Source organism: Podarcis cretensis, assembly GCF_951804945.1.
Source record: "Podarcis cretensis genome assembly, chromosome: 8".
NCBI classification, from domain to species: Eukaryota; Metazoa; Chordata; class Lepidosauria; order Squamata; family Lacertidae; genus Podarcis; species Podarcis cretensis.
In genome coordinates this window covers 16,653,909-16,707,896 of record NC_137177.1, presented here as the reverse complement: position 1 = coordinate 16,707,896, position 53,988 = coordinate 16,653,909, and the positions used below count along the sequence as shown (strand labels likewise).

The following is a 53,988-nucleotide window of genomic DNA, read 5'->3' as shown; positions in this document are numbered from 1 at the left end:
GTTTCGGCTGTCAGGAGGAGGGCAACAGCAGCAGGAACAACAGCAAGCGGGAGAAGTCAGTCTAAGAAAGGGGGGCAACTGCAGGCATCATGCCCAAGGCCCCGAAACCAAAGCCAGCTTGCGCCTAATGCATCTCCAAACACCCAGCCGACTGGCTCACCAGAGAGAGGCATCACAATAGAGGGCATCACATCAGAATAGGAGTTCATGCTCATCAGCTTTTTTCAACAGAAGCTTAGGAGTGCTTAGGAGTGACAGCCACTACTGGCATGTGGATGCTAAAGCACACCTGCTGAGGACTTCCGCTGCCACTGGCCCCATGTGCTATTTGGCCAAGCTCAGCCCCCTCGGCTGCCACCACTTTTCAGGGCTGTGTGTGCCTGCTTATCTCGCTTGAGATTTGTAGAGGGGCTCGTCCTTCTGTCAGCTTCCTTAGTGCTCATTTGAATGACGCTTGCATACACAGTCCTTCCCATGCCCAGCAATGGAGAAAGGAGGAGCTAAATATCCGGGCACTTTGGACATGGTAAAAATAAACCTTCTTTATTTATTTATACCCCACCTTTTCCCCTAACAGGACTCAAGGCTGAACACAGCACCAGGACCAGATTTAGGTTTGATGAGGCCCGAAACTACTGAAGGTAATGGGGCGCTTTATATGTCCAGCTGTCATAGAATCATAGAATCATAGAGTTGGAAGAGACCACAAGGGCCATTGAGTCCAACCCCCTGCCAAGCAGGAAACACCATCAGAGCACTCCTGACATATGGTTGTCAAGCCTCTGCTTAAAGACCTCCAAAGAAGGAGACTCCACCACACACCTTGGCAGCAAATTCCACTGTCGAACAGCTCTTACTGTCAGGAAGTTCTTCCTAATGTTTAGGTGGAATCTTTTTTCTTGTAGTTTGGAACCATTGCTCCGTGTCCGCTTCTCTGGAGCAGCAGAAAACAACCTTTCTCCCTCCTCTATGTGACATCCTTTTATATATTTGAACATGGCTATCATATCACCCCTTAACCTCCTCTTCTCCAGGCTAAACATGCCCAGCTCCCTTAGCCGTTCCTCATAAGGCATCGTTTCCAGGCCTTGGACCATTTTGGTTGCCCTCCTCTGGACACGTTCCAGTTTGTCAGTGTCCTTCTTGAACTGTGGTGCCCAGAACTGGACACAGTACTCCAGGTGAGGTCTGACCAGAGCAGAATACAGTGGCACTATTACTTCCCTTGATCTAGATGCAATACTCCTATTGATGCAGCCCAGAATTTCATTGGCTTTTTAGCTGCCGCGTCACACTGTTGGCTCATGTCAAGTTTGTAGTCAACCAAGACTCCTAGATCCTTTTCACATGTACTGCTCTCAAGCCAGGTGTCACCCATCTTGTATTTGTGCCTCTCATTTTTTTTGCCCAAGTGCAATACTTTACATTTCTCCCTATTAAAATTCATCTTGTTTGTTTTGGCCCAGTTCTCTAATCTGTCAAGGTCGTTTTGAAGTGTGATCTGGGGTGTTAGCCACCCCTCCCAGTTTGGTGTCATCTGCAAATTTGATCAGGATGCCCTTGAGTCCATCATCCAAGTCGTTGATAAAGATGTTGAATAAGACGGGGCCCAAGACAGAACCCTGTGGCACCCCACTAGTCACTCTTCTCCAGGATGAAGAGGAACCATTGATGAGCACCCTTTGGGTTCGGTCAGTCAGCCAGTTACAAATCCACTGAGTGGTAGCATAGTCAAGACCGCATTTTACCAGCTTCTTTACAAGAATATCATGGGGCACCTTGTCAAATGCCTTGCTGAAATCAAGGTAGGCTACATCCACTGTGTTCCCTTCTTTTGTCAATAACAAATTGTCACTGTTTTTTGTGTGTTGAATATATGCTATATGGTAATTTATAAAGCCATTTGCACATAACAAAATATGTATTTTATCAAAGTAATTGTTGAACTGAAATACAATTAAGAAGAAATATATTAATAATGAAATACAATAGTGAATAATACATCTAGAGTTTTTTCCCCCTTTAATTTTTTGGAGGGGCTCCAAGAGAGTGGGGGTCGTAAGCTATAGCATGTTTAGCTTATATGTAAATCTGGCACTGCACAGCACACTTCTTGAAGGAAAAGATGGGGAGGCAAAGAGGTTGGAGGGGATGAAATGAGGAGGCAATGCCAGTAAATGTGTATTGTGTGTGGCATTTGCATCAGAAACAACAAAAGAATGTAGTGGATGCTTACTGCTCAGTTCCATGTTAATTGCTTTCAGAAAAAATATCCATTTGCAATCCTATCAACCCAGAAATGGTGGGAGTAAATTTATGAAATTTGAGGCGGTATACAGCTATATGATTCTTCCCAACTGTTTTAATGGGTAAACAGAAGCATGGAGAAGTAGTGTTGTTCTCAAATGAGGGCTATCATTGTGCCACACCACAATGACTGGCATGAATGGAATTTAGCATGACATGGCTGTTCATTGGTTAAAAAGACTAACCAATTCATTATGGCATAATTTAAAGCACCAGTGGAGGGGTGGTCCACTGTGGTGGGCTGTAGTCATCAGGTGCTGGTAATTTCAAGTACATGTACCTCCTTTAATCATTGACAGAAGTGGAATATTTGTTGAAAGGGTGGCAACAACCACACAATCTGAGAACCTGGCTGCAATATCAGCCCAGCTCTAGGTCAAAGTAAGTCAGACTGAATTTTGAGTCCATGGCTTCCGTTTCTCCATATGTACTCCCTCCCCACTAAATCGCAGAGGCAGCCAAAGTGATTTATCACTGGCATGCATCTCTGTGTACCTTGCCTTTACTCCTTGAAAGGTGAGCCATGCCTGACCTCTCTTGCAGCGCTGTGATCCCACAAGCTCCCAGAGACTCACCTAGGGAACTGGGCTTCTCTGATGCATGTTTTTGTCCTCTGCTGGTTTCATGCAGGAATGGTACTATTCCTGACAAGGAAAGGTAAGAGCAGGTGGGAGCTGGTGTTATTAGAATCATAGAATTGTAGCATTGGAAGGGACCAGTCTAGCTCTCTGAAATGCAGTGATCTTTTGCCCAAGGTGGGGCTCAAAACCATGACCCTGAGATCATGAGTCTCATGCTGTAACAACAGAGCTATCTCTAAATCATGCATCATTCAGGGATTCAGATTAATGCATATTAACATTCTGAAAGCTTCCTTGTGCTAAACAAAATGTGTTCCAAATCTGAAGGCAAGGCTACTGACGGCTACTTAGCCATGATGGCTATATTTGACTTTTTCTTTGATTTTTTTTAAAAGCAATTTTCTGCTTCAAATGAGAATATCCTAAAACCTCAAGAACAAGGTCCTTCCTCATTTTTATAAATAAAAAAAATAAAAAAATGATCCTACCCCCCACCCAACGTCAATAATTATTGTTACTTATCGCAGGAATTGTGAACGAAATTACCTCAACTAGCCTTTTTAAAATTATCTGTGTGTCTGATTTTCATTCATTTGCATTAGCTGCATCGTTTTCTTTTTTATTTCTTTAGATTACTATGTAATTGAATTATATGTTCTTGATTAAATAAGTCAAAAGAAATATATACAACTCCTAAACCAATGGTGGGTAACCAGCAGCACATGGACTTTCTAATTAGGTTTAGCAGGACTCTCCATTGGCCTATGAGGTCATCTTCACCTGCCCCATATAGCTCATCAGCTGTAGGGTAGGTAAAGATGCAGCAAAGAGGGCTGCTGAAGAGCGATTTCCTTTGACGGTGTTGCACGACAACATAATGATGGCAGATGACTGACAGGTAGGCAGCCTCACCGCCTGTCAAAATTGTTTCATGGGCAGTGGGGAAGGTAAGGATCTGGCCCACTGGCAAGATCCAGTTCTCCATCCCTGTCCAACATGATACAAAAGGTGCTGGCTAGGGCAGATGGGAATTGTAGCCTAAAACTACAATTGGTAGGTTGGTGACTTGTGCTTGTATCAGGTAGACAATTGTGAGAATGGAATGCCTTTCTTCCAGCTCTTACTTGGGTTTTCACTTACAGCAGCCTTTCTCAAACTTGGTTCCCCAGATCTTGTTGGATTACAACTCCCATCATTCCTGACCACTGGTCCTGGGAGCTAGGGATGATGGGAATTGTTGTCCAACAACATATGGGGACCCAAGTTTGAGAAAGGCTTACTTACAGCAAGGATGGGGAGCCCAGGACTCTCCTGGTGTTTTTTAGACTCCAGCTCCCATCAGTCTCAGTAAGCACAAGGAATAGTCAGGAATGTTGGGAGTTGGAGTCCTCTACCACCCACCCATCCAATGAGTATTGTGTTGGCTCTTAGGGTTAAAAGATGCCCTCCAGGGGTCCTGGCCACAGTGAATATGCCGTTTGTCTGCTTTTACTTGCTCCTGCTTTAGGGGGATGTCTGCCATGTGAGTCATGTTCAGCTTCTGGGGAGAGTTGTAGTGGCAGTAAGATCATTTGCCCTGGTGGGCTCAACAAATGTGGCACAGCACAAACCGTGAACACAACAGGTGAGTTTCATAAGATGTCACACACCCACCGGTCACAGCAAATAGGGTGGATGGCAGGAATGAGGCAAGGCTATAGTTTTCTTTTCCATGGACTGGGTGGTCTTACTGACCAGGCCCAAGCAGATTTACTCAGAAGTCAACTATATTGAGTTTACCGAGGCCACATGAACACCATACATGCTATGATAACCACTTTAAACTGTCAGTTTTCCTCCAAGAATTCTGGGAGCTTTGAGTTTGTCAAAGGGGCTGAGAGTGTTGTTAGGAGTCTCCTATTCCCTTCACAAAGCTACAATTTCCAGAGTGGTTTAACAGTCAAACCTTCTTCATAGGTAACTTTGGGAATTGTAGCTCTGTGAAGGGGAAGGGTGTGTTTGTCTCCCGACAGCTCTCAGCCTTAACATACTACAGCTCCCAGAATTCTTTGACTCTTCAGAGTTTTTTCATAGTTCTTTACATGTATGGGGTGAATGGGACTTGGGTCAACGTCCACACCATACATTAAAAGCACCATGATACCACTTTCAATTGTCCTGGTTTCTCTCAAAGAATCCTGGGAACTCTTGCTGATTGAGGGTGCTGAGGGGGTGCTTATGTTGGAGTTTGGTAAATATATTACAGCAGTATGCAGAAAGAAATAGGCTGGTAAGACTGCTGGTTGAACAGATAAAGAAAACATAAGGCTTATTACTCGTAGCAACCAAAGACATTGAGTTAAGATTTTACCTGTTGCCAAGATGGAGCCAAGAAGTTAACACCAGCACATGGAAACTCACAATGAATGAACTTGGAGAAGGGTAGGAAGGAAGTAAAGACCTGAAGGAAGGGATCTCTTTTACCAGAAAGCAGTTACTAAAAGAGAATGAATCAGGGAGGAGGAAGACCAGACTGCCTTTCTGTCTGCCACCCCCAACTGGATCAAGTTACTTGTTGCAGCCATTGTTGCCTTAATCTCAACAGTTTGTGGACTTACATTCCTCTCACAGAGCTGCAATTCTCAGAGTGGTTTAACAATCAATCTCTCTTCCCAGGACATGCTGGGACATGTAGTTCTGTGGTAGGGATAGGGGTCTCTTAACAATTCCCAGCACCCTTAAACAAACTACAGTTCCCAGAATTCTATGGTGGAAGCCATGGCTTTGAAGGTATATTCCAAAATGTCGCATACATCTTCTCTCCAGGTCAGTATAATTTGGATTACAGGGCTAATCATTTACGCCAGGGACCTCTCTTCTGATTAAAACTTTATCTTCCTTGATCCCAACAGGACCAAGGACTATTCACAAGTTTTGCTTCCTCCCCAGCGACTGCATCTACAAAGGCCCTTCCACATTTAATGTTGGCAAGTCAGGAATTGTATCAAGCAGGCTTTTCTGCTGCAACGAGGATGAGTGCAATCATTACTTTCCTGATGGTAAGTCGCTGATGTATCCCTTTGTCTTTGCCCATTCTATCATTCCACATTCTATGGTGTCATTTTTTTAAAAAAAAACACCAGCTTCCTACTTGGGCTGGGGAAGAGTGATTTGCAAAATGGATGTCGGTTCTATCACCGAGCCACTTCCTTACTTGTGTGTGTTTGTTTTAACAAGGCCCAGAGAGCACTGTTGAAGAGCTGGTCACTGAATCATAGGACCATAGGAAGGTGTCTTCTGCTGAGTCTGACCATACTCAACTGTCTAAAATATTGCCCACCCAACTCAATATTGTCTAAAATGACTGGCATTGCAGGGGGTTGGACTAGATGATCCTCGGGGCACCTTCCAGCTCTATAGTTCTATGATTCTATGAATCAGGTGTCTGGATAGACTTTCCAAATGCAGGAAAGTTTTGAGCAGGCATCAAGAGCAAAATATCGAGGGCCTCTTCCTGAATGCCCAAAGGCAGGGATTTCCAAAGTGCAGGTGTTGCCGCACGGAAGATACCATTCTTCCCAAATGCAAATAGATATTATATGGCAATTGTAAAAGTACAAGTTTTGCATATCAAAGTGCTCCGATAGGTACATTAGCATTTTCCCGACTGAATTCTCCAGTACTACGAGAATATCAAGGCAAAGCAACCAAAGGCTGTTGTATTGTAACAACTTAGTGGACTTAGAGAAAACCTGGCTTGCACTTACTAGCCACTGAGCTCTATGGGAGAAGGTGGATTTGTGATTTCCACCCTTGTGTTTAGAGCTCTCTTCTTCCTTCCTCCCAAATCTGGACTGTCTTTTCTTTCTCCCAGTCCCACCCATAAGCACTACATTCAATGGAATAACGTGCCCAGCCTGCTTTGGTCTGGAGAATTATACATGCAACGAAGAAGTGATTGCCAAATGTACTGGAGACCAGGACTATTGCCTTGACATGTCTGGGACTGCAAGGACAGGTAAGTAACCACATAAATGGCTCTGCTGGATTGGACCGGAGACCCAGCCATTCCAGAATTCACAGAGGTGAACCAGATGCCTACAGGAAGCCTACAAGGGGTGCATGAGTACAATAGCTCTGTCCCACTTGTGCTCCGCAGTAGCTGATATTCAGTTACAGAAGTTATTAGAGATATCATGACTAGCAGCCATTGACAGCCACATCCTCCTGTCCAAACCCCCTTTTAAAGCTCTCCAAGTTAGCAACCATCAGCATATCTTGTTCAGCTTTATAGTTCAGTTTAGGGACTGTATGACAAAGTACTCCCTTATGCTGCCCTGAACTTCTCATCATCCAACTTCATTGGAACACATACACAAACATGCATACTGGTTTTCAGTGGATTTACTCTGAGTATGGCTTACTCTAATCTAACTATGTAAAGTACACACACACACACACACACACACACACACACACACACACACACTTTCTTGAATATATATATTTGTATAAGACTGTTGTCAAGGTGTAATTCACATGACCGCAGACAGATGGCACTAACCCTGTGAATGACACCATGATGACAGTTAGGAGGAGGCAATGGCAAGGATTGGAGGAGGAAAGGAGGCTCAAAGCTGAGGCAGAGGAGGAAGGATGGATAGCAAGATGATGATGAGGTTGAGGAGGAGAGACAACAACAAAAGGATTTTTTTTCATTCTGGGAAAACCTGACTTCCTATGACAGCATGGGAAAAATCTGTTAACATATGTCTCCCACTGGGATTCATTTTTCTAGAATATGAATTAGGGTAGACTTACTGTATAGAATTTTGCTTTTCATGAGATAATTGACCCAAGAGAATCTTGTTCCATTTCCCCCAGTCTTTTTAATTTTTAAAAAAGTCTAATTTGCAAAATGGTGCGATGTTGAAATACAGTCATCACACCATGTCATCCTTTTATGCGTGCACTATGATTTCATAACTTCCAAAGAATGAAGGGGGAAAATTAGAAGCTTCCATATAAAAATTAGCAGTTAAGTTTCCCTCTCAGAAAAATTCTGAAACTCCCGAATCCACCCTGATTCCTCCCTTTTTCTCCAAGTTGCCTTGGAAACAACAACAACAACAACTATTTATACCTTGCCCACCTGGCTGGGTTTCCCTAGCCACCATTTCAGAAATATGGAACTGCAAAATCTGGAAACCAGTTAAGATGGATTCAATTTCTAGCCTAAATGCTGACTGTCCTTTCCTTCTGTTCCCTCTGCAGGTCCACCAATGGCTATCAAGGGCTGTGTAAACAAGGTTGTCTGTGATGATTTTAAAAAAGGGATGGTATTTTTTGCTGGGGTTCATGTACATGGAGAAGGTACTTGCCTTCCCATGAAGACCATCTCTGGAAAGGCTGACTACACTCCAGAGTTGTTTGCACTTTCTCTCCCAGTTCTTGCTTGCCTTCTTCATGTGAAGATCCTTCCTTGATTTTCTTCTGGCACAAAGACCAAGAGATCCTGCCTGAGCCCTTCCTCCTTGCTTACTTGCTTTGTGGCCCTTAGTGGCCCTTTATAGGCCTTGGGCTTTGCAGTGAATGAAGAGCTCAAATTGCCCAAGATACACTAGTGTCTATTTTTTTATGTTCCGCCATGACCTCCAGCAGTAGCAGAGCATGGTGGCACTCAAGTGATGTCATCAAGCAGCGACCAGCTGATAATACTGGTAGGTGACAAATAAAATACATCAGCTGTAGCTGAAGAGTATTGGCACTGAAATCCTGCTTTTGGATGATGATGATGAGTGCTGTCTATTATGGGCTAACAGACTGGGTGGGTACGCTGGGTGCAGCCAGGATTGCTTATCCTGTTTTAGATCAGGTTTTAGGCCAAGCACTGCTTCACGCAGCAGATCGTTAAGCTATGGAACTCACTTCCACAGGGAAAAAAACAATGACTTTAAAAGAGGATTAAACAAATTAATGGAGGAGAAGGCTATTGATGGCTACTAGCCATGGTGGCTTTGCTCTTCCTTCATGGTAAGAGGCAGCAATACTTCTGAATACCAGTTGCTGGAAAAACCACAGGAGGGGAGAGTTGTCTTGTGTTCGAATCCTGCTTGTGGGTTTCACACAGGCATCGGTTGGCCACTGTGAGAACAGGATGCTGGATTAGGTGAGGCATTGGCATGATCCAGCAGGCTCTTTTTATGTCCTTAGGTTCCAGAGGAAAGCTCTGACAAATGGTGTAGGAGCTAAGACAAAAAGCAGGACCATAGACAGCTCCAAGTGGAGCTAGGGAAATTACAAGCTGGATTCCATAGGCGTGCATTGGCTCTGTGTGAAATAATAATAATAATGATAATAATGATAATGATAATAATAATAATTTATACCCCGCCCTCCCCAGCCAAGACCGGGCTGAGGTCAGCTAACACCCAATATAAAAACAAATTGATTGAAATACAACTTAAAAACAAGATTAACATACAACATTAAAACATTAAAATATAGCCTCATTTCAATGGAAACTCAAATCAAAAACTTTTTTGGGGATGAAAACATCAAGTCTTCACCAAGGCTAACTTTCCAGACTGGTCCTACATGGGCCAGAAAAAAGTCAGGGAAGTCCCCAAATAAGAGTTCCAACACAGGAGGGGAAAGGAAAAAAGAAAGGGAATCAAATTGATTCCAAGCCGAAGGCCAGGCAGAACAACTGAATGGTGGTGTGTGTGTGTATTACTTGATCAAATAAAATCACAATGTCAGCAAAGTCCTTTGAGTTGCAGTGATTAACCACCCCCCGCAAAGCTTCATGCTACACTACTCAAAAGAAGTCCCAGAATTTTTTGTTGCAGTGGTTATTAAAATCGAATGGAAGCTGACTATAAGAGAAATGCCCCGATGCAACTTGAGTGAAGAGAGAGAGGTGGAGATAAAGCATTTTGATAGACAGGTCTAGCTTTCAATGAGAAAGAATTATTTTATCAAGGTTCTCCAGTCACTGTGCTTTGGGGAAACAGCGCAGTCGGTAGATCCTGAGACTCTTAATCTCAGTGTCGTAGGTTTGTGCCCCATGTTGGGCAAAAGATTCCTGCATTGCAGGGGTTGGACTAGATGACCCTCGTGGTCCCTTCCAGGTCTTCAACTCTATGATTCTGTGTTCATGGAAATAGTTGGTTTGGTGGGTTCATTCATTGCTCCTTTTCAAAATCTGTCTCTTGGGAGCAGCATATTTAGAAGAATGCTGGACTAGTTCGAAACCCTCCACCCCACCCTTTCCGATCCATTTCTGATGATCAAAAAGCAATACAGTGGGACCTCAGGTTAAGAACTTAATTCATTCTGGAGGTCCATTCTTAACCTGAAACTGTTCTTAACCTAAGGTACCACTTTAGCTAATGGAACCTCCCGCTGCTGCTGCACGATTTCTGTTCCCATCCTGAAGCAAAGTTCTTAACCCAAGGTATTATTTCTGGGTTAGCAGAGTCTGTAACCTGAAGCATCCGTAACCTGAAGCATCTGTAACCCGAGGTACCACTGTAGCCTGCATTCATTATTGTATTTTCATCATGCCACCCACATCTTTCTTGTTTTCCCCCCAGTTAGCATTTGTTTGTGCCAGGTTTTAGAGTTAGCATGTTAAGCAGATTGTTATAAGAATGTAAGATGAGCCTGCTTGGATCAGGCAAAAGGCTCATTTTGTCTAGACTCCTGCTCTCACCGTGGCCAACCAGATTCCTGTGGAAAGCTTGCAAGGACAGCCTGAGTGCAACAGCACTCTTCGCTCCTTTTCAGCAACTGGTATTCAGAGGCATACCGTTCTGGCAGTGTGCACAGCCATTGTGACTTGAAGCCACTGAGAGCCTTATTGCCAATTGTCAGGGAACTGCCATCGGAGCCAGAGGGAGAGGGAGGGCTCCAGAGGGATTACGGAGAGTGTCCCAGGCGGGAGAGAAGCAGCCCATCTATTGGGGAGGGAAATCAGTGTAGCACCAGTGGAGAAGGGGGGCAGATGGGGGAATCGGCGAGGTGGCTTCATGACTCCTCGCCGGAGACCAGTGGGGAGAGCACGGGTCCTCCGCTGCCCACACCCTCCCTGCGCAGAAGGCTTCCACGCAGGGAAAGTAGGCGGAGACTAGGCGTCAAAGAGCTTCTTTGCTGGAAGAAGTTCAAGAAACGCCCACTGACAGATTCTGCCAGCGACTGAGACAGCCACGGGTGAGTGGCTGTCCGGACAGAATAGGGTTCACCCAGGTAACTCAGCCAGGTGTGGCGACGACTTACGCACGAGCAACCCCTAGAACCATTACACCCATGAATTCATCTGATCCTTCCAAAGTCCTCTAAGTTGGTGCTACATCTTGTGGGAGCAAATTCTATAGTTTAAATACGTGCCATGAGAAGAAGGACTTTATTTTGTCTGCCTTGCATCTGCCAACATTCAGCTTTATTTGATGGCCTATTCTGAGTAAGTGGGGTCTGTTGGGTTTCAGAACTTACTGGGTTAATTTTTGTTCTGAGTGTGCCTCCCATTCTCTGACGTTTCGGAAGAAGGAGGGAGGAGCTCTACTTGTTGTTCTCTCTGTGTCTCTGAGAGAGACGGACGGAAGCCATGAATGCTAGCAGTCCAGGAGAATTTGGGAAATGCTGAGCTGTAAATATTTGCTGCAATAAAGAACTGATGAAATTTGGACACACACAGGTGCGTCGTGTGTTTGTCTGGATCTGAAGCAGACTGCGACAGTTTTGATCCGCTGTGTTTTTTACTCTGCTAGACGAAACCGGAGAAGAAAAAGGTCTGCGCAGCTTGGCTGGGAGCGTGCCGGACCACTGGGGCTAATTGGGGCCATAAAGCAATTAGATGGCCAGTGCAATTAAGATCTTATCAGATCTTCACAGGTTATGGGGGACCTAATTACCGCTAATAAAACTGTTGCTAAGAGTCTGCCGGTGAGCTTTGAAGTCTTGAAGTCAGCTTGGCAATAGCTGGAAGACGCTGCTGAAGCAGAGTGGAGGTCTGCGTTCTGTGTTTTGCCTGATGCAGAGAGGCAAGAGTTGCTGAGGCAGAGAGCTGGAAAAGCAGCTGAGGAATCGGGTGCCGGAGGGCTGACTGGTGAAACGTGAGTACAGCTGGGCCCCGGGAAAGAGGAGAGAATGGCAGACAGCCAGGTCTTTGAGGACGTTCCGCTTGAGAAGCTCACTTTAAGAAGTTGGGCAACCTGGTCCAGAAGAGTAAGGGGTTGGTTTCTGGTTACTGGGCTTTGGCATGTAAGCCAGAGAGAACCATGTCCCCTGAATCCAGGTCCTGAAGGGACAGACATTACAGGCTTTGAGGCTGCGTTGCCTGAAGAAGGCCAGCAGAGAATGCAAAGAGAGCTTGCTATGCTAAAGGCATGTGTACATGCATCGCTTTTGCCCAGTTTGGAGGGCGTAAAGTCAGCAAGGGCTGCCTGGGAGGTGCTGAGAAGTTTGTGTGAAACTGCAGCAGGAGGCAAGAGCCCTGGAGGAGTCATGCAGAGCCTGGAGATGGCTGTAGCCCCAGTCCCTGAGGTGCAAGTCGGGGGGGCTGAGAAATCCAAAGGCAAGTTTCAAAAGTTTTCCACTGTGAGTGCTGAAGTGGAACGCAGTTTCAGCGAGGGCAGGGCTGGCACAGAGGGCTCTTCCGGAAGAAGGGGGGCCAGGCCAGCTGAAAGGAGCCCTGGGCAGTGTTTTTCCACTGGGGATTGTCGTCGTCAGCCAAAGTCTGGGAAGCGGCGTAGAGCTAGGCGCTTCAAGGTCGGCCACCTGGACAAAGTGAAGATAAGGCCTAAAGAGTCGCGTGGGAACGCAGAGGCCAGGCCGGTCTCCATGGCAACGGAGGAGGCTACTTCTACGGAAGCTGCCAAGGTCCTGAGCAAGGGGGAGTTGGTTGCCAAGACAACCAGACAGAACTGCTGCAAAAGCCCAAAGACAGGGGGCAGCGGGACGTTTGTTGCCAGTATGGCTTTGTTTGAAGACAGCTCTGAGAGACACACTGATTTTCGTTTTTTAATCGACTCAGGAGCTAACTGCCACCTGATCCCAGAGACCCCTGCAGTCGAGATGTGGAATTGCAAGGCAATTCCGGCTGGAAAAACTGTTCAGTTTGCAAATGGGACAAAGAAAAATGTGAATAAAATTGTAAGTGTGTTGTTTTCTGTTTTGCAGGAGCAGATGGAAGTTTGCATTGTGCCGGGAGTGCAACACTGTATTTTATCTGTGCCTTATTTGTTGAATAAGGGGTTTAAGGTTTGCTTTGAACACGATGTTTGTACAATCTCCAAAGGAGGGAAGCAACTGGTCAGAGTTGCAAAGGGGCAGAATGATCTCTTCATTCTTAAAACGTCCCTGGAGGGTGAGGGGAAGGTTGAGAAAGCACAAGCCCTGCGTGCTACAGTTCCCACTCATGTTTCATGTTCTTGTGTGTGGCATAGGAAGACAGCGCATGCTTGTCTTGAAGAACTACAGGTGCTACCTGAGGTTTCCAAAGGCTGTAGAATTGAAGAATGTGCAAGAGTCCTAGATTGTCAGGCTTGCAGACAGGCAAAGGTAAGAGGGTGCAGTTACCCCAGGGTGGAGAGGGTAACCACAAAACCTTTTGATCTTGTGCACATAGATCTGTTGGGTCCCATGAAGGAACCAAGTTTGGGAGGGGCCAGGTTTCTGCTGACACTGCAGGATGATTTTTCGCAGAACACCTGGACACATGGTCTCAAATCCAAGGAAGATGCAGCACAGCTGATTAGTCGTTGGATTGAAGAGGTGGAACTAATGTTCTCCACGAAGGTCAGGGAAATTGCTAGTGACAGAGGTTCACAGTTTACTGGGTCTGCTTTGCAGAAGTTCTTTCACAAGAAAGGGATAAGTCACACAGTGACTTCTCCTCAACAGAGGGGGGTGGCAGAGCTCAGAAGTGAGGCTCTGGTTAAGGCTGCACAGGTGATGCTGTCAGATTCTGGGTTACCTCCAAAGTTTTGGATGGAGGCAGTTAAATATGTGAGCTTCACCTGGAATAGGTCCTACAATTCAGTGGTAGGAGACACACCGTTTTTCATGCTTCACGGGAGGAAGCCACAGGTTCACTTCCTCCGTGAGTTCGGATCAACGGCCTCGCTGCCAGTGCCTGAAGCTTTGCGAGGGCCAGGTGAACCCAAGTTCCAGAAAATGATCTTCTGTGGGTATGAGCCAACGGCTCGTGCATGGAGGTTTGCGTATCCGTCAGGTGATCAGAGTAAGCTGCTGATCAGTAAACACGCTGAGTTCTGTAAGCAGGAGGAAAGGTCAAAGACCCCTGCCAGATGCGATATTCTTTCAGAATGTCTTTCTGATTCAGAGCAGGAAGGTTCTGATGAGGAGGAAGGAGAGCCAGGGGCTGAGTCTGCTGATGACGATCAGCTCACTGACCAAAGTCAGGAGCAGGATGGGGCATCTCCGCAAGTTGTAAAAAGGGAGCCCAAGAGTGAGCCTAGTTCTCCTGTGAGGGTAATTCCAAGGGTTCGAAGACGCGTTAAGTCAGAGGGGGAATCCCAGGATGCAAGGGACACACCTGCTGACCACAGTGAGTCAGAGGCAGTGCCTGAGTTTGTGCCCAGGAGGTCCAGTCGCACAACGAAGGGAATTCCACCTGAGAGGTATCAGGCCACAGGTGCGTGGGTAAGTTTCGCACAGTGCGAATCTGAGAGTTGTGAAGATGTTCCACAGATGCCTGACAGGAACGCCAGGAGAGGGCGCAAGGCATTGGGGAAGGGATTGATCTCACAGAGGTCTGCAAAGGTACATCCACAGGTCTTGTCAGGAATGGAGGCAAGAGGGGGTGTTGGGTTTCAGAACTTACTGGGTTAATTTTTGTTCTGAGTGTGCCTCCCATTCTCTGACGTTTCGGAAGAAGGAGGGAGGAGCTCTACTTGTTGTTCTCTCTGTGTCTCTGAGAGAGACGGACGGAAGCCATGAATGCTAGCAGTCCAGGAGAATTTGGGAAATGCTGAGCTGTAAATATTTGCTGCAATAAAGAACTGATGAAATTTGGACACACACAGGTGCGTCGTGTGTTTGTCTGGATCTGAAGCAGACTGCGACAGTTTTGATCCGCTGTGTTTTTTACTCTGCTAGACGAAACCGGAGAAGAAAAAGGTCTGCGCAGCTTGGCTGGGAGCGTGCCGGACCACTGGGGCTAATTGGGGCCATAAAGCAATTAGATGGCCAGTGCAATTAAGATCTTATCAGATCTTCACAGGGTCTACTCTGAGTAAATCATGGTTTAAAGCCATCTTCTCTATCCACATTCTCCACATCCCTGAATAATTGTACACACCTCTGTCGCTCTAAGTAATCCCCACAGGGGTGTAGGGCTGGTGGTGTAAATTCCTTTGCTCTCACTTTTTTATATACGTTTTGCTTCCTCTTCATAATCAGGTTTGAAGAGTCCCAGCACAAAAGGCTTTTGATGCCTGTCTGCAGTTTGGCAGTTTTCTTTCATGTCAGCAACGTTCACCTTCCGGGAACTTTGTTCTCCAGCAGAGCAAACTTCTTCAAAATATCTTCCTGCCATTAGCACCAGGCAGTTGGTTCTGGGAGCTGCCATTTAAATTTCCCACAATGCCTCTGTGGCGTCATATCTTAGCCCAGGGACTTGTGGGAAATTTAAACGGCCTCCCCGAGCCTTTTGACACTGATTGGAGTGCTGCTGTTGTCACACATGCCCACCACTGCCAGTTAGCCCACCTTGGTTAGCCCACCTTGGAGACCATTTGATATACGATGGAAACCTGTATTTCAGAGGTGGTTAACCACCAGCTCTCCGAATGTTGCTTATCATTGGCCGGATCATATCTGATCAAAGACACTCTGCACACGGTTAAGGACGCTTGGCACACACATACATTTTGTTACTCTTGAGAAAGTACATCCTGCGTATGCTCAGATGCACATTTTGTAATAAAAAAGTGGCTCTCCCCATTCCATCAGAATTTTGTTGCAGAGAATTTCCACTGAAAATACTTCCCTCTTAAGTTGGGACATTTCCTTCCATAAATTATTATTAAGTCTCATGGCTACCTTTGATTTGTTGGATCAATCCATCAACCTCTGATGGATGATTTAGAAGGATTGGGTCCGGCATCACTTTCACTGTGTGTGTGCCAGTATCCATACTCAGCAGAGTTACATCTCAACGCAGCTCCTTCCTTGGAAGCGTCTTCAGGGTTGAAGGTACACGTAGTAGACAATAAACACTTAAATATTCAGTCAAGTGTAGAGGTTTACTTGACAGGCATAAAAGCATATTGGCAGCTAAGATATACAGACATTCACCACTGTCAAGGCAGGCTTAGAGTCCAACAAGAGGCCAAGACACTCCCTTGCTTCTCTCATCACAAGGTGTAAGTAAAAGGCTCACAACAAGTTATACCAAGTTACACATAACCGTTGTTATCAGTGCTTCCGGTCACAGTGCACATGTCCAAAGAAAAAGCTCCCACAGAAAATGTTCTGGCATAGACAAAACAATCTCAGCATTCTGCTACTTCTTGAAACTTCTGTATTCTTCTCTGTTTCTAGAACAAATGAATCTCGCACACACAGAGAGAATATCCAATGTGATTCCCTGTTGATCTGGTCTTTTACCCACTTGATTTTTAAACTCAAGGAAGAGTTTAAACTGCCATACACAAAATATCTCCCTCTTTATTATATTGGCGGATTCATTCTAAAGGAGCATATGCTGCCTCAAGTACACAGGTATTGCACTGCAAGGATTTATTTATAATCAAGTTCTTCAGTTATTTATTTTTTGATTTGATTTTGTGAGAAGCTAATAAACTAATCAATAAGAAAGTCAGCATGTGAAGAAGGGCAAGCCATTTAGATAAGAAAGATGGTGCGGCAATGACATTCTGCGATGTAAGAGTCAGCTGGTTACCGAGCTTTGGTGGAAACAGCTGCACTGCACTCAGCCGTAGCCAGATCCGTACTGATTCCTGCAAACGTTCTTGGCCCCAATTTGAGCATGGTACAGGAAGCTTCAGTAGCGCATCCCTTTAAGGAAACATCCATGGTCTGAACCACTGCAAGAAATGGCCAACATGTTGGTCAGTATCAAACCTGCAATGAACAGCTCTCTCTGCCCACTATAGTTGCCACCACCCTTTTAAAATGAAATTTTGGAGAAAATGTGGATTAGCAATGGATGGGTCACAGTCAATTTCTGGTTCATGTTATCATCTCATGTATTCATAAGCTTTTCCCCCCGTTTCTGTGTCATTCTGCAGATCTTTTTCAATGCATTAAAATTCAAAAAAATCTGTATGAATTTTACAGATACTTTACAGGTACTTTTTTTTTAAAAAGCTGAGGATTCTATGCAAAATTTGGAGAAGAATGAAAACTGGAGAATAGCTGCTTTAGTCTAAAAAGGTAAAGGTAAAGGACCATTGACAGTTAAGTCTAGTCTCAAGCGACTCTGGGGTTGCGGCGCTCATCTTGCTTTGCTGGCCGAGGGAACCGACGTTTGTCCACAGACAGTTTTTCTGGGTCATGTGGCCAGCATGACTAAGCCACTTGTGGCAAACCAGAGCAGTGTACGGAAATGCCGTTTACCTTCCTGCTGGAGCGGTACCTATTTATCTACTTGCACTTTGACGTGCTTTCGAACTGCTGGGTTAGCAGCCTACCTAAACCAGGTGGTTATGGAGTTGCCATGGGGATCACTCTGGTTACCCCACTCTTCAGCACATTTGAAGATCAGGATGATGGAAAGACAATTTTGAAAACACTGAATCTCTCTACCTCTACCAGAAATGTTGATGCACTTGGTCTCTTCTCCATTGCAGGCAACAGGCTTTTCATTGCACTTGGTGGAAAACATCCCAACACAGCCAGGACACTGGAGACCATTGGGTTTGGTGTCTGGTGGTGACAGCACTATGGAGAGAAATGGAAGGTCATCATCGGGTGTCTTTTACCAATGCCTGGCCTCAACTCTGAAACAATAGGGGGCTGAGGAAGAAGCAAGTTTTTTCACTATCCTCAGCTCTTTTGATGAAAAATAAAGCCAGAAGGAATTAAATACTAAATATTAATGTTCTGAATTTGTATGCTGAAAGATTCAGGACATATAAAATGAAGCATTAAAAAGGTAAAGGAGGTAAAGGACCCCTGGATGATTAAGTCCAGTCAAAGGTGACTATGGGGTTGCAGCGCTCATCTCTCTTTCAGGCCTAGGGGAGCTGGCATTTGTCCACAGATAGCTTTCTGGGTCATGTGGCCAGCATGACTAAACTGCTTGTGGCACAACAGAACACTATGATGGAAACCAAAGTGCATGGAAACACTATTTACCTTCCCACCACAGTGATACCTATTTATCTACTTGCACTGGCATGTTCTCGAACTGCTAGGTTGGCAGAGCTGGGACAGAGCAATGGGAGCTCACCCTGTTGCGGGGAATCAAACTGCTGACCTTCTGAGCGGCAAGCCCAAGAGGCTCAGTGGTTTAGACCACAGTGCCACCCGCTGCCACAGGAGACAGTTATGGCCATCAACCTGGATGGTTTTAAAAGAGGATTGGACAAATTCATAGACCACAAAGTTCTCGTGGCCACTAGCTATGATGACTATGTTCTATCTCCATCCTCAGAGCTTCTGAATACCATTTGCTGGAAACCACAGGAGGGGAGAGTGCTCTCATGTTCAGGTCCTTGGGGGTTCTCACAAGCACCTAGCTGGTGATTGTAAGGATGCTGGACTAGATGGGCCATTGTCTTGATCCAGCGGACTCTTTTTATGTTCTTAAGATTTTATGGACTAAAGCTCCCTCCCCACTGAGAAGTGATAACAAACAAGCACAGAGTTACAGCCAGGGTGGAGAACCTGGGGTCCTTCTGGTGTTGCTCGACTACAACTCCTAACATCTCTGACCATTGACCATGCCCACTGAGGCTGATGAGAGTTGAAGTCCAACTTCAACTGCAGAGGCATAGTTTCTCCATCCCTGGGGTTAGGGGGCAAAGCATTCAGATCGGAGGGTATTGGCAAATTAGAAATCTGTCTCAGTGTGATGCCCCAGTCTATTAAATTTAACTCCACTGGGCAATTTTATTTTAATTCCACTAGGAAGTTGAGTTCCTGTTTTGCCAGTCAGTTCTCGGTTCAGTGAAAGGAGGCTTACCGTGGCTGCTGAGTTCTTAAAGATGGCTCCAAGGGTGTAAGGCTTATAAGCAGAAGTGGCTGCAGTGGGAGGGTGTTGATGTGGAGCCATCAACCCCATACTGTTGTTGCTGATGCTTACTAGTACTGTGCAGGGCTGGTGGGTCAGGGCTGTGGTGAGGTTGGGTATGTGCAGGTATACCAGGAGAAGAAGCCCATGCTCCCCCATCAGGGCACCTGCACCATCCCAACCTTGTTGCCACCATCTTGGTAAGTGGCAGCAATGCTGGTGTCAGTAGGGTTCTACATTGGCTGCTCCTACATAATAGGCTGAGCCCATTATTTTTCCTGGGAATCTAGGGTCCCATCTGCACTATACATTTAAAGCAGTATCATAACACTTGAAACAGTCATGGCTTCCCCCAAAGAGTCCTGGGAACTATAGTTTCTAAGTGTGCTGAGAGTTGCTAGGTAACTTCTGTACTCCCCTCACAGAGCTACAGTTCTCAGATTTCCCTAAGAAGAGGAACAGACTGTTAAACCACTCTGGGAATTGTAGCTATGTTGGAGAACTAGGGGTCACAATTAGAGAGCAGCCATGCAAGTTTCTAGATCTCATAGACAAGACAGTACATACCAGGAAGTGAGACTGTTCCACTTTTATTCTCCTCGTAGCAGACGATATTTGATCTCACTTGCATTCCACTCCCAAGATTTATCTCTTCAGCACCAATTTTGCAGAAGCTGGATGAGCCACAGTCCTTAGCGACAGATGTGATTGTCACGGGAGCTGCACAGGTGATTGAGAAGGGAAAGGTTGAGTCAAGAATAGGGCAGCCCCCTCCTGATAATGTTGAAGAAATTTCTACACAGACATAGTTTTCGTGAGGGGTTTGCTTCATTCACATCCACCCAATGAATAGTCAACATATGAAATTTTCAGCATAGCACCTATGTGATATCTCAGCCCAAGACTCTCAAGAATACCTACGTTGTGAATACTCCATCAGACTGATAATGCAGGTATCTTGACCAGCACCACAAGTCTTCATTTCACCAGTACAGTTGCTGCCTCTGCCATAGCACACCTCACACTGAAGACAAGTACCTGGAAAAGCAAACACTTAGCTGTTTTTACCATTCATAGAATTGTGCCCACCACAATTTAGATGATTATTTTTGCCATTATTATGCAATCCACACTTTACAGAGTGTCACAGATAAATGACAAAGGAGGAAGAATCTGGCAAAAGCAAGGGGTATATGAGAGGAACACAAGCAAAGCCATGTGTTTTTTGGCTTTGCTTTAGCCAAATATTTCATGACATAGGTGGCTCTGGAATAGGGCACCTCCAGATGATTTGGACTACAACTGCCTTCATTCTTGATCAATTACTAAGCTGACTAGGGTTTATGAAAGCTGGGGGTCCAGGAATATCTGGAGAGCACTTCATTTCTGCTGTTGGTTGAGAACTTGTTGGTTTGCTATCCATCTCTCTGGTCCCATTCCATGCTCCATCCCACCTGGGAATAACATTCAAAATATTCAGAATGGTGGCTAGTTTCTTGCACAGATTTCTCAGAATGGGTTGAGATGTTAGTTTTATGCCATCAGCAAATCTATTGACTCTGGAAAAAGAAGCATTGGCTTTTGTTGTTATCTCAGCAGCTACCAACTCTTGCAGAACCCAGAACAGTCCCATAAACTGGTAAGACATCTCCTCACCTGTAGCTAGGAAAGCACCCAGGAGGAAGCAGCCAAGGAGAGACCACATGGTGATTTTTCTGTTACAAAGAGGTGCAAAACACTCAGTTCACCAGAGTTGTCTAGAAGGGAGATCAGAAATAAACAGACCATGCAACCAATTAATTATATATAAACTCTATGTACCATCTTTTTTTTTCTTTTTTAAGAAAAGTTTAATTAAAGCATAATGAATTGAAGCTAAAAACTACAGCAGGGGAGCATTACATTGTGCCATAGAAGGAGAAGGGGAAGTGGTAGCATACCATTATAAATCAAGACACTAACATTTCCTGAGCTGGCATGGATGGTGAATGCTGTCCAAAGCTTAAGAAACAAAATTCCACCAGGTTTTTTGTGCAATCTTTCCATCGTGTGCAAAGTGCTGCACAGCAGTAACACCTCAGTAGTGACACCCAGGTCCTTTTTTTAAAAAAAAAAACAACAACCAACTTATTAAATCCATGGGAGCATGGGGCAATGGTGGCCCCCTCCTGGTGGTTGGAGCTGCATTTACCATGATGTGACAGAGCAGCCACAATTCAGGAGAAGCTCCAAATTTGCAGCCCATGGAGCTGCTGCCATCAACCCAGACAGCCCCCTGCACTCTCAGCACTGCCTTGCCTCCTCTCATTGAATTTATTTGTTTCTTTAACTGTTTATAGACTGCACTTTCATAGAGCAAGGCGGAATGCAGCCTAAAAATGTAAGGCTGCAATGAAAACAAGAAAGAAAGAATACCAAACACATCTGTAAAAGGTGCTTGCAAAGAATCTCACGTTCAGAAGGAGTGTCTAAACAGTATGGTTTTCAGCAGACATTTGAAAGTAGACAGAGCTGCTGGCAGGGAACTCTACAGTGAAGGGACTTTCCACACACAGAGCCTAGGACTTGTCGATCATAAGGTCGGTGGTTCGAATCCCTGCAACGGGGTGAGCTCCCGTTGCTCAGTCCCTGCTCCTGCCAACCTAGTAGTTTGAAAGCATGTCAAAGTGCAAGAAGATAAATAGGTACCGATCCAGTGGGAAGGTAAACGGCGTTTCCGTGCACTGCTCTGGTTCGCCAGAAGCGGCTTAGTCATGCTGGCCACATGACCCGGAAGCTGTATGCCAGCTCCCTCAGCCAATAAAGCGAGATGAGCACTGCAACCCCAGAATCGGCTACGACTGGACCTAATGGTCAGGGTCCCTTTACCTTTACCTTAAAGGCCAGCTGGCATGTGGGACCACCCAAAGTGGGCCAACATTAGACCTTAAAGATCAAGGTTCGAACTTAAGGAATCACATAGTCCTTAAGGTACTTTGGGACCAAAGTGGGCCAAAGTTTTCTAGGGCTTTGTGATTTAACACAGTAATCTTGAACCTGGCCTGCTAGCAAACTGGTAACCCATGCAACCTAACCTACCTCCGAAGGGTTGTTGTGAGGATAAAATTTTTTTGGGGGGGGCGGGGGTGAACTACGAGTTCCTTGGAGAAAAGGAAGGATATGAAAGAAAGAGAGAGACAAAGCTCAGTGGTAGACCGCATGAAAAACACAAAGAAGGCCACAAGATCAGTCCTCAACATTTCCAGGGAGGTCTGGGAAGACCTCTGCTTGAAAGCCTGGAGAGCTGAAACCAATCAGTGTAGGCAACACTGAGAGAGATGGGCTAATGGTCTGGCTCAGTATAAGGCAGGTCCCGTTGTTCTTTGGAAGGATGAGCTTACCTGGGGCTCCAAGCAGCTGCAGGAGAGGCGATCCTTGCCAAAGGTCAACTGCGTAGGCTGAGTGAATGTGCACCATTCCTCGGGCTATTTATAGTAGAGATGCAATGTCATTTTTTCCTCCTCAGTTTCTCCTCCCAGCTATCCATCACCCAGCTGGGACACTCTCTTCCATTTCAACGAAGAAGGAAATAAGAAATAAATTTCTGGGCGGGAACCTGCTGTTCTTTTCAGGGAGAGCACGAGGTGATGCGTCAAAACTCCTTGGTGTGCTCTTGTTTTGCTTCACCTGGACAGCTGTGACTTGACTGCAAGGCTTACCTTTGTGCAAAACCCACCTGAAAAATTGTCTGTGTGGTTTGGGCTGCCCTGAAATACCACCTGCGAAGCAGCATCCCAACTCATCTTCCCTTCTAGGCCAATTCTGGGTGACACATATGGACTTTGTGGGGGTCTTTAGAGCAGCTGTCACCAGCCTGCTGGCCTCCAGATGTTTTGGACTACAACCCCCATCACCTCCCTGCTAGCATGACTTTTTCTGTCACAGCACTGAGGCTGTAGAATGCCTTAATGACATCAGAAGAGCCCTGACGGATCAGACCAAAGGCCCATGCAGTCCAACATTCTGTATCCCACCATGGCCAATCAGATGCTTGGGGGACACGGACAAGCAAAGCATGAGCACAGTAGCCCTCTCCTGCTGTTGTTCCCCAACAAAGGGCATTCAGAGAGGCACACTCTCACTGATTCTGAAAGCATATAGCCAGGACTAGCCGCCACTCATTGCCTTGTCCTCCACGTTTTTGTATAATTGCTTTCTAAATCCATCCAACTTGGCAGCCACCTCATTTTGTGGAATCCCATAGTTTTAATGCTGCATTGTGAGAAAAAACAACTACATCTCTTTCTATGTTTTGAATATTGCAGCATTCAGCTTCACTGGACTATCCCCTGTCCTAGTACTATGGGGGGGGGGGGGGAGAGAGAGAGAGAGAGAGAGAGAGAGAGAGACTGAGACTCTTATCTTTCTCTGCATAATGCACAATACATTGTATCAAGAATCAGTGTCCATACCCTCCAACATTACTCTGATGAAAACCAAGACATGCTGCACCAAAATATGTGGGTCTTTTGGCTTGCGTGAGTGCACCACACCAAAATGCATGCGTCTTTTGGTGCAGCCAGCTGATTCATGGCACCAAAATATGCGCTCGTCCCCCCCCCCGAGCTTAGTGGTGGTGCTGGAGGGGGGAAATGGGACATCAAATCAGGATCAAATTTTGGGAAGTCCTAGGAAAATTGAGACACTTGAGGGGTATGCTATCATACACTCATCTTATTTACCTTTTTTCGCCTCTCTCACTCAATGAAAAAGTCATCAAATGTCCATCCTAGTGGAGTTGCTCCAGCCTTTGAATAATTTTGGTTGGCCTTTTCTTCATTTTCCCCAGCTCTAGCATACGTTTTCTGAGACGTGGCCACAATATTCCAAATGTAGCAATGGCATAGATTTGAATGAAAGCATTGCACTGTTGGCAGTTTCGGTCCTTTTCCTGATGATCCGTAGAGTGGCATTCTTGCTTTTCACAGCTGCCAATTACTGGATCGAAGTCTTCATCAACCTGTCCACCATGACCCAAAAGATCTCTTTCCTGGTCAATTGCCACCAGCTGAAACCTGCTCACCATACATTTGAAGCACATCCAATGAACATTTAAAGCACATGACTTCCCCCAAGGAATCCTGGGAACTGTAGTTGCCCCTTACAGAGCTACAGCTCCCAGTATTCTTTGGGAAGTTAGGTGCTTTAAATGTGTGTTGGATGCACAAAAGCAGGGGCTCCAGCGTGAATAAAATATTGGGGGGGGGGCAGGTGAGCCCCATTGCCATTCAAATGGTGGTATGCACACCATTTGAATGGCAATGCCGATCAACTTTGCCCCCCCCTCGTCCCCTCAAATATTTTATGGTGGGTGAAGGGACCTTGGCCCCTAGGAGTTGGCTCATATGCGCATAGGGATGTGCCCATAGTCTGCAAAAATAGGATCACCCTGAGAAGGGCCCATGACAATGGCTTTAATCGTCCTTTCTGCCCTTCAGTCACATTGTGCCATTAATCTCCCTAAAATGGCTAAAAATATTTACATTGGTATCACAGACCCATAATTAAATTGTACAGCAACAGAGCACTGCAAAGTCAAATACTGAGTTGTGCAACCCGAAACTTGCATAATGCATATTTGCATATGACAAAATCATCAACCAGGGGAATTTACCAGCAATGAATCATTAAGCAGACATTTACCTATTTATTTGTTGTTAAGGCTCTGTTCTTTAATTTATGGTTGACATCCATTGCAGTGCCGTGCAATGCAGTGACCCCCAGCTGTATACAGTATCCCAAGTATGATTTATATAAAGGCATTACGGTATTGGCAGTTCATATTGACAATATTCACATCTGAAGTTTTTTTTAAAAAACTCTCAAGTGGATACTGTTATAAGAATTTTAAGGTCTCAAGTGTAGAATAAATATTCATAAATGCACACATCTAAATATGTGAACCATGTGTCTGAAATAGTATGGGAGAGCTATCCTGAAGCCATTTTGACTCTCCCAATGACCTCAAATATTCCTCTGCAGTAAGGGAGGCAAATGGGAAAGCTTTCCCAATGTCTTTTTGCTTGCAAATCCTGTCTTAAGGGCATATTTGTGCAGGAATAGAGTGAGCCTGTGACCTGGATTCAGGAGCTAAAGTATTAAGCATCACAAAAGAATGGCCAGGCTGCCTTGGTAATGCAGTGAGTGGCCATTATCAGGTATTCTGGCAAACAGGGTTTCTGCTGTAGACCGCCTCCTTCTGTGATGTATGTATGATGTTTTAGGGGTGGTCTTGGGCTACGGGTGGGCAATTTCAAAAGTCTATATAAGGGCTTGTGCACCATTGTTCAGGGTTCTCCTCCCTCCTGCATGTGGTGAGTGGGGACCCTGTTGCAACAGTTCCATGAACATAGATCAAGCTTACTAGCCGCTTTGCTTTTCAATATACTCTGGTTGGCCTCTGTTATTTTCATCTACTGATAGGGAACCCACTTAAGGACTCTGCATGGGCTCTGGAATACCCCACAAGGCAAAGGGAGCAGTTTTTCTTATAACAATACCATTCAGGCCCAGCAATGTGTTAGTATGCTCAGTAACTTCATCTCCTACTACGGTTATTTCCTGAAAAAGTTATCTGCAAACTGCGGGCACAGCAATTGCCCTGCAATTCCCAGAGTTCCTTGGGAGGTGGGATTGACGGACAAAGCCCTCTGGAAACTGTAGCTCCACACTACCCCCAGCACTCTTAACAAAGCAAAATTCCCAGGATTCTTTGGAGGCAGTCAAGCCTGTTTAAAGTGTTATCTGAATCAGGCAAGGGAAGGCTTGTGTTGTACTGAAGGTGAACTGTTCTGGAAGCTGTGCTTAAGCCCTCTTGGCAAGGTAACCCTTCAATTAATTGGAAGTTGCTATCGCTATGATTTCATAGATGTTCCTATATGCCTGCTTTGATACACTAATGGGCTTAGTTTTGATGGTATCCTTGTCTGTAGGAATCAGGATGTTAGGCTCAGAGCCCAGAGGAGGAACTTAGTAATGTTTTGGGTATCTTGGTGTGCACTTTGGGCTGGGTGTGGACTGAAACAGACACAGGGACAAATAAGAAAAGGATGTCTTCACCCCGGTGAGACTCCCCTTTGCTACACACAGCCCAACAAGATGACAACATAAACCCACTGACAGCATGCAAACTGATATGGCTAACTTGACCCAACAACCCCACCCTCTCACAAACAAAACCCACTGCAATCAACTGAAGGTCACCCAGCCAGGCCCTGCCCACCCCCAACCTCTCTCACTGCTGATGAAAATTATTAAATGTCTCACCCACAGAAGAAAGCTGGGGAAGGAGGAACACCAGGAGAAAGAAGAGGTTCAAAACCTGAGGCAGATTTCAAAGCCGAAATTTCAAAAATGTTTGCAGAAATTAGACAAAGTGAAAAGAATTTGGAGGATAAATTAGAACATGTAGATACTAGAATTGAGCAGGTGGATAACAAAATAGGTAAAATGGACCAGAAGATTGATGATACAGTAAAAGAGTTGAAAGGTCAAATAAAAGAAGTTAGTAAGAGAACACAGTCGGTTGAGGAAGGATTAAAAAAGACAAAAGTGGAGATAAAAGAAGTTAAAAAAGAAGAGGAGAAGATGAAAGCGGGAATTTCAGAAATGAGCAAAACACAGGAGGAGTTATGGGACGCAATCTCCATGAATGAATTGAGACAACGGGAGGTGAACCTAAGATTGAGAGCAGTTCCAGAGGTTCAAGGAGAAGACATCAAAGATAAATTAATAACGGAAATTGCTCAATGGTTGGAATTACAAAAAGAAGATGTAGAGAAGAGAGTTCAAAACGCATTCAGGATGAGAGTAAGGACAACTAAGACAAGGAAAGTTACAGGAGATTGCTTGATTACCTTCAAAGATAAAGATATGAGGAATTTAATACTCCAAAAAAACAGAGAGAAGAGATTGAATATCGATGGGAGTTATATAATTATTTTCAAAGATATACCGGTCAGATTGTTGAAACGGAGAGACCCATATAAACCATTGGTCCAAATTTTGAAGAAAAACAAGATTGAATTTAAATGGGAATTCCCTCAGGGGATTTCCTTTGTATACAAAGCCAAGAGACACAGACTTACAAGTCCCGAAGAAACAAGTAAGTTTCAGAGACGTTACAAAGAATTGATGGCAGAAGAGGAGGAGGAAGAAGGTGCAGTAGGAGGAGCTGACCCGATGGGAGGAAAACTTTTAAAGGGGAAGTCTAAAAAGAACAGCGAGACGGATGAAGAGGAGGAGGAGAAGGAAGAAGAAGAAGAAGAAGAGGAGGAAGAAGAAAAAGAGGAAGTATAAAGAGATAATTCGAAACAAATTATATATTTTAATCACTGGAAGACATGGCATTGAAATTATGGAATTGGAATATTAATGGGATGAATGATAAGAAGAAAAGAAACAGTATCGAACAATATTTAAAAAGGAAAAATTTGGACATCATCTGTCTACAAGAAACACATGTGGCAAAGAAGCATAAAAAAATCTTGATTAATAACAGATTGGGTAATGAATTTATATCCTCAGATAAAGAAAAGAAGAGAGGCATAGTCCTGTATGTAAGGAAAAACATAGAAGCTCAACAGATCTTCAAAGATGAAGAAGGAAGAATAATTGCAATACAGATCAATTGGCAGGGCGAAAAATTAATAATTGTCGGGATCTATGCACCTAATGGAAATAAGACTGATTTTTACAAGAAATTGGAAGAAAGACTGTTTGAATATATGGATCAAAAAATCATAATAATGGGAGATATGAATGGAGTTGTTTCAACGGAAATGGATAGATTAAGAGAAAAAAGTGATAGTAAAGAAGGGAAACTACCGAAGACTTTTTTCACATTGGTGCAAAATCTCAATTTAATCGACATTTGGAGACTCAGACACCCATTAGAAAAAGAGTTCACATTTTATTCGGAACCGAATCAGTCCACGTCAAGAATAGATCAAATTTGGATCTCGAATGAATTAACTACTAGAATCCAACAAATAGAAATCCAACCTAGAGTAATTTCGGATCACAATCCAATAAAAATGGAGATAAAGATGTATGAAGAAAGAACATTTAGATGGAGACTGAAAGATTACCTTTTGGAAGATGAAAGAATCATTCAAGACGCTCGGGAAAAATTGATGGAGTACTTTGCAGATAATATGAATAAAGGCACAAAGATTAGCACAGTTTGGGATGCAAGCAAGGCGGTAATGAGGGGATTCTTCATCCAACAGAATGCGATCAAAAATAAGAACAGAGAGAAAGGGAAGAAGGAAATCCTAAAACAAATAATGGACAATGAACAAAAGTTAATTAAGAAGCCAAATAACACCAAGATAAAACAAAATATTAAAATTTTGCAGACACAGTTCGCCATGATCATAAATAAAGAAGTTGAATGGAACATTAAAAGACTGAGACAAAGGAATTTTGAATTCGCAAACAGACCTGGAAAATGGCTTGCATGGCAAATCAAAAAAAGGAAAGAGCAAGGTACAATTAATAAAATTATCGTGGACGGCGAGGAAATAGAGAACCCAAAAGGTATCAGAAAAGGATTTCTGGATTTCTACAAGCACCTATATGCAAAACGAGAGAAAAACAATATAAAGAAGATAGAGAAATTTTTGAAAGGAAAAAAGGTGCAAAAGATCCCGACAGAAATGAAAGACAGACTGAATGCCCCAATAGAGAATGAGGAGATAGTAGAAACTATAAAACAGATGAAAAAAGGGAAGGCACCAGGACCAGATGGATTTACAGCAACTTATTACAAAGAAATGAGGGACTCCTTGACGGTACCACTTAAAGAAGTTATGAATAATATCTTGAAACAACAGGATATACCAGAAACATGGAAAGAAGTCTTTATAACACTCATACCAAAACAGGACTCTGATCTCACACAAGTGAAGAACTACAGACCGATATCTCTGCTAAACACAGATTATAAGATTTTTTCGGGTATTTTGGCAACAAGATTTAAGAAGATATTGCAACAACATATCCATAAAGACCAAGCAGGTTTCCTTCCTGGCAGACATATAAAGGACAATGTAAGAAATATAATAAATATTTTGGAATATTTGACTGCCAGTAATGAGAGACAAGCCGTTTTAATGTTTGTGGATGCAGAGAAAGCGTTTGATAATGTTTCATGGGAATTCATGTTGAAAAATTTGGAAATGATGGAAGTGGGAGAAGACTTTTATAATGGTATAAAGGCAATATACACAGAGCAGAGAGCTAAATTGATAGTAAATAATGTAATTACAGAGGATGTGAAAATAAAGAAAGGTACAAGACAGGGATGCCCTCTCTCACCACTGTTATTCATCATGGTTCTGGAGGTCCTGCTGAGTTCTATTAGACAAAATGAATTAATAAAGGGGGTAACAGTAGGTCAAAACCAATATAAAGTTAAAGCCTTTGCCGATGATCTGGTAATCACGATGGAAGACCCGACAAGTAGTCTAAAAGAAGTTATAAAAGAAATTGATCAATTTGGAAGAGTGGCCGGATTTGTATTAAATAAAGGGAAAACTAAACTTATGGTGAAGAATTTGGATCAAAGTGTGATAGAAGAAGTGCAAAGAGAAACAGAGATGGAAGTGGCGAAGAAGGTAAAATATTTAGGAATATGGTTAACCCCAAAAAACATTGACTTATTTCAAAACAATTATGTGACAATTTGGAACAATATTAAGAGAGACCTCGAAGTGTGGAGTAGGATGAAACTATCTTTTTGGGGCAGAATCTCTTCAATCAAGATGAGTGTGCTTCCAAGGATGTTGTTTTTATTTCAAATGATTCCAATAATCAAGGGGACAAAGATCTTCAGAGACTGGCAAAGAATGATCTCAAAATATATCTGGCAGGGCAAAAAGCCACGAATACAATTTAAATTACTAACTGATGCGAAAGAAAGAGGTGGCTTCACCCTGCCGGACCTGAAACTTTACTATGAAGCATCTTGTCTCTGTTGGATAAAGGATTGGATAACACTAAAAGACAATAAGTTATTGGATTTGGAAGGGTTTGACAATAGGTTTGGTTGGCACGCCTATTTATGGTTGGGAAAGAAGAAAGCTCACAAAAGTTTTGCCAACCACATTTTTAGAGGTGCCCTTATAGAAATATGGGATAGGTACCAAAATATTTTGGAACCAAATGTACCTCATTGGTTATCCCCACTGGAGGTCATGAGTGTTAAAAAGACAAACATGAGAGAGGATTGGATGACTTATGGAGACATTGTAATTAAAGAAGGGAGGAAATGGAAATTGAAGCCATATGAACAAGTTAAAAAATATGTATATGATTGGTTGCACTACTTCCAAACAAATGAAATGTTTAAGAAGGATTGTAAAGAGAGGAAATATATTGAAGGAGAGTCTAGATTTCAGAAAGAAATAATTAATAATGATTATAAGGTATTGTCAAAAATGTATAAAATGCTACTGGAATGGCAAACAAAGGACGAAGAAGTTAAATCAGTTATGATACACTGGGCCAGGGATTTTGGTTATAATATACAGTTAGCAGATTGGGAGAAGGTATGGAAGGAAAATATGAAATTCACTGCATGCATGACAATAAAGGAAAATATTATGAAAATGGTATATAGATGGTATATCACTCCCGTAAAATTAGCAAAAATGTATAAGACATGTAACAAATGTTGGAAATGTAAGGAAAGGGAAGGCACATTTTATCATATGTGGTGGGAGTGTAAGAAAGTAAAAGGCTTCTGGGAAATGATATATAATGAGTTGAAAAGGATGTTTAAATACACGTTTGTGAAGAAACCAGAAGCCTTCCTGTTAGGAATTACAGGAAGAGAAATTAATAGAAGTGATTATAAACTTTTTCAATATGCAGTGACTGCGGCAAGAATTTTAATGGCTCAAAAATGGAAACAAGATGAATTACCAACATTGGAAGAATGGAGACGGAAACTGATGGACTTTGCTGAATTAGATAAACTGACAGGAAAAATTAGATACCAAAAAGATCACAAGTTCACACAGGACTGGAGAAATTTTACGATTTATCTGGAAAATATTTGTGATGAACAGACAACGCTAGTTGGATTTAAAGAGGCTTTGTGATGAGAAAGGGTATTGTGAGAGGGATAAGAGCTGTAAAGATTTATTAACTGGCAATACAATTACAAAGGAAATGTGAACTAAATTTAAAATTATGAGGATTGTGGAGGGAGCGGGGGGAAGTCCAAAAGGATTTTGTATTATAGTGGATACGAATGTGTTATTTAAATTTGTAAAAGAAAAATTTTCTAAAAAATTAATAAAAAAAAAGAAAGAAAATTATTAAATGGATAGAAAAAGAACATACCCAACATGACACGGACACAAAAACATCGCACTTACATTATGTAAAAGAATAAAAACTGACTACCCCTCTCTCTCCCCACCTATCTTGTTCCCCAACCTGATACCACACACAACATCAAAGTCTCACATCAAATATAAATGAGCTGTAAAAAAGACTTTATGATCTGAAACTAGAGATGATGCATGTACTTCTGTAACCCAAGAAAATCTTTAATAAAAAGAGAAGAGAAGAGAAGAGAAGAGAAGAGAAGATTGCAAAGCACAGTTGGTGAGGGATGTGACCGGGGGGGGGGGGGAGTCCCGAGGCTGAAATAGAGAGAGGAGACATTTGGTCCTCACAAGTGTGGCTCCCCAACCCTAGTGTAGGCTGAAGGTTCTGTCTTCTCTGAAAAGCCTACAGTCCTCATAGGTTCCAAGAGCCCCAAGCAAGGGTCACAACAGCCCAGCCTCTGCCCCAGGGGGCAAAACCTGTGGAGCCCAGAAGTGGCCGAGAAGAGCTCTGAGAAGGCAGTGGGCTTTCTAGCCCCATCTTGGAAGGTGCATCACGGACAAGAGCCCAGCAAGGGTTGCAAAAAATAGTCCAAATGATTCTGGAACGATCCCGTGGCCTCCAGAGCTGTTAGCTGGCTTGCAATTGCTTAAGGCGACAACACTGATCCCAGAGAAAGAGCCGGAATGCTTGTTCAGTTCCTGACAGGTTGCGGAGTTCGTACAGCCCTTCATGATCGTTGTAACAACTAAGGCTCCTAAAAGAGAGAATTGCAGAAGATCACCAGTCAACAATCAATACCAGGGAAATATATGATGAACTGTGATAACCACATACCCATCTTCTACGGTATTGACTGAGAGAAGATGGGAGGAGGTAGGGATCTAGATCCATCTTTTCCTGATCTTGTGTGTGACAGAGAGGGATGAGGCTATCACACTCTGTTTCCACAGTGCTTTATTGTGGGCTGTGCACTGATCATACATGCAAATTTGTTGCCCAGTCTGCATGATGTCATCAAAGCACCATCCAAAATCTTTTGCCCTCCACATTAATTCAAGGATTAGAATTCAAGGATTGTTGTGGTCTTGTAAAACAAGCGTACAAATTTGGAGAAGAGGTGAAGCAGGAAATTTCTGAAATAATAGGTGTACTCGTAGTTTTAGCTTTAGACATCAAATTGTGTTGTTTATCAATTTTTGATATATTCAAATACAGACTGAATATATAAACCACTTATAATTTTTCTATTAGTAGCTGCTTGTTTGGCCATATCATGGGGCTGAAAGGAGCCCTTCAGTTTTAGTTTTAGTTTTAATGGTTTTTAAAAGTAATGTTTATCATTCTTTCTGAAAAATTGACTCATGAATGAAGAATATCTTTGGGTGTAGCTAAATTTATGGTTTTTGCTTCCATTTCATGACCATTTGTTACGTATATGACAGGATGGCAATTCCTGATTAAATATGGGTTTGTTTGGTATTCATAACAAAACAAAATTATTTTACATTTTTTGGTAACAGGTTGTTTTTGATGTAGCATCTTATGGTGTAGTCTCTTGAGAATGTACTTTATTTTATGTGGTAACAGCTCTGAAACCAGCTTTCATTTATTTATTTATTAAAAAGAAGTATCTAGCCCTCATAGAAAGGAAGTTATGGAGCAAAAGTGCAGGTGCTCCTCTAAATAATTTCTGTGAAATTAGAATGGTGTGTCTATCTTGTATAGACTCAGGTTCTGCTATCCCCTCACACTATGTGAAAATTCACTTATTGGAATGTAAATAATTATGACTGACCCTTGCTATACACTTTGCAGATTCAGATATCCAAACATCAAGAGTTTGCCCACTTCTTTACATCCTTGCTTGTTTGTGCTTTGTTGGTCAGAAGCAGCCATTTTGGGCAGCAGATATGCAGGGAGGGAGGAAGATTGAACCAGTGAGAGAGCAGGAGAGATCGGACAAATCAGTTTTTCCTTTGTCTCTCTCTTGCTGGTTGGCTGCAGCCATTTCAGGAAAAACCCATGGAGATATTGGACAAATCCCCAATTAGAAATTTCCTATGGCAAGACCTGCATGTAGTCCCTGGTACTGAGGAATGCTTGCTGTTTTTATGAGACAGCAACAACGTGTGTGTGTGTGTGTGTGTGTGTGTGTGTGTGTGTGTGATCACCATAACAAAGACCAGCAGGACGTAGCTGACTTCCCATGGTAAATATAAAGTCGTTGGGGATGGTTGTCTCTCTAATTTTGTCTTATGCCATGCCTACTCCATGGCAGCCATTTTGTGACTGGCACTCCAGCACTCTCTCAAAATGTATGCACTGGTCCAAAAGGGCTGGTGACCTCTGAGGTATGGGGTACCTTTCAGAATGTAGCGGTACTGACTGAAGTAGTGAAATAATAAAGACCAGTCTGAGTTGTTGTGTGGAGTGTAGATTTGCTTCTGCATATGCTTATGCATTCAGCTACCTGCAGTTGTAGTCCCAGACAAGGCAAGGCAATAGTTCTCATCCCCAGAACATTTGACCTCTTCCTCCTCCTCACACTCAAGACTGTGCAGAGCATAAGCAGGCTGGGCAAACTTTGCCATTCGGCTTTGGCTTTGCAGGCGTCACTGCATACATTTGGGATGAAAGAAAAACACTGTTTGAGCCCCTGTTTGAGCAGCCAGTTTCTAAGTTCCTCATGTGGGGTGGAGGCGTTCACCAATTATGAGTTCAATTCAGAATATTTGAGGGGGAAAGAGGCCATCTCCAAGACTTTCTTCAAGTATTAAATTAATGGGGCCTACTGGCACATGTTGCGGTCTTGTAAAACAAGCGTACAAATTTTGGAAAGAGTGAGGACTTTAATAAAAGCTGTACCAGTTGTTTTTGCTTTAGACCTCAAATTGTGTCATTTATCAATTCAAATACAGCAGGGGTGGTCAGCCTGGTACTCACAAGGGCTAAAGTGTTTGCCAGCATCTCCTATGGTGCCCCAAAAGGACTCTGTAAATATCTCCTCAGAAACCCACAGGCAGGAGAGACGGTTTGGATTTTCTGCTTGGTTCCTGCTTGCACTGGCTCAGCCTTCCCTACATTGAACATGCTTCCTTAAACATCTCCACATGTCATTGGATCCAAGGATCAGATAGCCTCCCTCCCTTCAATCCTTTTCCCTGTCAATGGAGCGGTGGGGGCATGTCTGTCCCATTTTGTGGTATGCTCCCTTTGTGGCTGCCATTTTGTGTCATACCATGCCTCTTCCAAGGAGGCCATTTTGTGCCAGTCCACATCCCTATGGCAGCCATTTTGTGCCAGTCCACATCCCTATGGCAGCCATTTATGGCTGTCACCCATGTCCCTTTCCCCAAGTCCTGAGTATGCTCACTGCCCCCCAAAAAGATTGACAATTCTTACAATAGATATAGAGGGAGCTCGTTCTTCTCTAATAAAAAATACAATTCCCAGGGGGCAAAGAAGAAAGATTTTTTAAAACTAATTGTATAGAATTGGGAGGGCTCCTTGTGCGTTAGGGATTCCCCTGCTGTTTTTGAATGGACTGCAAATAAATAAATGAAGCACACCAATGTGAGCTCATTAAACTGGAGTGTGGTGTGAGTCAAGGAGCAGAGGAATAGGACAGATTTAGGGTTCGGTTGTTTGCTGTTTTTAAAGAAAACTAATTAAAGGTAGTAAGATAAAGAGAGGAAAGGAAAGAGGAGAACAGCAGCAACATACAGGTGGGGGTCATCGTCCTGCACTCGTCCCCCACACAGCAGAAAACTTGGGTCACTACTCTTCCTGTCTGGCCCATATTGAGGACGGTGACGCCATTGTTGCAGGCACTGGATGGCACACAACTCTTCACAATGGCCTTCAACTTTGTTCCTGTAAGCATCAAAAGGGAAACAAGATGTCTGAAAAAGGACCACGATGGTATTGACCCTACTTCTCAGCATCCTTGGTAAGTGTCATGTCACTTCATGTGAATTGGATCATTGGTCCATAGAGCCCAGTTCTCGCTATTGTGGCCTTCTGCAACCTGGGGTTTCTGAACTGCAGCTACCATCCTCCCTGGTCATTGGCCATGCTGCCTGGGACTGATGGAGGTTGGTCCAGGAAATCTGAAGGGCACCAGGTTGGGAAAGGCTCTCTGCCCCAGCTGATGGAAGATGATATCAAGGATCTCAGAATGAAGTCATTCCCCTATGTCCCATGTGATATCATGGAGCATTCCTTCTAAGGCACTGTGGTGGCCCACCAGGTCATTAGGAGGAATGCAATTACTTAAAAAAAATTATTTGGTTTTCAAATTAAAGTTTTTCAATCACATATCCAACATACAACAAAAAAACCAAGATTCCAAAGAATCTCCTGGACTTCCCTCCTTCCCTTTGTGGGTCCTATTGTTAATCATTTCCTCCTGTATCTCTTATAATAACCCAAATCTTTTGCATCTCCATTGTGTCCAACATTCACCATTAAACTACAAGTGTTATTCCAATCCTACTAATGGTTTTAACTGTTTACAATGGTTTTAAAGATAAATTATAAATTTCCCCCATTCCTTATTAAAATTTAGTCTTTCTGATTCTTCCGGACATTTTTGCCATTTCGGCATAATCCATCCTCTTAGATTAAGAGGAATGCCATTATTGTTCCTTGCAGGGAAGGTCAAATTACATTTTTAATAAAGTGGGAGGGAGACAATGCCATAATTCCGCCTGGGATGGCAGATGTTAGTGGCATGGAACTGAGGCTCCAGATAATTTAAATCTACCACTTCTCTTATTTTCATCCAGCCTCTTCAGCTACAGCTGAGAAGTACTGTGGAGGAGATCTGTTGCCCACTAACTTCAGTGGATTTTAATCCAGTGTTACTCCTACTGAGATTAGACTTACTGAAATGAATGGACATGACTAATTTAGGTCCATTACTTGGACTAATTTAGGTCCAATGGACTTAGGTCCATTACTAATTTAGCATTACTTTTAGCAGGGTCCAGAGAAGCGGACACGGAGCAATGGTTCCAAACTACAAGAAAAAAGATTCCACCTAAACATTAGGAAGAACTTCCTGACAGTAAGAGCTGTTCGACAGTGGAATTTGCTGCCAAGGAGTGTGGTGGAGTCTCCTTCTTTGGAGGTCTTTAAGCAGAGGCTTGACAACCATATGTCAGGAGTGCTCTGATGATGTTTTCTGCTTGGCAGGGGGTTGGACTCAATGGCCCTTGTGGTCTCTTCCAACTCTATGATTCTATGATTCTATGATTCTAAATGAACATCACTGGATAAAGCCCACTTTACACTTTTGGAGCAACCTTACTTGATACAATATTGTTTCATAGCTCTTTTTTTAAAAGTCAGAAACCAAAACTAACTACAAAACTAGATTTGTCCCTCTGCTTATACCACGGTGAATGTCTCAGTCCCCATGCCGCCTAGGCTACAATTACTGATAATGTCTCTCAAGTTGGGGAAATGGCTTTTCTTCCCGTGTTTCATGCTTAGCAGAAGCTTTTGTATTTTGAAGTGCAGGGAGCTATAAGGAAATCCTGTGCTAATGGGGGCATCTAGGACACATAACCCCACTCATAATTAAACCAAAGCAATTGCCCCAATTGGCTTAGACTCCTACTCTGTGGAGTTAGTGTGAAGAATGAAGCCAGTCCAGCCAATGCAAGACGAAACTGGGAAGATTCTGGATTCATTCCTCTTTGGGGGGCAGTTAGTGCCATGGAATCATATAACTGTAGAGTTGGAAGGGACTTCCAAGGGCCATCTAGTCCAACCCCTTGCATTGCAGGAATCTCAGCTAAAGAGTCCCTGACAGATGACCATCCAACCTCTGTTTAAAAACTTCCAGTGGATCAGAGACCAGGACCTTCTGGTCCACTGTCAAACAGCTATTACCAAGAGAAAGTTGTTCCCAATGCTTAGTCAGAGTCTCCTTCCTAGCCATTATTATTATTATTATTATTATTATTATTATTATTATTATTATACTGCCCTATACCCAGAGGTCTCAGGGCGGTTCACAGAAAAGATTTTAAAAAGCAACAACCCACAATGTACCTTGGTACCTTGGTTCTCGAACATAATCCGTTGCAGAAGTCCGTTCGACTACTGAAACGTTTGGTTTCTAATTGGCTGCAGAAGGTTCCTACACTCAAGTAGAAGCTGCGTCAGACATTTGGCTTCCGAAAGACGTTTGGCTTTTGACGTTTGGCGTTCGAAAAGAGGAACATTTATTTCTGGGTTTTTGGCATTTGGGAGCCGATTTGTTCGTCAGCTCAGCCATTCAAGAACCAAGTTTCCACTGTATATATAATCAAAATAAAAACAACAACCCAGTAATACCCCCCCCCCAAAAAAGAGCCACATTTTAAAAGGGCATAGGATCAACCAAAGGCCTGGTTAAAAAGGAACGCTTTTGCCTGGAGCCTAAAGGTGTGTAATGAAGGCACCAGGCAAACTTCCCTGGGGAGAGCATTCCACAGATGGGGAGCCACTGCAGAGAAGGCCCATTCTTGCACTGACACCTGTGATGGTTTGTGTATGCTCTTTGCAATAAGCACCCTCTGCTCACTCAGAAAGATAGTTACAGTTCTTTATTTTACATATATACTAGCAGCACAGTACAATCATGCATCCAAATTGTCCGGTTCAGATTCGGGGAGTGGTCTTCTCCTGCTTCTCCTCCAACAGAAAAGGCAGGGGATGTCTCTGATCCCTGCGCTTTAACCCTCTCCTTTACTGTGCCAAAGGGACAGGCATAGGCTCTCTGTCTGTTCCTGAACTCCCTGTGCGGTGCTGGGGCTCTGCTTCAGCATCGGAGAGCCTTCCCACCTCCTGGCTCTCTTCTTCTCCCCCTTCTGTCACTTCCTCTCTGTCTCCTTCTGACTATACCCGCTCTGACTCTTCTCTTCCCCCCAACTCAAAGGCGTTCCTTGGCAGTCCCATGACAACACCCTCCAGATCTCTCAAGGAGGAGGCACACGGAGGAGGACCTCAGAAGATGAACTCAGGGACTGGGTAGGTTTGTATGGAAAGAGGCGGTCCTTGAGCTTTTGCCATGGACTTACCCACTAGTCTCTGACAGCATAACGGCACATCTGTCGAAACCAGGGGGGCATCTGTTCGTAGGCCCACTGCAAGAGTGCCCAAGGCCCTCACAAATCTCACACTCCAGAGAGGCCCCTAAAAACTGGGTAAAGAAAAAGTATCACCTGGATGTGTTAGACATGGCATGTGGATTGCTCTACAGTGTACAGCTCAATTATTTGTGTGTGCAGAGAGAGATTGTGCACTCAATGAATATAATGTACGGGCAACTCTTCATGTGACACAGTGCCAATACTATCCCTATGGCTACACACTGGCACAGATACTAATCATTCAGATCTCAAATATCTCAGACTGCAAAAAAAACGGCAGGCATGTAAGCACATTTCAAGTGTGCACTTTCCCCAAATAATTCTCAGAACTGTAGTTTCCCCATCACAGAACTACATTTCCCAGCACCCTCTAAATGTATGACGTGTACACAGCCTATTTCTATTTCTATGGACCTTTCTTAAGAGATGTAGCAATTAATTTATTCTTGGAAGGCTTGTAAACCCATTAGCCTCAATGGTTTCTTAGCATTATCTACTCACCTGTAGTGATGAAAACTGAAAGGAGGAAGATAGGCAGTGGGGTCTCCATGAATCTCGAGGTCTCCTTGCCTGGGACCAGCAATTTCTAGAGGAGTAGCCACAGGGGTCTCCTATAACAAAAATGAGGCTAAAAAAGGTTATTAGGGCAGAAGCTTTTGTGGGCTACAGACCATGTCTTTCAAAGCACAAAGTGCTCTTCTGAATCTAGCGAAGCCACTGGCTCTGTGTGACTCAGCTGAGGGTGTCCTACAAAGTTGAGCAAACAGTTCTCAGAAAGGGCAAGGGCACTTTAAAAAAAATAAAAATCCTATTCTCTGTCCTGCTGCCAAAGTTGAAAGCCAACTGAGAAATCTGTACCAATGTTTCTCTATTTTCGTGCAATGCAATCCACATTTTGAGCATTGCCAAACACCCGAGGGTCACATCCAAGTGAATGTGAGAAATATGCAACAACAACCAGGGGTGCCAATTTGAATAAAATTGGGGGTAATTGATCACATGACATGACACACACACACATATGCCATTTTAATGGCAATATCCATTAACTTGGGGTGTGTGGGCCCCTCAAATATTTTATTGGGAGGCGAAGACCCCTCAGCCCCTAGGAGTTGGCTCCTATGACTGCTACCACTGCAGCCAGCTTTTGGACAAACACAGTTTTGTGAATTTTTGCTATACTTCAGTCCAGACTTTTTAAGAACCATTCCCTGCCCTCCCTGCTCTTCATGAGAACATCTGAGATTCAACACCTTGCTGCTGGATGTGAATAGCTCCCATGAGCTCCCAGATGTCCTTGCTTTTCAACCATGTCACAGTGATGGAGGGCCACATCACCCCAGCCAACGTTGATTAAAATTATTATTATTAAAGAGAGAGAGAGAAGTGATCAACAATACATTTTTATTTACACTTTGTCCCTCTGTTCCGCAACTGTTGATTTCCACATTATATTTGAGCTTTCATGGGCCGCAAAAGCCCAGAAAGCTAGTGAAATGTAGTTTGCTAGGTTGATTCCAGAAAAAAATGAATTCGTTTAATTCAGAAAATTGTCGGAGTATTTTTTATTAAAAATGGAGGTGCCATATCAGCATAGCATTCCTTTCTGATGTTTTCATGGGGGGACAGAAGCATGCATGTGAGGAAAGAGCGAAAGAAGCAATGTCGTCCAATGATGTTCATTGTTGCACCATAGGATGCCCATTGGTGGGAATTAAATTCAGGATGAAATGCCACAGTTCCATAAAGCAACAAGTTCTCCAGTGCTGAGAAGAGCATTATTGAATGAGACAGGAACACTAGCCCTATAATCAGGAAAACTAATGCAATATTCTTCACATGTGAATGCACTGAATGCTATCTTGCAGAAGAACTGGAGGTTTTGGGGGGGCAGGGTGGGGGAGGCCAAGTTATCCGAAAACCAGAAATGCAGTTCCATCCACCCCGGTCCTCATAGAATAGATTTTTCCATGTCCTTTGCACTTTGCCCAGGTTTGTATACAGGGAAAAGAAATATTAACTGATGAGCAGGAGTGTAGGCCAAATATGCAGGGCTAGGGAAACATTTCCACATTTAAACCTCACTGCTTAAATTGCACAATTATCATAGAAACATGGAGTTCTAAATCACAGAGTCAGAAGGGACCCAGGAATCATCTAGTCCAAACCCCTGCAATGCAGGAATCTCACAAAGAATCCTGGAACTTTAATTTGTTTAAGGGTGCTGGGGGCTGTAGCTCTGGGATGGCTAAGCTATAGTTCCCAGGATTTTATGTGTGTGTTTGTGTGTGTGCCCTTTAACTATATGGTGTGTAACTATATGGTGTGTACTTAACCACTGGTAAAAAAAAAAAAAAGGTCACGGACCCTGGACGGTTAAGTCCAGTCAAAGGTGACTGTGGGGTTGCGGCGCTCATCTCACTTTCAGACCAAGGGAGCCGGCGCTTGTCCGCAGACAGCTTTCTGGGTCATGTGGCCAGCATGACTAAACCGCTTCTGGCACAATGGAACAGCGTGATGGAAACCAAAAATGTTGCATTTTTTCCTTCTCGATATTCCTGCCCAATGACTCCAAGCTCCAAAGTTCTAAATCATGAGGGAAGTTTCCACAAAAGCAGGTGGCAGACCAATCTGTTTCTCATTTTCCCAATCTTTAATTCTGTTCTCCACATTGGCATAGCAGTTTGCATTTACAGCAGCAGCAGCAACAAAACACGTGCAAATTTATTTGCATATTTATGAAAGCTTTTCCTAATATAGCCATTTTTGTATGCAGTTTTGACGAATATACACATTTTTGTATGTAGTTTCCCCTAATATACACCTTTTTTTACAAGCAATTTTCCCTAATACAAGGCATTTTTTTTCATGAATATATGTAATATATGTACACACCCACCTAATGTATGCATTGCTGTGCACATAAATTTGGATGAAAAACTGCATTGCAAAATTCAGGGTAGTACAAATTTCAAAAAGATTTGTTTTGTTAACACACTGGCTCATGAATTGAAAATTGTGTGGTTTCTCATTAAAATGCAAAAGAAAGCAGAAATAATAATAGTCCACATTTGCACTCAGGAAAAACAGTCAGCCTGAAGGGGGAAAGCGATGGGCAGTATTTAGTAATCTCTGTCTGGTAGCCAAGAGCTATTGCGATAGAGGACAGTGGAGCTTAAAGGATGTGTTATAAGGGAACCCAATGCAGCAAGGTTGCTAGTGGAAGCTTCTCGCAGAACAATCTTTCCATTTGCACAAAAGCATCCCACTAGTGCAAGAAATTAAATGAGTTAAATTTAGCACTACACTGGGTACAACAGGATGAGCACAGGGCTGAGATGAATTTGCCTCTAGATTCCCAATGGACATGAGTATCAAATGCCAACTGTGCTTTTTGCACTGGAATGTCTGATAGGTTAACAGCTGAGCTGCTAGTTTGTGAGTTTAGTTTGTGCAGTTAGCAGCAGGTAGAGAAGAACTGGGGGGGGAGTTGCAGCTCTATGATGGAGCACATGCACTGTTTGCAGAAAGTTCCAGGTTCAGTACGGGGGGGGGCAGGGGAGCAGCTCCCCCCCTACTCAAGTAAAATAATAGAAATACTGAACAAACTGACCAATCATGTCGACTCTGCCCCTCTAACAAAAGTCCTGCCCCCCAACAAAAATACTGGGTATGTGCATTGTTCAGTACAGTCATACCTTGGATCTCAAATGCCTTGGCTCCCGAACAAACCGGCTCCAGAATGAGCGAAACCTGGAAAGTGAGTGTTTCGGTTTCTGAACAATTTTCAGGATGCTCCTGCAGCCAATCGGAAGCCATACCTTGGTTTTCAAATGATTCCGGGAGTCGAATGGACTCCTGGAATGCATTCTCTTTGAGAACCAAGGTACAGCTGTACCTGATATTTAGGAACCGCTGGTAGATAACTGCTCAGTTACAGCCTGAAAACAAGAACCACCCTTTTCATTATCTGTGATCGCCGGAGGCCAGAAGTGGTCAGCCAAAGAATTGGTGGGAAAGCTTTCTCAGCCCAAGGGTCATATTCCATTCTGGGTAGCCTTCTGAGGACCACATATCAGCGGCGGCAAGAATGGGCAGTGCAGTGGGTATGAACCATAGTACATTCAGTTAATTTCTCTGCACATACTTATTCACCCTTCCCTATCCACCATCAGGCCCTAAGTTCATTCCATTTCATTTAAAGTCTGTGACATATGGTTTTAGTTTGTGTTGTGATGCCAAATTTGATACACTGTAGCTTTAAATCTCCTTTAACTGCATGTTATTTGATACACCTGTGAACAGCCTTAAAAGTTCAATACATCTGTATTACCAGCATCAGTTGGCTACACTGGTTAGTGAGCACTGGTCTATAAGTATCACATTTACCTGAATGGATAATTTATTAGAAATTATTTGGTATGTATTCCACATTTGTTCATTTTTTATTTATTATCTAATATTCAGGTTGGTCACTACTATTTTTGTTTTCATACATTGTATGTAATGTATTTAATTTTATTATTAGCTGATGAAGATTCATTTTCGAAACAGTTGATTTAATTCAGAAACACTGTTCTGCTTGTTTGCTATTCATTATTGAATTCTACACGTGGGAGCAACCACCAGTACAATACTGTTGGACATTATCTATTGAAAGGGATTCTGCCTGCATCGTGGTGTTCCCTGACAGCAATTCATTACATTGATTATTTCTTGTTTATGGACTTATACATACATGATACAGTGGTGCCCCGCAAGACGAATGCCTCGCAAGACGAAAAACCCGCTAGACGAAAGGGTTTTCCGTTTTTCGAGGCGCTTCGCAAGACGAATTTCCCTATGGGCTTACTTTGCAAGATGAAAACGTCTTGTGAGTCTTGCAAGCTTTTCCCCTTTTTTCCCCTTTTTCTAAGCCGCTAAGCCGCTAATAGCCGCTAATAGCCGCTAAGCCGCTAATAGCGCTAAGCCGCTAAGCCTCTAATAGGGATGCTCCGCAAGACAAAAAAACTGCTAGACGAAGAGACTCGCGGAACGGATTATTTTCGTCTTGCGAGGCACCACTGTATAACGATGTTTATGAATTGTAAATTTTGGATTATATTCTAACGACAACTAATAATACATTTACCATACTTATTACCCACGTGTTGCGGCTATATTTGAGCTAAGTTCATTCCAGACAGACAAAAACACTCAAGAAGGTTAGGGAGCAAAGGGCCACATAGAGAGGTCTAGAAGGCCCATATTTGGTGCCCTATCCCTGGTGTTTGCTGAGGTCAGTGAGAGCTCTGGAAAGCCTATAGTCTGCATATGCAAGCAAGCAAGCGGCAGCAAGGAATTCCTCAAGCCAGACACCCTAGGGGGCGAAATCATGGGAGGTGCATCACAAACTGGAGGCCAGCAAGGGCTGCAAGGAAGAGTCCAAATGATCCTGGAACGATCCTGTGGCCTCCAGAGGTGTTGCCAGCTGGCCTGCAACTGCTTGAGGAAGTAATAGCGATCCCAGATATAGAGCTGGAATGTTCTTTCAGTTCCTCACAGGTTGGAGAGTTCGTACAGCCCTTCATGGTGGTCTTAACAGCTAATGTTCCTAAAGAGAGGGTTGCAGAAGATTGCCAGTCAACAATATGTGATGCACTGTGATAGCCATCTACCCCTTTCCTATGGTGATGGGATACAAACTGAAATGAGAGAAGTCCAATCTCTCCTGATTTTGTGCATGGCAGAGAGGACCAAAGCTATCACACCCAACTTCCACGTGACATTTTCTTGTGGACTCAGTGCGGTTCACGCTTGCAAGGCTTGTCGCCACATCAAAATGCCACCGGGCATCTCCCCATACCAAAATCCAGTTCATAACAGTTAAGAAATGGCTGGCTCATCTTAAAAGTAGGACTGTTGACATTTTTTTTAAAGGCTTCTGCATGTTAGAATGCCTGCTGATTCTGTACTGGACTAGGCAATACCGGGGGGTGGAGGAGGAAGGAGGGGCGAGCTGACCCAGGTGTCACCACTGGGGGGGTGACAAAATGCCAGGCAGCACTCACCGTGGGACCTGCAGCACGCCTGAGCCATGTGTCTCTCCTGGGAGTGATGCGGTGGCTTGGGTGCCCGCAGGCTCCTTGCTGCCCCCAAAAGTCCACCAGCCGCTTCCCCCTAAGCTGTAGGGCAGCTGAGTGGGAGGAGGCAGGCAGACTCCTCGGAGGCCCCCCGGGCGGATGGCCCCACCCCCGCAGGCGGCTGGCCCTGCCCCAATCGGCTTGCTCCACTGCTGGGCAACGCTACATGCCCAACTTTTAGTTGAAGCCAGGGCAAAGCTACACTTATAACGTAAAAAACTGCATCATTAAAATGTGACACCAGAGGGCGCTGCAGAGCTGCGAGCCACTGGCAATGGAAAACTGCCCATTTAGCATTATAGAATGTTTTATTCAATGACATTTAGAAGACCAACGTAGATCCAGCCTCAGTCAGGTTTCTGAATCATGGGGCACAACTAGCAACTCTCCTCCACAGGATCTCAGTGGTGAGCTGGGATAGAAGAGGCTTTTGAGGTGTCCTAGACCAAATATAAGATCCTTCGACCTGTAGTGTATGGGCAGACAGTGGAAATGTTTCATCAGAGGTATCACTTGCTGTCAGCCGTCTGTCCCCATCAGCAGCCCAGCTGCTGCATTCTGCTCCCTCTGGAGCTTCTAAATCACACCCCAGGATAGCCCAACACAGAGTGCATTGCAGTACTTTAGTCTCAAAGCATGGACTGCGATCCCAGCCCAGATACATCAGGCCTTGCCAGCCTGGCCCTCGTGAGTGCCATGGCACCTGTGAAGGTCTCCAGTAATAATAATAATAATAATAATAATAATAATAATAATAATAATAATAATTTATTATTTATATCCCGCCCATCTGGCTGGGCCTTCCCAGCCACTCTGGGCGGCTTCCATAAAAACCAAAAATACAGTAAAATCACACGTTAAAAACTTCCCTGAACAGGGCTGCCTTAAGATGTCTTCTGAATGTCAGTAGTGTCCCTGGATAGGTTTCCCAGACTCTGAGTTTTCATTCCCCCCCCCTTTTTTTTAAGCAAGTCCAAAAATGTTGGCGATGCCTGAGATCCTGGGTGCTACAATGTTTGGGATGGGAAAACAAGAATGATCCGTATGAGTTTCTGTGATAGATTTGCTTCTGTATATACATATGTGTTTAGGTACCTAGGTCTGTAGTTCCGGAAACATCAAGGCAGTAATTCTCCTCTCCATTACATTCAACCAATTCCTCCTCACATTCACTGTTCATAGCATAGCAGGCTGGGCAAAACTTCCCATTTGGTTTGCTTCTTGTGGGTGTCACTGCATACATTTGGGGTGACAGAAAAACAGCACCAAGATAATCAGGAAGACAATGTCACACACTTGTTTGACCAGACATTTTATAATTTTGTTTCAGTGGGTCAGAAAGTTTGAGGGGGGAACAGGGTTGTTTCCAACCCGTTCCTCACTTTTCTCATGACCGGCAAGCTAAATTTAAATGCAGCAGGGGCTGTCAACCTGAGGCTCACACATTCCAATGTGCCTGCCAGTATCTCATTTGGGGCCCATAAAAAATCTCTTTAAATGTCTTCTCCAGAACCCGAAGAAGACGGTTTGCAGTTTTTGCATGGTTCCTGTTTGTACTGGCTCAGCCTCTCCTACACTAAACATGCCTCCTTAAACATGGCGACATGTCATAGGATCTGAGGATCAGACAACCACCTTGCCTTCACTTCTTTGTGATGAGTTTCTCTCTATGAAAATACCTAATGATAGCTGCTATAGGTGGTGGTGTTTCCCCTCCATGGATGGTGGGTGGTACACATCTGCACTATTCTGTGGTCTGTCGCTTTATCTGCTCTTTGCGATGCAACTGCCATTTTGTGCAATGGCAGCCATTTTGTGACATTCCACTCCTGTCATCCATGGCACTTCCTAAAATTTCCAGATATGCCCACTGGCCCCAAAAGTTGACCACCCTTAAAATTGGACTTGAGGGGGCTCTTGCTTCTTGAATAGGGGTTACAATTCTCAAGGGGCAGAAGAATGCTCCCAAAACTCACCCTACGGAATTGGGAGGGCTCCTTGTACATGGGGGTTCTTCTGCCATTATTAAATTGAATAGAAATAAATAAATGAAATGCACCAATATTGAGTTCATTGGATTAAACAGGAGCATTGTGAGAGTGAAGGAATAGAGGAATTAGGTTTTGATTGTTGTTTCTGTTTAAGAAAAGAAAAGAAAGGTAGTAAGATAAGAGTGAGGAAAGGCAAGATTAGCATGGCAGCAACATACAGGTGGGGGTCATTGTCTTGCACTCAGCTCCAACGCAGCAAAACACTTGGCTCAGTAGTCCTCCTGTCTTGCCCAAATTGATGATGGAGGTGCCATCATTGCAGGATTTGGATTGCACGCAGTGTTTCACAACGGAGTTCATCTTCATTCCTGAAAGTGTTAAAAGAAGAACAGGATGTGTGAAAAAGAATCACAGTGGTGCTGACCCTACTTCTCTGTATCTTGAGCAATAGTCATTTCACTTTCCTTGGTCGATCAAACCTATTGCAGTCTTCCACCACTTGGTGTCCTCCAGATATTTCTGAACTTCAACTCTCATCAACCCTGATGACTGGAGCTGATGGAAGCTGGAATCCAAAACATCTAGAGGCCACTAGGTTGAGAAATTCCAGCTGGTGGCAGAAGATGCTGAGGGTCCAGGACAGAGGTCCTTCCCAGATGACCAGTGTGCTATCCTTTTAGCTGGAGCTTTTTTATGAGGCATTGAAGGTAAAGGTAAAGGTACCCCTGCCCGTACGGGCCAGTCGTGTCCAACTCTGGGGTTGCGTGCTCATCTCGCTTAAGAGGCCAGGAGCCAGCGCCATCCGAAGACACTTCCAGCTTATGTGGCCAGCGTGATGAAGCTGCAGCTGGTGAGCCAGCACCAGCGCCGCACACGGAAACACCGTTACCTTCCTGCTATAAAGCGGTACCTATTTATCTACTTGCACTTAAGGGTGCTTTCGAACTGCTAGGTGGGCAGAAGCTGGGACTGAACGACGGGAGCTCACCCCGCCGCGGGGATTCGAACTGCCGACCTTACGATCAGCAAGTCCTAGGCACTGAGGTTTTACCCACAGCGCCACCCGCTGGCGGGATTAGGGTGGTGCAATAGGTTATTAAGAAGAAAGTCATCCTGGCTCCTTGAAGAGATGGTCCAACTACATTCTAATCAGGCAAAGGAAGGAGGGAGGCATAAGGATAACTACAGATGGGATGCTAGAAATTGGTGGCATGGAACTGGGGCTCCAGAAAATTGACATTTATAGCCTCTATTATTCTCATCCAGGCTCTTCTAACTGAGTGGGGAGGTTGGATATCACTACCATAGGGCCATGAATTTTAGTTGGATGCAACCTGGTGGTTTTGTTTTGAACGACTACCGTTGGATCCAGCCTACTGTATGTCTTCAGAGCACTCTTACTTGATATAATATGATATTACTTGATTTTCCTACTGTTTCATGGGTGAGATCAGCACTAAGGTCAGGGCATACATCTGAAGCTCTATGATACCCTTGTACTTTGCTTAGGGTGCTGAGAGTTGTTATGAGACCCTATTCCCCTCACAGAGCTACAATTGCCAGAGCTATTTAACAACCAATCCCTCTGCACAGGCAACTCTGGGAATTGTAGCCCAGGGGAAGGAGAATAGGGAGGGTGTCTCCTAACAACTCTCCATAACCTTAGCAAAGAATTCTTTGGCGGGGGGAGCTGTAATTGTTTAAAGTGCTATCAGAGTGTTTAAAATATATGCTGCGAATGTGGCCTAATTACAAAAGCAACTACAAACTAGACTTGTTTCTCTACTTATACCTGTGGCTCCCCGTTTGTGGACTGCTCTCCCCAGGGCAGCTCACCTGGTAACGAAGCTACCAGGTGAAAACATTCCTCTTTAACCAGGACTTTGGTTGTTAATCAATCTAAGGCCTTTTTGATGTGTGGGGGTATTGACCTTTTATTATGTGTCCTGTGTTGTAAACTGCCCTGTGGTCTCCTGGTGAAAAGTGTTAGATAAATTTAATACATAATAATAAATACCAGTGTGAAAGTCCTAGTCCTCATACTGTCTAGGCCACCAATGCTGTTAACTTCTCTCAAATTGAAGGAGCAGCTTTTAGTTCCCTGTTTTAGGATTGGGGAAGGTAACCCTGTGCTAAAAGAGCAGGATGGGCACACAAACTCCTGATAATCAAGCCAAAGCTATTGCCCCAGTTGCGTTGGTCTACTACTCTGCAGAGCTGCTGCTGTGAATGATGAAACAGGTCCTAGACATGGAAGAGGAAGCTGGGAAAGTATTTGGAACCATCCTCTATCCACAGGACCCTGGTGGTGCCATTCACTTACCCAGTCTGGCCTCCGACAGAGTAACAGCACACATGTCAAAACCAGGAGAGCACGTTTCCATGGGTCCATTGCAGGTATTCCCAACGCCTGCACAAGTCTCGCATTCCAGAGAAGCCCCTAAAACCAGGGAAAATAAGAAAGTTAAATCTGATTGTGTTTACTTTGTTGTGTATGTGTGTTTATCACTGTTAAATGTTTGAATACCACCCATCATCAAGTTCTGTTTCAGGGGAATTTAGAAAGTTTGACATTTCAAAATGCAACAGGAGAAAACCCATCAGAGGCAGTCCAGAAGGATGCTAGGGCTGATAGTATCAAGAAGACTATTGCTCTGGTCCATCAGCAGGCACTTCTAATGTTCTAAACCAGTTACCTTCTGCTATATGAAATTAGTCTTGATGGTCTACAACTGAGCAAACATACCAATCAGAAGAACCATCCTAAGAACCTCATTCACATGCAAACCAGAATCGTTCAAGGGGGTCACCTAAAGTCTATTGTTGTTTTCAGCATCAGTTTATCAGCCACCTCCTACACAATCATTTGAAGGCAATGTACCAAAAATATCCCCAGTCCCCCTCGGCAGTGGCGGTGGCAGTGGCCGTCTCAGCAGCCCGGAGCCTGCCTGGTAGCACAGTTGGCTCTGGCTGGCTTCAGGAGCTGCTCACTGCTGTGGCACCCGCCATTTTGCCTCACCGGAAGTCCCCATATGATGTGTCTTGTGCCGTTGAACCAATCATGCAACATTCATTCCCTACTAATAAATCTACACCACTTAACATAGAAATCTGGGGACATTAAATGAAATCCGGGGACATTCCAGGGACGGATTTTGTCCAGGGACTGATTTGTAAATCTGGGAACTGTCCCTGGGAAACTGGGATGTCTGGTAACCATAAGATACATGCCATCTCTATGTACCATACAAGTGGTTGTGTGGTTCTTCTATATTTGTGCAGCTCAACCACTGTGTACACAGGCAGACCAAGTCCACGCTTGTTCAACATGACATACGAATACAAGTATACAGCTCAACTATTCATGGAGAGAAAGAGAAATTGTACATTCAATGTAATGTGTAGGCAAACCTGAAGTCACCCCTTCATGAGACATAGTGCCAATACCTATCCCCATTGCAATATACTGGCACAAATACTAATCAGCTAACTCATTCAGAACTAAATTATCTCCAGCTGCGCACCCACCAGATATTTAAAGAACATTTTGTGTACTGAATCCCCAATGCCAAATCCTCAGAACTGTAGTTTACTCCTCATGGAGTTACAGTTCCCAGTCCTGGGGATGCCCTCAGTTAAGTTTTGTGTTTTCAATGTGTGCCGTATATGAAGCCTTGTTTAATTCTGAGCTTGCTCTGTTGAGGAAACATCTGTGTCTTAGTTTATTTATTTATTCTTAGAAGACTTGAAAACCCATTAGCCTCAAAAGTTTCTCAGCATAGCCTACTCACCTGTCACAATGAAGATTGAAAGGAAGCAGATAGGCAGTGGCGTCTCCATGGTTCTGGAAGTCTCCTAGGCCTGTGATCAGCAATTTAGAGAGGAGTAGCTGCGTGGGTCTCCTGTAACAAAAACGAGGCGGCTTGTGACAACTGGAAAGTTTATTCGTGCACAAGCTTTATCTCTGGAAATGCACTGTGCTGTTCTGAAGCTAGAAAAAGATTTGCCCTTCTTCACACTTTTTAACCCCTGGTTCCAAGAAGGGTGAGTGCTTCTGCTTTCTGTTCTCCGCCCTGCCTCTAAATTCTCTGAATTGAAACCTTCTCTGAAAATGTTTCTCGGTTTTACTACAATGCAATCCCCGTTTTGAGCATTGCCAGAAACCCGAGGGTCACATCCAAGTCAATCTGAGAAATATGCAACAACTACTACTGCAGCCAACTTTTGGACAAACCCAGTTCTTTGTGAATTTTTGCTATACTTCACTCCAGATTTTTAAACATCTGCCCTCTGACCCCTCTGTTTTTTATGAGAACTTCTGGGAGCCAAAATCTTACTGCTGAATATGGATAGCTCACAAGAGCTACCAGAATTCCTTGCTTTTAAATCATATTGCAGTGATGGTGGGCCATGACACGCCAGCCAACATTTCTTTGGCTAGAAGAATTTCTTTGGCTTTTTGAGGGGGTACATGCCAGCACAGCGTACCTCTCTCTTTTTTTGCCCGGGGCTTCCCTGCTTTGCTTGCCCCCTTCCTTCCTAGTCCCTTCCTCTCATGCTGCATCCAGAGAAATTGTGGGAGTAATGTGACAAACTTTGAGGCAGTGTATTTGCACAAAGATCCTTCTGGGTGCATGGACATGTGGAAAGAGTGATGGAATAGTGATGTTGTCCAGTGACACTGGCCACTGGTGTGAATGAAATTCAGGACAACATGCTACAGTTCTATAATGCAATAGGTACTGCAGGGTGAGAAGGACATTAGAAAATTGAGGAACACCAGGAAAATAATAATAATAATAATAATAATAATAATAATATTAAATAAATAAATAATTTATAGGGTCTCCCTAGCCACTCTGAGTGGTTCCCAACAGAACATTAAAAACACAATTCAGCATTAAACATTAAAAACTTCCCTAAACAGGGCTGCCTTCAGATGGCTTCTAAAAGTAAGGTAGTTGCTTATTGCCTTGACATGTGATGAGAGGGTGTTCCACAGGACAGGCGCCACTACCGAGAAGGCTGCTGCCTGTATCCCTGTAACTTTGCTTCTCTCAGTGGGGGAACCGCCAGAAGGCCCTCGACACTAGACCTCAGTGTCCAGGTTGAACAGTGGGGGTGGAGACGCTCCTTCAGGTATACAGGGCCGAGGCTGTTTAGGACTTTAAAGGTCAGCACCAACACTTTGAATTGTGCTCGGAAACGTACTGGGAGCCAATGTAGGTCTTTCAGGACCAGTGTTATATGGTCTCGGTGGCCACTCCCAGTCACCAGTCTTGCTGCTGCATTCTGGATTAGTTGCAATTTCCGGGACACCTTCAAAGGTAGCCCCACGTAGAGCACATTGTAGTAGTCTAAGCAGGAGAGAACTAGAGCTTGCACCACTCTGGTGAGACAGTCCTCGGGCAGGTAGGGTCTCAGCCTGTGTACCAGATGGAGCTGGTAGACAGCTGTCCTGGACACAGAATTGACCTGCGCCTCCATGGACAGCTGTGAATCCAAAATGAGTCCCAGGATGTAATGCTGGGTTCAAGCTGCCTGCTCACGTTGCTCTGACACCCCTTTCTCCAGCTTGCAAACTACTTGCAGAACTCAACTTTTTTTTCTTTCTTCATCTTACATTTCTCCCACTGCAATCCAGAAACAAAACTCTCTTTTATTGGGCTCCTCTGCCAGGCTTTTTCCTGGAAAGGGGGAGAAAGAGAAAAAACTAGTTTGGTCTGTATTTTGACACTGCTAAATTCTGAATTGGTGCAGAAAAGTGTAGAACTGAAGGCTGGATAAATGAGAAACAGAAAGAAACGGAAACAGATCAATCTTTCCATCCCTGTTCCTCATTATCAAGGGGCTTCTGCCCAATGAGGCCCCATCTTCATTATACATTTAAAGCAGTATCCCCCCCCCCGAGAATTCTGGGAACTGTAGTTCATTAAGAGTGTTGAGAGTTGCTAGGAGACATATGTTCCCCTCATGGAGCTATGTTTCTCTGAGTGGTTTAACAACTGCTCTTCCCAGGGAACTCTAGGAACTGTAGTTCTTTAAGGGGGGCCATGGTCTCCTAACAACGCTCAGCACCTTTAACAAACAACAGCTCCCAGAATTCTGTAGGGAAAGCCAGGACTGTTTAGATGTGTTGCTTGGATGGGGCCTGAGTTTTGCATTATGAAAAACTGGCTTATTGTTAAGTTCAGCCCTCCCTTTGTTTTGTTACAATATGAGCAGCTTAGACAGAAGCAACAGATGCTTGTCAGAAAGAACATTTTGTTCTGAGGGAACTCCCAAATGGTGTATTAGCGGCCAGTTCCTGAAAGAAATTGTGCTCTGTCCAAACCCAGCCTCGACCACAACCTCACTACTAAGAATGTTTCAATAATGTTAACCTGCGCCTCCATGGACAGCTGTGAGTCCATAATGATTCCCAGGCTGCGCACCTGGTCCTTCAGGGGCACAGTTACCTCATTCAGGACCAGGGAGTCCTCCACTCCACTCCACTTGTCTTGTAAGATCTTTATACCGCTTGCTTGTAAAAACAAAAACAACCTCAGAGCTTACTCTCTAACTTACTCTCACCAATGCAAATAGGGCATGTGGGCCAGCAATAGCTAAAACACACTTCTCTTGCTACTAAGTATATAGCACAATGTAGCACAAAAAGATACTCACAATAGCAAAGCTTCCCTCCTCCCTCCCTCTTGCTCCCTGCTTGCTCAACAGGCTTCCTTGGGAGCTAAGCACACCTTGAGATAAACTGCCACAGTCCTGTGTTCAGGATTCTTTAGATGTGTTGTTTGGATGGGGCCTGAGTTTTGCATTATGAAAAACTGGCTTATTGTTAAGTTCAGCCCTCCCTCTGTTTTGTTACAATATGAGCAGCTTAGACAGAAGCAACAGATGCTTGTCAGAAAGAACATTTCGTTCTGAGGGAACTCCCAAATGGTGTATTAGCGGCCAGTTCCTGAAAGAAATTGTGCTCTGTCCAAACACAGCCTCCACTGGGGTAGATGGTAGCTCTTAACAGGACTTAACTTGTGTCGACCACAACCTCACTACTAAGAATGTTTCAATAATGTTTGTGCAGGAAAGCCTCAGGCTTGAGCTAGCTTTATTTTATTATGTAACTTGTGTGTTTTTTATGTCGTAATTTTACTTCTGTTTTGGGTGCCACACTTCTGCACGGGAACAAGAGCTGGATCGGGGCTCATCAGCTGGTGAGGGGCAGGCTCCGTCACACTTTCCATTGAGGGGTTCACAGCTGCA

The 53,988-nt window shown here is 44.0% G+C and overlaps 3 protein-coding genes and 1 pseudogene across 5 annotated transcripts; 1 reads left to right on the top strand and 3 right to left on the bottom strand.

Moving 5' to 3' along the window:
• Positions 1-230: 230 nt before the first annotated feature.
• LOC307223339 (phospholipase A2 inhibitor and Ly6/PLAUR domain-containing protein-like) lies at positions 231-8,640 on the top strand. 2 transcript variants are annotated; one of them, XM_079989287.1, is made up of 6 exons: positions 231-526; positions 2,851-2,964; positions 4,396-4,512; positions 5,780-5,926; positions 6,742-6,885; positions 8,142-8,640. In XM_079989287.1, exons 2-6 carry the CDS (start codon positions 2,904-2,906, stop codon positions 8,351-8,353), a joined length of 681 nt encoding a protein of 226 aa, XP_079845413.1. In that variant the 5' UTR covers positions 231-526; positions 2,851-2,903; the 3' UTR covers positions 8,354-8,640. The 2 variants fall into 2 exon arrangements, with proteins under 2 accessions (XP_079845413.1, XP_079845414.1); XM_079989288.1 differs by lacking the exon at positions 4,396-4,512.
• A 7,479-nt stretch (positions 8,641-16,119) lies between these two features.
• On the bottom strand, positions 16,120-22,629 carry LOC307222665 (phospholipase A2 inhibitor gamma subunit B-like). The gene is made up of 6 exons (XM_079988102.1): positions 22,473-22,629; positions 20,749-20,849; positions 20,014-20,130; positions 19,660-19,812; positions 17,664-17,798; positions 16,120-16,942 (listed from the first exon to the last, which is right to left on the bottom strand). Exons 2-6 carry the CDS (start codon positions 20,795-20,797, stop codon positions 16,794-16,796), a joined length of 603 nt encoding a protein of 200 aa, XP_079844228.1. The 5' UTR covers positions 20,798-20,849; positions 22,473-22,629; the 3' UTR covers positions 16,120-16,793.
• A 9,041-nt stretch (positions 22,630-31,670) lies between these two features.
• Positions 31,671-39,279, bottom strand: LOC307221747 (phospholipase A2 inhibitor NAI-like; annotated as a pseudogene). Its single transcript, XR_013844040.1, has 5 exons — positions 39,117-39,279; positions 38,544-38,658; positions 35,197-35,375; positions 33,944-34,088; positions 31,671-32,227 (listed from the first exon to the last, which is right to left on the bottom strand). The product of XR_013844040.1 is annotated as a phospholipase A2 inhibitor NAI-like (transcript).
• Positions 39,280-41,247: 1,968 nt separating this feature from the next.
• LOC307221665 (phospholipase A2 inhibitor gamma subunit B-like) lies at positions 41,248-50,929 on the bottom strand. The gene is made up of 5 exons (XM_079986401.1): positions 50,520-50,929; positions 49,052-49,168; positions 46,947-47,096; positions 45,833-45,970; positions 41,248-44,208 (listed from the first exon to the last, which is right to left on the bottom strand). Exons 1-5 carry the CDS (start codon positions 50,566-50,568, stop codon positions 43,988-43,990), a joined length of 675 nt encoding a protein of 224 aa, XP_079842527.1. The 5' UTR covers positions 50,569-50,929; the 3' UTR covers positions 41,248-43,987.
• Between the last annotated feature and the right edge of the window lie 3,059 nt (positions 50,930-53,988).

What these genes read in the sequence shown, in the direction of transcription:
- LOC307223339 (XM_079989287.1), top strand. Translation starts at nt 2,904, where the DNA reads ATGCATGTTTTTGTCCTCTGCTGGTTTCATGCAGGAATGGTACTATTC. An exon ending in ACTATTCCTGACAAGGAAAG is followed by an intron (nt 2,965 to 4,395) that starts GTAAGAGCAGGT and finishes CTCCTGCTTTAG; the next exon opens with GGGGATGTCTGCCATGTGAG. An exon ending in ACAAACCGTGAACACAACAG is followed by an intron (nt 4,513 to 5,779) that starts GTGAGTTTCATA and finishes TGATCCCAACAG; the next exon opens with GACCAAGGACTATTCACAAG.
- LOC307222665 (XM_079988102.1), bottom strand. Translation starts at nt 20,797, where the DNA reads ATGTGGTCTCTCCTTGGCTGCTTCCTCCTGGGTGCTTTCCTAGCTACA. An exon ending in GGGTGCTTTCCTAGCTACAG is followed by an intron (nt 20,131 to 20,748) that starts GTGAGGAGATGT and finishes TTGCTTTTCCAG; the next exon opens with GTACTTGTCTTCAGTGTGAG. An exon ending in CATCAACATTTCTGGTAGAG is followed by an intron (nt 16,943 to 17,663) that starts GTAGAGAGATTC and finishes CATTTCTTGCAG; the next exon opens with TGGTTCAGACCATGGATGTT.
- LOC307221665 (XM_079986401.1), bottom strand. Translation starts at nt 50,568, where the DNA reads ATGGAGACGCCACTGCCTATCTGCTTCCTTTCAATCTTCATTGTGACA. An exon ending in TTCAATCTTCATTGTGACAG is followed by an intron (nt 49,169 to 50,519) that starts GTGAGTAGGCTA and finishes CCCTGGTTTTAG; the next exon opens with GGGCTTCTCTGGAATGCGAG. An exon ending in TCTGTCGGAGGCCAGACTGG is followed by an intron (nt 47,097 to 49,051) that starts GTAAGTGAATGG and finishes TAACACTTTCAG; the next exon opens with GAATGAAGATGAACTCCGTT.